The following is a 72,089-nucleotide window of genomic DNA, read 5'->3' on the forward strand; positions in this document are numbered from 1 at the left end:
GATGTCCTCTTTCGATCACAGTTGCAAGAATCAAACCATAATCTTACCTATCAAATACAACGTCAATTATCACTCTGTTAAGTTTCATTGAACCAACTAACAATTGATATATTTTATATATTTATCTTTAAGAATTTTAATTTAAAGATATCCATTTTATATATTTATCTTTAAGAATTTTAATTTAATTCAAAGATAGTACAATTTTACTATTTTTTAATATTATTTCCTTCGGTTTTTTTATAAGTCGCTTTAGAAAAAAACTGTATTTAAATATAATTTGTTTTACAATTCTAATGAATAATTAATGATATTTTTATCTATTATATATTTAAATATTTATTATTCTATCTTCTTTCAATTATGTAAATTTAGCTTCTACATGTCATGAAGATAAATTTAAAAAAACCTTCATAATTTTTCATTTTTATATAATAATTTTTTTTAACATGTGTCTGAGAAGTTCAAAATAACTTATAATAAAAAATCAAGTAGAAGTTAATACACCATTATTTCATGAATCATGACTTAACAAGAGTAAGAGAATAAAATCTGAATCGACTGACACACGAAATTCTCAAAAGCAGTAGATGATATTTAAATTAATTTTTGCATACAAAATAAATAAATATCATCAAGTGCATGTTTGATTTAGCAGTGATAAATAAAAAATCAGGGTGAAGAATCATGTAGCCTATAAGCTCTCTTTTGTAGGTTATTGTTTTCCATAGTAAAAGGGCATGTAGCCGTGCGTTGGTTGAAAAAAAAGCTATTCCAGTCTACATTTTACAATATCAACTTTACATATTAAATATAAAATTAAGAGAGTGTGTTTCACGAGGATTTGGATTATAGTATGAAAAAATAAAAATAATTAATTAATTGTACATAAATATTAACGAAAGTTTTAGGAGTATGAAAATATTTTTTAATAGAAAAATAAAAATAATTAAATAATTGTACAGAAATATTAACCTATGAATATGATATGTCAATTATTTATTTTTAAATCATGATATCTTGGCCACTACTTCATTTAAAAATAATAATTTTTAAATAAAATACACAAATTCAATACATTATATATTTTTTTTTAATCTTTGAAGAATGTTCTTAAACGTTATTATGGCCCATAAAAATTTTTAATAACATTATAAATAATATAGTTTCTAAGTTGAGGAAGAAGTTGAAACCAAATCCAATCAAATTTCAATTGAATCTTTGTATCCATGTTTCATGAAACATGAACTTATTATTCATACTATCGAAGATTTAGAATTATAGAACGAAATTGTTGCATGTATGATGAGCGAAGGTAGCATAATTTAGACTTATTGTAGATAAAAACACCCTAAAATCACTATTATAAGCAAATTTAATTTTTTTAGTTCAATTCATATGTTGATGTATCAGGTCCATATATCTAAACTATACATCAATTACTCAAAAAAGTTCTGTAGTACCAACACTTTTGAGAAAATGCATGTCAATGTTGGTGTCCGAAATCGATATTAAAATTTACGATTAAAAAGTGAAAAGTGGAAAGTGAAAAAAATGAAAAGTGAAAAAATAGAAAGTGAAAAAGTGAGTTGAAAAAAACTACAAAATACATTTTTGCCCCCTACTTATAAATTTAGACTAAAATAACAAAATAGTATTTTTGTGATTTCCAAAACAACAAATTTTCCTAGATTTACATCATTTAACTCATTTAAGACATACTAGTTAAACTATGTCAATTATCATATAAAATTTTATTAATCTATATTTAAACATTTAAAGTATCAAATATTATATATAAATAAAATTTTATTAATCTATATTTAAATATTTAAAGTATCAAATATTATATATAATTAATTAGTTCTAATGATCAGATTTTTATAAATATTTTATTTCATTTAATCAAATCTATAAAATTAGATTGTTATAAATATTTTCAGACTAATCTAACATTAAAATTAGATTCTTTTTTGATTTTTAACGGGAAACAAAAATTAAATTCATAAATATATCTCTCTTGAGTAAAAAAAAGCGTGGACGGTCCCGAGGCTACAACACAACGAACCACAAACGTGAACCATCCCAAAACTCATCCCAAAACCTGGAAACTAAACTCCACATTCTTTAACTAGTACTCTTTAGAGAGAGAGACAAAAGGTTTTTGCAAAGAGCAAGATCAAGACTCCAAAAACCAAATTCCCAAAATTTAGAAAAAAACCAAAAATTCGTCATTGTTAGAGGTGGATCGGAGGAAGGCGGTTCTGGTTAGTTACCATGGAAGGAGTTGGGGCCCGACTGGGGCGGTCCTCGACCCGTTACGGACCGGCAACGGTTTTCATCGGACCGGTGAGAAAGTGGAAGAAGAAATGGGTTCACGTTTCACCTTCTTCCGCTTCTTCTAATTCCAAGAACAACACCAATCACAATCGCGGTTCTTCTAACAATACTAATAATAACGATGCTCATCTTCTTCTTTACTGAAAGCCAGAACGCCAACAATAACGGAAGTAATGGGAACGTTAAGGACGCGCAGATTGAACCGGTGGAAGAGCCTCCCCGGAGGAAATTTAAATATGTTCCGGTAATTTCTTTACGATGCAATTCTTGTGTTTTCTTTATTGGTTTCAGTTTTATTGGATGAGGATTAATTGATAGGGTTTCGTGGATGCTGATTGTTTTTTGCGTTTCTGTTAATTGTTGCACTTCTGAAAAAAGCGTGTCTTTGTCGGATACCGAAGCGACACTGTGATTAAGTTCAATGGCGTCATGTCTGGTGTCCGAGCTAGAAATCTTAATTTTGTTTTGATAACTTTTATATTTGAGTGTTGGTAAGATAGCAAAATCCCTTTTGGCGGCTTTCTGAATCACACAAGTATAGGAACCAATTAATTATCTGCTTAACTTTTCAGTATTGCCTGGGCTATAACTTATAAGTTGGTTTACAGTTTAGCGAAACTTGAATTAGGAACGCGATTTATGACTTTTTGTTTAAGCAATGAAATTCACTTTGCCGTGAATGTCCCGAGATGGAAATGGAGATATGGATGCCTTGTGGGAAACGTGAAATTCACTTTACCGTGTGATTGTCCCGAGACGGAAATGGAGATATGGATGCCTTGTCGGAAACGTGGAATTCACTTTACCGTGAATGTCCCGAGATGGAAATGGAGATATGGATGCCTTGTGGGAAACATGAAATTCACTTTACCGTGTGATTGTCCCGAGATGGAAAATGATATATGGATGCCTTGTGGGAAACGTGAAATTCACTTTACCGTGTGATTGTCCCGAGATGGAAATGGAGATATGGATGCCTTGTGGTAAACGTGAAATTCACTTTACCGTGTGATTGTCCCGAGATGGAAATGGAGATTTGGATACCTTGTGGGAAATATGTTAAGTACTGTGAGGACGAAATAAAGTTAACCGATGACTTTTTGTTTAAGAAATGAAATTCACTTTACCGTGAATGTCCCGAGACGGAAATGGAGATATGGATGCCTTGTGAGAAATGTGTTGAGTGCTGTCGGGACGAAATAGAGTTAACCGATGAGAACTTCTATAAAAGCGGTGGTGGTTTTTTATTTGAGGATAGGATTTGGAAAGTGATTTATGATAAGTGAAAGTTTGCGTCTTGTATGATTATGATGAATAAAAGAACAACTCTTTTGCTAAAAGTGGCATGATTCAGATATTGGAATAAGAATTCTATGAAAAAGTATGTCTGAATGAGAATCAAAGAGTGTTGGAGGGAGACAAGGATTATTTTGGTGGAAATGGAAAGGAAAAATGTCATTACATAGTGGGATTTGTATTTCTTATAAGAGACTTCTTGTTACAGTGCTGATAAAAATTTGTCGTTCCTGTTGGTACCAAGGGCTTGCAATATGTTAAATTTAGTAATCTTTGTTTAAAGCATTTGTATTATGCAGAAAATGCTACTACAGGTGGAAAAATCTAGGTCGTAGAAACAATATGTTATGATGATTGAGGTATTATTTTTCCTTTCAGTAGTAACTATAGTTATATTAACCTTAATATCATTGTTGATAAGATTTATCTTATATATATGGGTACCTATACTGATAATTTAGTTGGTCGTTATTGTTTCGAGTACAAATAGTTCAGTCATAGTGATCACTTAATAATATTTATATCTATAATAATTCTATCTGATCATTTGCACATATGACAATTTATATTCTTGCCAATAGACTTTACAATATCAATTTTAATAGATTATTGGCATTAAGGAGTTCGGACCCGACTGGGGCAGTCTTTGACCCGTTACGGACCGGCAACGGTTTTCACCGGACCGGTGAGAAAGTGGAAGAAGAAATGGGTTCACGTTTCACCTTCTTCCGCTTCTTCTAATTCCAACAACAACACCAATCACAATCACGGTTCTTCTAACAATACTAATAATAACGGTTCTCATCTTCTTCTTTATAAGTGGACCCAAATTACTCAAAAGCCAGAACACCAACAATAATGGAACTAATGGGAAAGTTAAGGATGCGCAGATTGAACCGGTGGAAGAGCCTCCCCGGAGGAAATTTAAATATGTTCCGGTAATTTCTTTACGATGCAATTCTTTTGTTTTCTTGATTGGTTTAAGGTTTTATTGGATGAAGATGAATTGATGCTGATTGTTTTTTGCGTTTCTGTTCATTGTTGCACTTCTGAAAAAAAACTTGTCTTTGTCGGATACGGAAGCAACACTACACTTGTGATCAAGTTCAATGGTATCATGTCTGGTGTCCGAGCTAGCAATCTTAATTTTGTTTTGATAATTTTTATATTTGAGTGTTGGTAAGATAGCAAAATCCCTTTTTGTGGCTTTCTGAATTGCACAAGTATAGGAACCAATTAATTATCTGCTTAACTTTTCAGTATTAATTGGGTATAACTTATAAGTTGGTTTACAGTTTAGCGAAACTTGAATCAGGAACGCGATTTATGACTTTTTGTTTAATAAATGAAATTCACTTTACCGTGAATGTCCCGATATGGAAATGGAGATATGGATGCCTTGTGGGAATTATGAAATTCACTTTACAGTGTGAATGTCCCGATATGGAAATGGAGATATGGATGCCTTGCGGGAAATGTGAAATTCACTTTACAGTGTGATTGTCCCGAGATGGAAATGGAGATATGGATGCCTTGTGGGAAACGTGAAATTCACTTTACCGTGAATGTCCCGAGATGGAAATGGAGATATGGATGCCTTGTGGGAAACCTGAAATTCACTTTACCGTTGATTGTCCTGAGATGGAAATGGAGATATGGATGCCTTGTGGGAAACGTGAAATTCACTTTACCGTGTTTGTCCCGAGAAGGAAATGGAGATATGGATGCCTTGTGGGAAATGTGTTAAATACTGTTAGGACGAAATAAAGTTAACGGATAACGTTTTGTTTAAGAAATGAAAATCACTTTACCGTGAATGTCCCGAGATAGAAATGGAGATATGGATGCCTTGTGGGAAACGTGAAATTCACTTTACCGTGATTGTCCCGAGATGGAAATGGAGACATGGATGCCTTGTGGGAAACGTGAAATTCACTTTACCGTGTGATTGTCCCGAGATGGAAATGGAGATATGGATGCCTTGTGGGAAACGTGAAATTCACTTTACCGTGAATGTACCGAGATGGAAATGGAGATATGGATGCTTTGTGGGAAATGTGTTGAATGCTATGGGGATGAAATATAAATTTAACCGATGCCTTTTTGTTTAAGAAATGAAATTCTCTTTACCGTGAATGTCCCGAGATGGAAATGGAGATATGGATGCCTTGTCGTAAATGTGTTGAGTGATGTGGGGACGAAATTTAGTTAACCGATGACTTTTTGTTTAAGAAATGAAATTCACTTTACCGTGAATGTCCCGAGATGGAAATGGAGATATGGAAGCCTTGTGGGAATTGTGGTTTATGCTGTGGGGACGAAATAAAGTTAACCGATGACTTTTTGTTTAAGAAATGAAATTCACTTTACTGTGAATGTCCCGAGATGGTAATAAAGATATGAATGCCTTTTGTGGGAAAGGTGTTGAGTGTCGTGGGGACGAAAGAAAGGTGACTAATGAGAATTCCTATAAAAGCGGTGGTAGTTTTTTGTTCGAGGATATGATTTGGAAAATAATTTATGGCAAACGAAAGTTGGCAGCTTGTATGATGCATAAAATTACAAATCTATTGCTGAAAGTGGCATGATTCAGATATTGGAATAAGAAAATTTCAAATCTATTGCTGAAAGTGGCATGATTCAGATATTGGAATAAGAATTCTAATAAAAAGTACGTCACAATGAGAATAAGAAAGTGGCAGGATTATTGATTAATTATCTCAGATAAGCTTTTCTTGTCTGTTCTATTATATATTAGCCTATTAGGCAATATTATGTTATTGTGATAGAGAAAATAGTGGTTCATTCATTCAATTGGAAATTCTCAATTTAGTTCTTAAAAGATTAGCAAGATCAAGTTAGTCTTCTAATGACATGAATGACATTGGATTGCTGATAGATTAAAAGTTCAACTGTTAAGACAATGACACTGTCAAATGATTTTGTTTTCTAAACAACACTCGGTCGATGTTCATATACCTAGACCTAACCCTTGGATTTGTTTTGTGTAGTACAGCTGCGGATTTTTACTTTTTTAGATAGGGCTTGCATATACATATACTGAACATAATAGAATATTTTGTTTTGTTCTCTTTGATCCACACTTCACAACAATCCATTTAGTGGAATTAAAACATAGCACTTTTAAACGCGGTTTCTGACTTTTTTTTTAAGAAATAAAATTCACTTTACCGTGATTGTCCCGAGATGGAAATGGAGATACAGAAGCCTTGTGGGAAACGTGAAATTCACTTTACCGTGATTGTCCCAAGATGGAAATGGAGATACAGAAGCCTTGGGGGAAACGTGAAATTCACTTTACCGTGATTGTCCCGAGATGGAAATGGAGATATGGATTCTTGTGGGAAACGTGAAATTCACTTTACCGTGAATGTCCCGAGATAGAAACGAAGATATGGATGCCTTGTGGGAAACGTGAAATTCAGTTTACCGTGAATGTCCCGAGATGGAAATGGAGATATGGATTCTTGTGGGAAACGTGAAATTCACTTTACCGTGAATGTCCCGAGATAGAAACGAAGATATGGATGCCTTGTGGGAAACGTGAAATTCACACCGTGTGATTGTCCCGAGATGGAAATGGAGATATGGATGCCTTGTGGGAATCGTGAAATTCACTTTACCGTGATTGTCCCGAGATGGAAATGGAGATATGGATGCCATGTGGGAAATGTGAAATTCACTTTACCGTGAATGTCCCGAGATGGAAATGGAGATATGGATGCCTTGTGGGATATGTGTTGAGTGTCGTGGGGACGAAATAAAGTTAACCAATGACTTTTTGTTTAGAAAATGAAATTCACTTTACCGTGAATGTCCCGAGATTGAAATGGAGATATGGATGCCTTGTGGGAAATGTGTTGAGTACTATGGGGACAATATAAAGTTAACCGATGACCTTTTGTTTAAGAAATGAAATTCACTTTACCGTGAATGTCCCGAGATGGAAATGGAGATATGAATGCCTTGTGGAAAATGTGTTGAGTGTTGTTGGGATGAAATAGAGTTAACCGATGAGAACTCCTATAAAAGCGGTGGTAGTTATTTTGTTCGAGGATAGGATTTGGAAAGTGATTTATGATAAATGAAAGTTTGCGTCTTGTATGATATGATGAATATAAGAACAACTCTATTGCTGAAAGTGGCCTGATTCGGTCGGATATTGGAATAAGAATTCTATGAAACAGTACGTCCGAATGGAAAATGGATGCCTTGTGGGAAATGTGTTGAGTGCTGTGGGGACGGAATAAAGTTAACCGATGAATTTTTGTTTAAGAAATGAAATTCACTTTACCGTGAATGTCCCGAGATGGAAATGGAGATATGGAAGCCTTGTGGGAAATGTGTGAGTGCTGTGGGGACGAAATAAAGTTAACCGATGACTTATTGTTTAAGAAATGAAATTCACTTTAACGTGAATGTACCGAGATGGAAATGGAGATATGAATGCCCTGTGGGAAATGTGTTGAGTGCCGTGGGTACGAAATAAAGGTGACTAATGAGAATTCCTATAAAAGCGGTGGTAGTTTTTTGTTCGAGGATAGGATTTGGAAAATAATTTATGGTAAACGAAAGTTTGCACCTTGTATGATGCATAAAATTACAAATCTATTGCAGAAAGGGGCATGATTCAGATATTGGAATAAGAAAATTACAAATCTATTACTGAAAGTGGCATGATTCAGATATTGGAATAAGAATTCTATGAAAAAGTACGTCAGAATGAGAATCAAAGAGTGTTGGAGGGAGAAATGAATGATTTCGGGGAAAATGAAATGGAAAGATGTCATTACATGGTGGTCTGTGGCCCTAGACAGAGTCTAATGGTAAAGGAGGAACTCATTACATAGTGGTCTGTAGCATCTCAATGTGAACTCATCTATAAACAAGGGGAACGTTTTTGTGTCGAGTCTCAACCTTGCAGCTTTTGCAAAGCTGCAATGAATCAATGCGCCAACAAGGTGAGTGATCCTAACTCTGATAAGCTGATTTTAGCTTTGACGAGGAGACCCAGTCCCACCCAATGTTATCAAACATCGGCGTGATGTCCGCTACGGCAGATATACATGGCTGTTTTTTGGCTCTCCACAATTGTATATAACATCTGATATTGTGGATTTTTCCGCCATAATCCGCTATAACGGTGCTGCAAAGCGGCTGGTACGGCGGGATTTTGGCTCTCCGTCATCGACAATACCTCCCACCATCATTCACTCTTCTGGAATTTTCTTTCCCATGTTTTAGTCCAGCCTGGAACTTGAAGTCATTTTTGTTACACTTTCACATTTCTGCTATAATAAATCATTTCAGTATTCCTTGTTTTGATGCCAATTATCTCGATGGATGATAAATTTAAATGTGATGTTAAATGTCATGGGGATTGGGAAGGCATTGTGGTAATATTCTAGACTATCTGATGATGCAGGTTGCTGTACTAGAGGAGCAGAAAAATGAGGCTACAGAAATTTACGAGGTTGCTGAAAAGGTAGAAGATGAATCTAATCCAGTAGAGGCTGATTCAAGTTCAGCAGAACCAACTAGCAAGAATGAGATTTTGGATGAAAAGCCAGATATAAATGACGTCCCAATGGAAGAAAGCGAGGTCATCCCTTGCTAATATCTTCACTTCTTGTTTATCGGCATACCATTGTATTTTTCTAGAATTTAATAACTGCAGTTCACATTCTATACAATGCGCACATAGATAGATAGATAGAAGGGAGATGTTTTTGCAGTTGTAGTTAGGACATGTGTTAATGAGTTGGACAGAAAAATGATATGTGATAGAATATCATGGCATTGTCTGATGACTTGAGGATCATTAGATTAAGACCTTAGTTTCTCTTTTACCTCTTTGATCTTGTTTCAACTTGATAAAAATCTAGAAGAAAAACGGAATGGGCAAGTTTTAGAGTTCAAATAAGCATTGCATTACCCAATTTGAAAATTTGTAGTTTGGAATTATTATCATGTAAATAGTAACTACATGTCTCAACTTTGCCGCGTGTTACCGACTCAATTGAAGTCCACAGCAATAACTAGCAAGCTAGTTGTTATAATTTCTTTTTACTGACTTTATCATGTATAATAACGACTATATGTTTCAGCCTCAAGACAAAAATCAGGTAGTACATCAAGATCTCAATGAGAGTTTGGATTTGAGTTTGGGTCTGATATCACATGATGAGGACAATGATTCTAATTCAAAAACTAATCAAACTACAGAAGGCCAGTAATGCAAAGTAAACTCAAGTGGCACTGAGACATGCACAGGGTTTCCTCATCATTCTAGGTGATTCATTTCAGACTATATATTGGCCTGATGGAAGTGAGTTTTCACCCTGGCTAGATGTCCCGAGATGGAAAATGGAGATATGGATGCCTTGTGGGAAATGTGTTAAGTGTTGTGGGGATGAAACATAAATTTAACAGATGACTTTTTGTTTTTGAAATGAAATTCACTTTACCATGAATATCCCGAGATGGAAATGAAGATATGAATGCCTTGTGGGAAATGTGTTGAGTGCCGTGGGGACGAAATAAAGTTAACTGATGATTTTTTGTTTAAGAAATGAAATTTACTTTACCGTGAATATCCCGAGATTGAAATATAAATATGGATGCCTTGTGGGAAATCTGTTGAGTGCTGTGGGGACGAAATAAAAATCGATGACTTTTTGTCTAAGAAATGAAATTCACTTTACCGTGAATGTCCCGAGATAGAAATGGAGATATGGATGCCTTGTGGGAAATGTGTTGTGTGCTGTGGGGACGAAATAAAGTTAACCGATGAGAACTCCTATAAAAGCGGTGGTAGTTTTTTTGTTCGAGGATAGGATTTGGAAAGTGATTTATGATAAATGAATGTTTGTGTCTAGTATGATATGATGAATAAAAGAACAACTCTATTGCTTAAAGTGGCATGATTCAGATATTGGAATAAGAATTCTATGAAAAAGTATGTCAGAATGAGAATCAAAGAGTGTTTGGTGGAAATGGAAAAGAAAGATTTCATTACAGATAAGCTTTTCTTGTTTGTCCAATTATATAATTAGGCACTATTATGTTATTATGACAAGACAAACATAATTGTTCATTCAACTGTAAACCCTCAGTTTAATTTTTATTGGAATTTTGAAAAAATGTTCTTAAAAGATTAGCAAGATCAATTTTTTCTTCTAATGACATGAAGTCATAACTTTTGAATTATATTAATCGAGAAATAATGGATTTTATGTAAATCTTCAGGATCAGAATGGCGTTTTAACTACTTTTTAATTATGTGATGCATCTTCAGTTTGTTAGTTCTAAAAATAGGGGTTTGTCAATGCTGCATTGCTGATTGGACTAAAAATTGAGTTAACACAATGACACTGTCAAATGATTTTGTTTTCTAAACAACAATTAGTTGATGATCATATGATCTAACCCTTGGAATTGTTCTGTGTAGTACTGCTGCGGAATTTTACTTTTTTAGATAGTGCTTGGCATATACGTAGACAGAACATAATAGAATGTTTTGTTTTGTTCTCTTTGATCCATACCTTACACCAATCCATTTGGTGGAATTAAAACGTAGCACTTTTAAACTTCATTTTCCGTTCTATTTTACAGTATAAAACATAAAAAAATAGACGATCCATCCTTGTTTAAGTAATGAAATTCACTTCACTGTGAATGTTCCGAGATGGAAATGGAGATATAGAAGCCTTGTGGGAATTGTGTTGAGTGCTGTGGGGACGAAATAAAGTTAACCGATGACTTTTTGTTTAAGAATTGAAATTCACTTTACATTGAATGTCCCGATATGGAAATCCAGATATGGATACCTTTTATGGGAAATGTTGTTGAGTGTTGTGGGGACAAAATAAAGGTGACTAATAAAATTCTGATAAAAGCGGTGGTAGTTTTTCGTTCGAGGATAGGATTTGAAAAATAATTTATTGTAAGCAAAAGTTTGCACCTTGTATGAAAATTACAAATCTATTGCTGAAAGTGGCATGATTCAGATATTGGAATAAGAAAATTACAAATCTATTGCTGAAAGTGGCATGATTAAGGTATTGGAATAAGAATTGTATGAAAAAGTACGGCAGAATGAGAACCAAAGAGTGTTGGAGGGAGACATGGATTATTTTGGTGAAAATGAAATGGAAAGATGTCTCAACCTTGCAGCTTTTGCAAGTCTGCATTGAATCAATGCGCCAACAAGGTGAGTGATCCTAACTTTGATGAGCTGATTCCAGCTTTGACGAGGAGACCCAGTCCCACGCAGTGTTATCAATGCTGTAGAAACTACCTCTTCTGTTAAACTGCATGTCAATGCTGAAGAAACTATCTTCTGATAAAGTAAAAGCTTCCCAAAAGCTAGGTTGTCAACTTTTGCTCTTTGTTCTCTAGTAAAATTCCTTATTTCAATAATTAAATATATTAAAATCACGTTAAGCTGTCATTTTTCATTCTGTTCCTTAATTTTTTGTTTTCCTTCTCTTTTGGGTCTTTTTCTTGCGTTTAGTTATACTTTAGCCTCTTCTTAATATGACTTACCAGGGATTTTTGATTTTGGTAGATTTCAAGGCATCAGAAGCAGTGAAAATATTTTATTTGGGTAGGGAGCTTGAAGATCCCATATCACTTGTTGCACAAAATGTTCAGCCAAACTCCTTGTTACATCTTGTCTGTACAAAGATACATTTATGGCCTAGGGCACAAAGAGTTCCTGGTGAGAACAAGTCGTTGCGTCCTCCGGGAGCATTCAAGAAAAAATCTGATCTGTCTGTAAAAGATGGACATGTGTTTCTTATGGAGTGAGTGACTTAAAACTTTTAGTCTGCTACTTTGTATGTGTGCTCTTTGTTGGACCACAATTATTTTCTATTTTGCATACTTCAACGTGAAAATTCTATTTTGAAGGTTGGGAACGATTATTTATGTTACTATTGTCAAAGATACAATGCCATAGTTTGTTCTCTTCTGATTAACAAGCACCTTCTCCATAAAGCCTTCACAAGCAGTTAGCAATGCTTTTTTTCCCCTTTCTATGTGTCTGATGCTTAACCTATTCAACGAACCTTGCTCGCACGGCACTTGTTATTTTGCTCTAGTGTTTTGTCCTTTGATTGCTTTATGGAACGACATACTTTCTTATAAAGATTTGCATTGACTTTGGGTGACTAAACTCTGGAAGTATAATTTTTTGCAAATTAGCTTTCCAGCTTGTTATTCTGCTTGCAGTAATATGTAGTAATTCTGAATGCTCATACTCCCCCTTCCATTGAAATATAAATGATTTTGAGATGGTTCTTTATAGTACGTAGTCCTTATGATAAAACATAAATAATTGTGAGCACTGAAATGAATATTAATTTTTTGCCTGGAATTGATAGTGAGCATGTTCCATCTTTTAGTTACTCCACCATTTAGCTCATTTATTATGTTTTCCTTAGGTATTGTGAAGAAGGGCCTTTACTTCTCGGCAATGTTGGAATGGGTGCAAGACTTTGCACATATTATCATAAAAGTTCTCCGGAAGACCAATCTGGGTCCTTATTACGCAACACAGATAGTAGCTTGGGGCATGTTATTTCCCTGGACCCTGCAGACAAATCTCCTTTTCTTGGTGATTTAAAACCTGGTAGCAGTCAGTCATCACTCGAGACCAATATGTATAGAGCACCCATATTTACTCATAAAGTTCCTCCAACTGACTACCTGCTGGTTCGTTCGTCAAAGGGAAAGCTATCATTAAGGCGCATTGATAAAGTTAATGTTGTTGGACAGCAGGTCAGTGTATCCTAGTTAATTGTTGTTTGTAGAATTCATAATTGTCTTTTAATTATTTAATTTAACTTACTGGTAAACTGAATGAGTTTATTTTTAAGTATCATTGTTTGATATAGTGATTAAAGATGGAGTGTTTGAGCTGTCATAATATGTTGCTAATCTCCATTAGCTTTTTCTTGTTTGATACTGCCATTTGCATTCCAAATTTACACCACTGAAAATTTGTTGGTAGATGACATATTCAATTGCTCTTTGCAGGAGCCTCTCATGGAGGTGTTCTCGCTTGGAAGTAAGAATCTGCAGACTTTCATGATGAACAGGCTATTGGTACACATGTGCCGTGAGTTCCAAGCTGCAGAGAAGCAGCACTTGTCTCCATACATTCTCATTGACTACTTTCTTTCACAGTTTTCCTTCCTATCGGAAGCCTCATTTCGTAAAAGGATCAAGGAATATGCTAATTTACAGGTATTGATGGGGTTCACAGAGCTAATTCCATGTTAGAATATGAAGTGGATGCAAATGGAATTCCTTATTTTTTTCAAAATGATTGAGCGGAAGTTCGGCAAGATTTTGCATTGGATTTTATGTGATTTTTTACAATCTTAGTTTTAACCTTCATTATATCTTCGGTATTCCTGAATGTTTCATTCAATGTGTATTACTGCAGAGAGGCCCAAATGGACAATCCATTTTTGTTAAAAAGCGTAATTTCCGCATGTGGTCGGAGGATGAATTGAGAAAAATGGTGACACCAGAACTTGTGAGTTACATCATTTGAGATTCGGTTCCTTTGTTGATGAATAATACATCTCTTTACATTGACATGCACTGTTAACAGCATAATAGTTGCACATAAAATTCTCTTAAAAGCATGATATGATGGTTTGGAACTTGCACTGTAAAAAATATCCCATCAGTTATGCGGTTCAGAGTTGCGTACCTGATACTGTTTTCTTGGGTTGTTGAAAAAGTTTGGTTTGAAAAATTATCATGAGTTTTTATCAGTTACTCTGCCTGGTACTTTTTATATGATTTTATAAGGTTCAGGGTCTTGATGCTTCTGAAGTTGGTGTGTGCTCTGAAGGTCCTTTAATTGCTTATCACTGTGTGTCCTAAATCTTCATGCTTATGCGTTATTGTTTGTCTTTATCAGATACGTCTATTTCTTTAATATGATTCCTTCTTTGCCTATCTGTTTGATATCCATTGTTTTAGGTTTGTGCTTTTGAAAGCATGCAAGTTGGCCTCTACCGCTTAAAACATTTAGGAATAACTGAAACACATCCTAATAATATTTCATCTGCAATGAGTCGACTTCCTGATGAAGCAATAGCACTGGCTGCTGCATCACACATTGAGAGAGAACTGCAAATTACTCCATGGAACTTGAGTAGCAATTTTGTTGCCTGTACAACTCAGGTGATCTATGTTTATTTGATTTTTAGATTTGTTGGCTTCAGCTTCATCATATATCTTGCTTATCAGTTATATGTTCAAAATTTCTAAATATTAGACTTTTAAAGGTAAAGTAAATCTGGGTTTACAATTTAAAGTTAAAGGAAAAGAGAGGAAGATTTCTTTTCAAAAGAATCAGCTGCCTGTAATGAACAGTGTATTATAGATTGATCTTACTGTAAGATATAATTGTAGTATGTATATGTAATTTGTTCACAAATGAGTTGCTGACTTGTGTAGGTCCTTCATGTTTCATAGTGTGTTTACGCATTTTTTTATTTAGTTATTCTAAGATTTTTATACTTGGACTCCCATCTCAAAAAAATTGTTCTTTTTTCTTTTTGACCTTCTCATTTATATTATGCTACTCCGAAAATTGAGTGAGAAAAATAACATTTCACTCAATTTATGAAATTAGATTCCTGTAGCAAAATAATTCATGCATCCATTATTTTTCGTGATAATTTTCTTTTATGGATAGAATTTAAACAAAAGTTATATTTTTAGAAGATAGGGTTTATGATGAATCATATTGTCTCTATCTTTTGTTTGATATAAGGAAATTTCACTACACTGATTATTGTGTTCTCATCCTTATTTTCTCTTGACTAAATTACTTATGAAAAGTTCCTCCCTACCCCTGGGATATTCTCTTTGTCAGGGTAAGGAAAATATTGAACGGATGGAAATTACTGGAGTTGGTGATCCATCAGGCCGCGGCTTGGGTTTTAGCTATGCTAGGGCACCTCCAAAGGCACCAGTGTCTAGTGCAGTGGTGAAGAAAAAAGCAGCGGCTGGCAGGGGAGGTTCCACTGTTACCGGTACGGATGCTGATTTACGTAGATTAAGCATGGAGGCTGCACGAGAGGTGTGTTGCATTTTAGTGGTCTGCTCTGAACTGTATGTGATTAACTATAATTGTATGTGCATAATAGAGCTTCATTTTAAAGATGGTTTTCTTTTCTAGCATTTTGTATCATTTCTGTGAGTAAAGCTGAGATAAGTTGAGAAAAATGGAATAAAAAAATAATGCCGCAAAGTGTTTTAATCTGTAATTTATATTAATAACAACAAAAAAGGGTGTCTAAAACAGAAGTGGAAAATTGATTTTCATTGATGCCTAGTCAACAAGTTCATTTGCTTAAATAGGCAAGCGCCTTTATGGATTTTGTTCATTACCTTGTCCTTTTTCTTTAACTTGGGACTGCACATGATTATGAAATATGATCGTTTTGCTTATCTCCAATTTCACAATTTTCCCTTCCTGCACAGATTTTGGTCCATATATTAATGGCTTTTGTTTTCTCACATATAAATAGGTAGCAAACAAGTTTTCTAGATATAAATGCTCCAAAACAAAGGAATATATCACCATTGCACTGCTTTATGTGTCTAGTTGGCTTCTGATAGCTTGAAACATGGAGGGATAACATAGCATATTTGATCCATATGGATGGATGCATGTTTTTAATTTCTGACATGTTCTTATTCCAGGTACTTCTTAAATTCAATGTTCCCGAGGAAGTCATTGCAAAACAAACCAGATGGCATCACATTGCTATGATACGCAAACTTTCAAGTGAGCAGGCTGCGTCTGGGGTTAAGGTTAATCCAACAACTATAGGAAAATATGCCCGTGGTCAGCGAATGTCCTTTCTTCAGTTACAGCAGCAGACCAGAGAGAAGTGCCAGGAGATTTGGGATAGGCAAGTTCAGAGTTTGTCAGCTTTAAATGGTGATGATAATGAGAGTGATTCAGAAGGAAATAATGATCTAGATTCTTTTGCTGGGGATCTGGAAAATTTGCTTGATGCTGAGGAATTTGAAGAGGGAGAAGAAGGTACTAATGACCTAAAACGTGATAAGGGAGACAGTGTTAAGGGTCTTAAAATGAGAAGACGCACAACCTTGGCTCAGGCAGAGGAGGAAATAGAAGATGAAGCAGCTGAGGCCACTGAATTATGCAGGCTGCTTATGGATGGTATGATTTCTTATTAATTATTGAAATATTATTCCATACCTTTATCAGTACTTAATGTGATCTTTGTGTTGTTCTAATGAAGTGACCAGATTTTGTTAATTGAATCACTTTTTGAAATGAACATGGATGCTGCTTGTATATTTGACTATTTTTGGCAATGTTATATTCAGATGATGGAGCTTACCACAAAAAAAAGAAGAATGCCAGGGTTATGGTGGATGCAAGAAGATTGATACCGAAACTACAACCAAAATTTGTCTTTGACAGCACTGAACAAGTAAAGCTAACAAATACAGCATTGTAATTTGATGGAACTAATCATTTTAAGGAGGATGCAGTTACAGATCATAGGGAGGTAAGGCAAAAATTAGTTTAGTCACATTCTCATGTCAATGTGCATCTTCTCCTTTGGTGCACTTATTTCACAATTTGTAATTTGTATGAAGATTAGATAATAAATTATCATGTAAACAATGAAATTTGCTACTGTTGAAGCCTAATTCTTTTACTATGTATGTTTTTGGCAGGATGATAAATTTTCTGCTAAGAAAAGCAACTCAGTTAAGGTCAATAAAGCAAAGAAGAGTGACATTTCACCTATTAGTGTATCAAATAAAAAAATCAAACTAAATATGGGAGAAGGAATCAAGGTAAGCAGGTGACATTTATGTGTTTCATTATTCTCTTTTCTCTATATAGAAAAACCCTTTTAAAAGGCACACCAAAGCTTTCTATTTAACGATGCTTGCTGATGAAGATGATTTGGCATCTATTCCTGTATCAAAGCATTGATTTTAATTTTCTGCAAATAATTATAAATACATACATGGAATAATTTATTAAAATTGATCATTTACGTCAAGAATTTGACAAACGCTTCGATTCTTCACCAGGTATTGTGTTGGTATTCATCGAGGGGGAGACATATAATTATTAACTTGCTTAGTTTGCATGACTAATTAGTGAAGTTTGATTTTCCAATTGATTAGATTCCTATTGCTAACTCTGTTGCACTTTTTGAAGCTGTGTGTCTGTATAAAGGAACAAGAGTGAGATATTGGCCAATATGATACCCATCAGCAGGTAGAGATGTTAACAACGAGTCAGAATTTGTGGAATCTGTGGATATTGGCCAAAAAGATATCCTTATGTATTTGCATCACCATTAACAAATATGTTCAGTGCAGCTGATTCTCTAGCAAACTAGGCTATTGATGTCGGAGGTTGGACCTCATAAATTTTCACAGTTCTCTATAGGTTTAATTAAAGTTTGATTCTTTGATTTTATGATTATTGAGAATTGTGTCTAATTTTTTATTTTAATTGACATATCTCCATTTAGATATGTAACTCTTTGAAACAATACTGAGAACATTTTCTTTTGTAGATAGTCAAGTTAAAGAAGAAAGTCTTTGTTAATGATCATCTGACAGCATGTCACTATAAAAAACTACTGGCAATTATGCTAAATTTCATGTTGAGGTATTCCCTGCCAATTGAGCATACTGAGATTTTTATATTTAACACTTTGTAGTTTGTATCAAAGGTTGAGATTTTTACATATAACACTTGGTAGTTTGTATCAAAGGTTGAATGTTGTTTACAATATTGTAAACTTTGAACATACCTCCATGTGTAGACGTTCACCATTAGCAGTTTATAGACATAAAAGATAGTGCTGCAAATGCAATGTTTGGATTATGTGCATATTGATGTTTATGTTATGACTCCAAAAAGAAATTTCCTTTTGATACATTATATTCTTCTTAATGATTTGGGCGGCATGGTAAACGATCCGATTGATTGTAACTAATACATGAAAAGGTCTGCAGAATTTTTGAATGGTGAGACTTGCTTCTCTTTTCTAAAATAGTGGCTGGAGCTATTTACCTCAGGTATTTAGATTTTGAATAGGGTCTCTAGCTTTTACTATTTACATACGTGGACAAGCATGTTTAATGTTGTTAGAATATTATATCTTGGTTACGTATAATATTAATCACATGCTTTTGGTATGTTGTGTATTTTGTTTAGGATGATTTGTGTGAGTTCATTTCACTCATAACCCCGTGATGTACCGAAGAGAAAACAGACAACACTATAGCTCGGCATTCAAATCACACAATAAATGCAGAATCAGAGGACCGTCTTGCGAAGCCAAAAATATCGACAGGGCATCTAAGAGAAGTTGTTATGTCTAATGTAGCGCAGAAGGAATGCAATTAGTGAAGCGTTGCTAACACTGACATTGTGTAGAAGCAATGCTGGCATACTTAAAGAGAGTGCTTTGCAGGAACACGATTTCAATCGGTAATTTTGATTGAGAGAAGTCGAATATTGTTTTCAAAGCAGGAAGGCTACTGACTTTGGAGGAATTGGCTATGAGTCAAGAAAAGGGGCTTTGTTGAAATTCGTCGCCGCGAATCTGATCACAATACTGAAACAGTGTCATCACCATCCTCGAAAGATAAGTGTTTTTTCATAAAGTCGCGATAATTGATCATCTTATAATTGATTTTTAATTCAATACTAGGCATAATCATGTTGTGAATAATGTTTTATGTATCTGAGAAAGCAATTTACAGCATACTGCTAAATTGAATGTCAACGCATGTGAAACCAAAAAACGCAGCTGCTCGACTAGATTTGTGCTTAGTTATGATTCGGTTCTGTGTTTTTACATATCGCGGTGTCGTCGGGACCATTGAAAGATAAGTATTTTACATGTTATATGGATCAATCATGATCAAATATTGTTTGTTTATAGACACTTATTGTTATGATAATCACGCTAAAATTAGTCAGAAATTGGTATGTATGGTTTTTGATTTAAAAACCTATGGATTATGTCCAGTATTGCATTGCATAGTTCATATTTCTATTATGAATGCATACTTTGAAACAGTAATGGATTTATTTTTCATTATCTGTTCGACACAGTACCAACATGGTTTCTATTCTTGAAAAGGATATTGTATGATATCTTGTGGTTATTGTCAAGTTTGGCTACTTAGTGTGGTTATACTACGACATTGGGTGCATTAATTGGATTGGTTCAAAGTGGATGATCCTAAACTAAATATGTTTGAACATTATCTTTGGAAGTTGTGGATATTTAGTAGGACATGTATAAAGATTGCACCCACTCTGCAAATTGATAATTTAAAGTTATTCTTTATATAGTATAAAAGGATATGATTTTAAATATAGGAATATCTTGGAAATTGCTCTTCTTAATTTATTATCTTAGTTCATTTTTCTTTTTATTTTGTAACATTTTAAAGAAAAAACTTAAAAAATAGATGTTCCAGCCATGTATAACACTTATCAAATGCTACTTTAGCGTTCCCTTCGATAAATCACACTTATGTTGGAAATGGCTTGTGCAACCTTGAATAGTGTTTATTTCCCCATATTGTTGGCCATCAAGTGGAATCAATGTTGTTGATGGCGGTCCATGGCGGAGCCAAAATCCCGGCATACCGGCCACTTTGCAGCGCCGTTATAGCTGATTATGGCAGAAAAGCCTGCAATATCTGGCCGATGTTTACCATTGCGGTGAGACTACAAAATGCCATGTATATCCACCATAGCGGCCATGGCGCTGCTATTTGCTATTTAATAACGCTGGGTGGAATCTACTGCTTAGAGCTATAGTCATCCATGGTTGTCAATTTCTGTATCATATTACTTTGCAATAGTAGGTATCAAAGTTGAGTTAACTCAAAAAATTGCTTTTGTAATAGACTTGGATAGACGAGCATAGTCTTCAGTATGAGTACAAATTGTACAATACAATGGCAGTGGCAGTGTTTTTTTAAAAAACTCTAAGATAAGAACAACAGTTGAATGATATGTGGCTGAGGTATAGCCTAGTTATAGCACTTGACTCCATAGATGCATTTAGCATCTCAATGTGAACTCATCTATAAAGAAGGGAACATTGTTGTGTCCGAGTCTCAACCTTGCAGCTTTTGGATTTGCAGGGTTTTATGGATGCCGATTGTTTTTTGTGTTTCTATTAATTATTGCACTTTAGAAAAAAGGTGTGCCTGTGTCGGATATCGAAGAGACATTAAGTTCAATGGAGTTGTGTCTGGTGTCCGTGCTAGCCATCTTAGTTTTGTTTTGATAATTTTTATATTTGAGTGGGTTTGGTAAGATACTAAAATCCCTTTTTGGCGGCTTTCTGAATAGCCCAAGTATAGGAACCAATTAGGTATCTGCTTAACTTTGTAGTTTTGCTTGGGCTATAACTTATGAGTTGGTTTACAGTTAAGCGAAACTTAAATCAGAACGAGATTTATCACTTTTTGTTTAAGAAATGAAATTCACTTTACCGTGAATGTCCCGAGATGGAAATGGAAATATGGATGCCTTGTGGGAAACGTGAAATTCACTTTACAGTGAATGTCCCGAGATGGAAATGGAGATATGGATGCCTTGTGGGAATTGTGAAATTCACTTTACCGTGTGATTGTCCCGAGATGGAAATGGAGATATGAATGCCTTGTGGGAAACATGAAATTCACTTTACCGTGAATGTCCTGAGATGGAAATGGAGATATGGATGCCTTGTGGGAATTGTGAAATTCACTTTACCGTGTGATTGTCCCGAGATGGAAATGGAGATATGGATGCCTTGTGGGAAACGTGAAATTCACTTTACCGTGTTTGTCCCGAGATGGAAATGGATATATGGATGCCTTGTGGGAAATGTGAAATTCACTTTACCATGATTGTCCCGAGATGGAAATAGAGATATGGATGCCTTGTGGGAATCGTGAAATTCACTTTACCGTGTGATTGTCCCGAGATGGAAATGGAGATATGGATGCCTTGTGGGAAACGTGAAATTCACAATACCGTGATTGTCCCGAGATGGAAATGGATATATGGATGCCTTGTGGGAAACGTGAAATTCACTTTACCGCGATTGTCCCGAGATGGAAATGGATATATGGATGCCTTGTGGGAAACGTGAAATTCACTTTATCGTGATTGTCCCATGATGGAAATGGAGATATGGATGCCTTGTGGGAAACGTGAAATTCACTTTACCGTGAATGTCCCGAGATGGAAATGGAGATATGGATGCCTTGTGGGAAACGTGAAATTCACTTTACCGTGATTGTCCCGAGATGGAAATGGATATATGGATGCCTTGTGGGAAACGTGAAATTCACTTTAATGTGTGATTGTCCCGAGATGGAAATGGAGATATGGATGCCTTGTAGGAAACGTGAAATTCACTTTAATGTGTGATTGTCCTGTGATGGAAATGGAGATATGGATGCCCTGTCGGAAACGTGAAATTCACTTTACATTGATTTTCCCGAGATGGAAATGGAGATATGGATACCTTGTGGGAAACGTGAAATTCACTTTACCATGAATAACCCGAGATGGAAATGGAGATATGGATGCCTTGTGGGAAATGTATTGAGTGTTGTGGGAACGAAATAAAGTTAACCGATGACTTTTTGTTTAAGAAATGAAATTAACTTTACCGTGAATGTCCCGAGAGGGAAATTGAGATATGGATGCCTTGTGGGAATTGTGTTGAGTGTTGTGGGGACGAAATAAAGTTAACCGATGACTTTTTCTTTAAAATATGTAATTCACTTTACCGTGAATGTCCCGAGATGAAAATGGAGATATGGATGTCTTGTAAGAATTCTATGTTCAGATATTGGAATATGAATTCTATGCAAATGTACGTTCGAATAAGAATTAAAGAGTGTTGGAGGGAGACATGGATTATTTCGGTGGAAATGAAAAGGATAGGAGTCATTACATAGTGGTTTGTGGCCTTAGACAGAGTCTAATGGAAAAGGAGAATCTATTCAGCAAAGATACTGATATTTGCCAAATCATTATTCAATAGTTTTCTAGTCTTTATTTATGTCGAAATACTGATCCCTCCATTGTGTTGGTATGTTCCATAGGGTTATTTCTTAATACATCTCTGGGATTAATTGCTGATCACATTTTCAGAATATTGTATACTATCATTTCATCTCCTAATAAATTCTTTAGGATTATTGATTGATCGTCTCAGATAAGCTCTTCTTGTCTGTTCTATTATTATATTAGGCAGTATTATGTTGTTGTGATAAGACAAACATAATTTTCATTTAACTGTAAACCCTCAATTTAGTTCTTAAAATATTTTTGAGAAAATGTTCTTAAAAGATTAGCAAGATCAGTCTTCTAATGACATGAAGTCATAACTTTTTAGTTATAATAATCGGGAAATAATGGATGTTATGTAAATCTTGAGGATCAGAATGGCATTCTAAATACTTTTAACTATGCTGATGCATCTTCAGTTTGTTAGTTCTAAAAACAATGGTTTGTCAATGCTGCATTGCTGCTGATAGGATTGAAAATTGAGTTTTAACACAATGACACTGTCAAATGGGTTTTCTAAACAACAACCGGTTGATGATCATATACCTAGACCTAATCCTTGGAATTTTTGTGTTTACTACTGCTGCGGTTTTTACCTTTTTAGATAGTGCTTCGCATACAACTAGACTGAACATTTTAGAATATTTTGTTTAGTTCTATTTGGTCTACACTCCACACCAATCCATTTAGTGGAATTAAGACGTACCACTTTTAAACTTTATTTCCCATTCTATTTTACAGTACCTTTGCATTCCCTTGGGTAAATCGCACATATGTTGGAAGCAGGTGGAATGGAATCTACTACTTAGAGCTATAATCATCCATGATTGTCAAATTCTGTATCATATTAGTATATTACTTTACAATATTAAGTATCAAAGTTGAGTTAACTCAAAAAGTTACTTTTCTAGTAGATTTGGAAAGACGCTCATGGAGTCACCAGTATGAGTACAAATTGTACAATACAATGGTAGTGGCAGTGTTTTTTTAAAAACCCTAAGATAAGACCAACAGTTGAATTATATGGGGCTGCTGTAGTAACCTCAGATTTATAGCACTTGACTCCATAGATGCATTTACAATGCAATTCTTTTGTTTTTTTTATTGGTCTAGGGTTTTATTGGATGAAGATGAATTGGTAAGGTTTTATGGATGCTGATTGATTTTTTTTTGCACTTCTGAAAAAAGGTGTGTCTCAGTCGGATATCGAAGGGACATTAAGTTCAATGGTGTCGTGTCTGGTGTCCGTGCAAGCCATCTTAATTTTGTTTTGATAATTTTTATATTTGAGTGTTGGTAAGATATCAAAATCCCTTTTTGGCGGCTTTCTGAATCGCACAAGTATAGAAACCAATTAGTTATCTGCTTAACTTTGTAGTATTGCTCAGGCTATAACTTATAAGTTGGTTTACAGTTTAGCGAAACTTGATTCAGGAACGCGATTTATGACTTTTTGTTTAAGAAATGAAATTCACTGTACTGTTAGTTGTTACATTTATGAAAAAAGACGTGTCTGTGTCGGATATCGAAGCAACACTACACTTGTGATTAAGTTCAATGGTATCATGTCTGGTGTCCGTGCTAACAATTTTAGTTTTGTTTTGATAATTTTTTTTAGTGTTTGGTAAGATGCCAAGATGTCTTTTTTGCGGCTTTCTGAATCGCACAAGTATAGGAACCAATTAATTATCTACTTAACTTTTCAGTATTGCTTGGGCTATAACTTAAGTTGGTTTACAGTTTGGCGAATCTTGAATCAAGAACGAGATTTATGACTTTTTGTTAAAGAAATGAAGTTCACTCTACCTAGAATGTCCCGAGATGGAAATGGAGATATGGATGCCATGTGGGAAATGTGTTGAGTGCTGTGGTGACGAAATAAAGTTAACCGATGACTTTTTGTTTGAGAAATGAAATTCACTTTACCGTGAATGTCCCCAGATGGAAATGGAGTAACGAATGCCTTGTGCGAAATGTATTGAGTTGTTTGGGGGACGAAATAAAGTTAACCGATGACTTTTTGTTTAAGAAATGAAATTCACTTTACCGTGAATGTCCCGAGATGGAAATGGAGATATGGATGCCTTGTGGGAAATGTGTTAAGTGTTGTGGCAACGAAATGAAGTTAACCAATGACTTTTTGTTTAAGAAATGAAATTCACTTTACCGTGAATGTCCAGAGATGGAAATGGAGTAATGGATGCCTTGTGGGAAATATGTTGAGTTGCCGTGGGAATGAAATAAAGTTAACCGATGACTTTTTGTTTAAGAAATGAAATTCACTTTACCGTTTCCTGAGATGGAAATAGAGAGATGGATGCCTTGTGGGAAATGTAATGAGTGCTGTGGCGACGAAATGAAGTTAACCGATGACTTTTTGTTTGAAAAATGAAATTCAGTATACCGTGAATGTCCCGAGATGGAAATGGAGATATGGATGCCTTGTGGGAAATATGTTGAGTGCCGTGGGGACGAAATAAAGTTAACCGATGACTTTTTGTTTGAGAAATGAAATTCACTTTATCGTGAATGTCCCGATTTGTAAATGGATATATGGATGCCTTGTGGGAAATGTGCAGAGTGCTGTGGGGACGAAATAAAGTTAACCGATGACTTTTTGTTTAACAAACGAAATTCACTTTACCGTGAATGTCCCGAGATGGAAATGGAGATATGGATGCCTTATGGGAAATGTGTTAAGTGCTGTGGCGATGAAATAAAGTTAACCGATGACTTTTGGTTTGAGAAATGAAATTCACTTTACCGTGAATGTCCCGAGATGGAAATAGAGATATGGATGCCTTGTGGGAAATGTGTTGAGTGCCGTGGTGACGAAATAAAGTTAACCGATGACTTTTTTTTTGAGAAATGAAATTCACTGTACTGTGAATGTCCCGAGATGTAAATAGATATATGGATGCCTTGTGGAAAATGTGCTGAGTGCTGTGGGGACGAAGTAAAGTTAACCGATGACTTTTTGTTTAAGAAATGAAATTCACTTTACCGTGAATGTCCCGAGATGGAAATGGAGATATGGATGCCTTGTGGAAAATGTGTTAAGTACTGTGGCGATGAAATAAAGTTACCGATGACTTTTTGTTTGAGAAATGAAATTCACTTTACTGTGAATGTCCCGAGATTTAAATGGATATATTGATGCCTTGTGGGAAATGTGCCTAGTGCTACGGGGACGAAGTAAAGTTAACTGTTAAGAGTCCCACATCGGACAATATATGGCCTGAACATGTCCTTATAAGTGAGGACAATCCTCACCCTACAAGCCGGTTTTGTAGTGTTGAGTTAGGCCCAATCACATTTCTTAATATGGTATCAAGAGCCTAATTTAAGATCCGGTGGGCCACCTTCTATGGTTTCCGCTATCGGGCCACCTGCCATTCATTTCCACACTCCAGTTGTCTAGTCCTGGGCGTGAGGGGGTGTGTTAAGAGTCCCACATCGGACAATATATGGCCTGAGATGGAAATGGAGATATGGATGCCTTGTGGGAAATGTGTTGAGTGCTGTGGGGACGTAAGAAATTTAACTGATGACTTTTTGTCTAAAAAATGAAATTCACTTTACCGTGAATGTCCCGAGATGGAAATGGGGATATGGATGCCTTGTGGGATATGTGTTGAGTGCTTTCGGGACGAAATAGAGTTAACCGATGAGAACTCCTATGAAAGCGGTGGTGGTTTTTTTGTTCCAGGATAGGATTTGGAAAGTGATTTATGATAAATGAAGGTTTGCGTCTTGTATGATATGATGAATAAAAGAACAACTCTTTTGCTAAAAGTGGCATGATTCAGATATTGGAATAAGAATTCTATGTAAAAGTACGTCTGAATGGGAATGAGAATCAAAGAGTGTTGGAGGGAGACATGGATTATTTTGGTGGAAATGGAAAGGAAAGATGTCATTACATATTGGTTTGTAGCCCTAAACAGTCTAATGGAAAAGGAGGATTTATTCAGCACACATACTGATATTTGAAATGAATATTATTCAATAATTTTTTAGTCTTTATTCATGTCGAATTACTGATCTCTCCATTGAGGATCAGAATGGCGTTTTAACTACTTTTTAATTATATGATGCATCTTCTATTTGTTAGTTCTAAAAATAGGGGTTTGTCAATGCTGCAATGCTGATAGGACTAAAAATTGAGTTAACACAAAGACTCTGTCAAATGATTTTGTTTTCTAAACAACGATTAGTTGATGATCATATGATCTAACCCTTGGAATTGTTCTGTGTAAACTGCTGCAGATTTTTACTTTTTTAGGTAGTGCTTGTATATAGACAGAACATAATAGAATGTTTTGTTTTGTTCTCTTTGATCCATACCTCACACCAATCCCTTTAGTGGAATTAAAACGTAGCACTTTTAAACTTCATTTCCCATTCTATTTTAAAGTATAAAAGATAAAAAAATAGATGTTCCAGCCTTGTTTAACACTTATCAAATGCTACCTTAATGTTCCATTGGTTAAACCACAGTTATGCTGGAAATGGATTGTGCAACTTCTGAAAATGAATTGGTAGGGTTTTATGGATGCTGATTGCTTTTTGTGTTTCTGTTAATTGTTAAACTTCTGAAAAGAAAAGTGTTTCTTTGTCGGATACCAAAGCGACATTGGAAACATATTATCTATGCATGCAGTTATTCGGGGAGAGAAAACAAGAAAGGCATATGTTGCTTTGCTTCAGAGGCATAAAGCAGCTGTTATTATACAGAAGCAGATAAAAGCAGTGTTTGTAAGAAACAAAGTTCGGACTGTTAAAGATGCTGCAATTTTCATACAATCAGGTTAGAGTTTATATTTTGTAAATGCCATGATTCATAACACCATTGTTTATTTATTTTGGATGTTTGAATTTGAGCTTACAACTATGATGCTAACACAATAAGAGCATCAGATACAATACACATTTGACACCATGATATGCTGTTACTTGAAAAATACAGGATATGGTTGAAGTACATATATAAGTAAATACAATAATTCACAAAATATGATGAAAGTATTATTGCACTGGCCAAGAATAGTGATGAAAGTTGAATATAGGTGAAGAAATGTGATATAAATTGCATCTGTGTAATTAACATATATAAATGAGAAAATGGGGATTACTAGCTTAAAGAATGAAGCAGTGACATACATTGCATTAGTTGCCACTAACGAGCAAGAGTATCAACACTGAACATAAAGTATGCATGTGAGATGTGAGTAGTAATGGAGAGTATGAGTCAGAAGTGTCAATGGCATGTCGGGAGTGTATTGACAGTGTACCCGGATTTTTTTATTTACTTAAAAAATTTGATCTGTCATATTGCATCAAAGTATGCTGAAAAGATACCGGAGCGTATTAGAGAGTATCATCAAGTACGATACGAGAAGAAAAATGAACTATAGTATTAATGCATATTGGGGTCCCAAAAATTAGACACCTTTTTTTTTCCAAAAAATAATAATTGATCTTATTTGTGACTTCTTTTAACTGCGACACTACACTTGTGATTAAGTTCAATGGTGTCCTGTCTGGTGTCCGTGCTAGCAATCTTAATTTTGTTTTGATAATTTTTTTATTTGAGTGTTTGGCAAGACGCCAAAATGCCTTATTGGCGGCATTCTGAATCGCCCAAGTATAGGAACCATTTAGTTATCTGCTTAACTTTGCAGTATTGCTTGGGCTATAACTTATAAGTTGGTTTACAGTTTAACGAAACTTGAATCAGGAACGAGATTTATGACTTTTTTGTTTAAGAAATGAAATTCACTTTACCGTGGATGCACCGAGATGGAAATGGAGATATGGGTGCCTTGTGGGAAATGTGTTGAGTGCTGTGGGGACGAAATAACGTTAACCGATGACTTTTTGTTTAAGAAATGAAATTCACTTTACCGTGAATGTCTCGAGATGGAAATGGAGATATGGGTGCCTTGTGGGAAATGTGTTGAGTGCTGTCGGGACGAAATAACGTTAACCGATGACTTTTTGTTTAAGAAATAAAATTAACTTTGCCGTGAATGTCTCGAGATGGAAATGGAGATATGGATGCCTTGTGGGAAATGTGTTGAGTGTTGTGGGACGAAATAAAGTTAACCGGTGACTTTTTGTTTAAGAAATGAAATTCACTTTACCGTGAATGTCCCGAAATGGAAATGGAGATATGGAAGCCTTGTCGGAAATGTGTTGAGTGCTGTGGGACGAAATAAAGTTAACCGGTGACTTTTTGTTTAAGAAATGAAATTCACTTTATTGTGAATGTCCCGAGATGGTAATGGAGATATGGATGCCTTTTGTGGGAAAGGTTTTGAGTGCCATGGGGACGAAATAAAGGTGACTAATTAAAATTCCTATAAAAGCGGTGGTAGTTTTTTTGTTTGAGGATAGGATTTGGAAAATAATTTATGGTAAACGAAAGTTTGCACCTTGTATGATGCATAAAATTCAAATCTATTGCTGAAAGGTGCATGATTCAGATATTGGAATAAGAAAATTACAAATCTATTACTGAAAGTGGCATGGGGACGAATTAAAGGTGACTAATGAAAATTCCTATAAAAGCGGTGGTAGTTTTTTTGTTTGAGGATAGGATTTGGAAAATAATTTATGGTAAACGAAAGTTTGCACCTTGTATGATGCATAAAATTACAAATCTATCGCTGAAAGGTGCATGATTCAGATATTGAAATAAGAAAATTACAAATCTGTTACTGAAAGTGGCATGATTCGAATATTGGAATAAGAATTCTATGAAAAAGTACGTCAGAATGAGAATCAAAGACTGTTGGATGGAGATATTAATAGAAATAGAGAATAGTTGAACTTTCATTCAGTTGTAACTGATTTTCAATTATCAAAAGTTAGTTACATCAAGGGATCACAACTTGTTTATATACTACAAGTTGTGACCTGTAGTAGCCAGTTACTACTAAGAGTAACAGCCAGCTGTCAGTAACATGCTGACTGGCTTCAGTACTTAAGCTAATACTCTAATACCCCCCCACAAACTCATGGGGAGCTAGCAACCCTGAGTTTGTGTTTGAATTCCAAAAATTTAGTAGAAGGGAGAGGTTTGGTGAGGACATCAGCCACTTGATCAACACTAGGAATGTGAGCAACAGTAATTGTCTTGGCAATGACTTTCTCCCTCACAAAAAAGAGATCTATCTCCATATGCTTGGTACGAGAGTGCAGTATGGGATTATGAGCTAGCAAAACAGCAGACTGATTGTCACAAAGAACAAGAGGTTGCTGAATGGAGATGCCAAGTTCAGTGAATAATGTTTGAAGCCAGAGTAAGTCTGCAGTGGCCTGAGCCAAACTCCTGTACTCTGCTTCTGTGCTGGACCTTGCCACAACCGATTGTTTCTTAGACCACCAAGAAATCAAGTTAGCACCAAAGTAGATAGCAGCACCAGATGTACTCCTGTCATCTGGATCTGATGCCCAGTCAGCATCACAAAACACCTTGACAGGAGGCAGTTGACTGGAGGACAGAGGAGACAGATGAAGCCCATGAGATTGTGTGCCCTTAAGATAACGAAAGATTCTCTTGACTGCAACCCAATGAGTCTCAAGAGGATGAGACATGAACTGACACACTTTGTTCACAAAAAAAGCAATATCAGGCCTAGTAATGGTGGCATATTGCAAAGCCCCAACTACAGACCTGTACATGAAAGGGTCAGAAAGAGCAGGAGAACCAGTCTTGGTGAGTTTGCAAGATGATTGCATAGGAGTGCTGACAGGACTGCAGTCAGACATGTTAGTCCTGTGCAACAGATCCCTAATGTACTTAGACTGTGTGAGCAGCATGGAACCATTGGAGGCAACCTTAACTTCTATGCCCAAGAAATAATCAAGATCACCAAGATGTTTGAGAGAGAAGGCAGTATTGAGTTTGGTGATAACTTGTTGCAACAGCCCTGAGTCACTACCAGTGATGATTATATCATCAACATACACCAAGAGATAGATGACATGTCCATTGGAAGAGTAGATAAAGAGTGAAGGATCACATTTGCTAGGAGTGAAATGAAGGAGAATGAGGGCCTGTTGGAGTCTCTCAAACCATTGCCTAGGGGCCTGCTTCAGGCCATAGAGAGCCTTTTGTAACTTGCAGACTAGTGAGGAATCAGAAGAGACAAACCCAGGGGGCTGCTCCATGTACACCTCCTCAGTGAGCAGTCCATTGAGGAATGCATTGTTGACATCCAACTGTTGAATGGACCAGTGTCTAGAGATGGCTATAGTGAGAATAATTCTGATGGTAATAGGCTTAACCACAGGGGAAAAAGTCTCATTGTAATCAAACCCCTGCTGTTGATGAAACCCCTTGGCAACAAGCCTGGCCTTGTACCTATTCACAGAGCCATCAGGATTTTCCTTGACACGAAAAACCCACTTGCAGCCAATAGATTGTCTATTTGGAGGAAGAGGAACAAGGGACCAGTTTGATTCTTGCACAAGGCATCAAACTCAGCTTGCATAGCAGCTTTCCACTTGTCATCTGCAAGAGCTTGCTTGACAGATTTAGGCTCAGAGTGAGTGAGCAGTAAAGATGGGTTCAGTCTAGGTTGAGTGAAGCCAGCTTTGGCTCTAGTAGTCATAGAGTGATAGTTGGTTGGAATATGAGCAACAGGGACAGCATTAGGAGGTAAACTGGGAGAAGGGACAGCAGTGTCAGTTGAAGTAGAAGAGGTGGAAGAAGGAGAAGCAGTTTGAGAAGAGGGAAGACCCTCACTAACAACAGTAGGAGGAGAGAGAGTAACATGACTTGTAAAGGAAGAAGAAGAGAAAGGTACTGCTGTTAGAGGAGTAGGCATAGGTAAAGAGGTAGACTGTGGAGAAGTTGGAATAGGTAATAAAGAGTGTAAGGAAGATACACTAGAAGACTTTAGGGAGGAAGAGGAAAGAGAAGTGGCTGGCTTTGAAAACAACTCTTGAAAGGGAAACCTAGACTCATTGAATAGGACATCCTTGGAGATGTACATTCTCCCAGAAGGAGAAAGACACTTGTAACCCTTGTGGGAAGTGGAATAACCCAAAAATAAACATTCATGGGACCTAAACTCAAGTTTGTGAGCATTATAAGGCCTCAATAAAGGGAAGCAAGCACAACCAAATGTCCTTAGAAATTTATAGTCAGGAGCAGCTTTAAACAGAAGAGTGTAAGGTACTTGAAATTGAACAGAAGAAGAGGGAAGTCTATTGATAAGAAAGACAGCTGTGGTAAAAGCAAAATCCCAGTAAGTCAAGGGTAAGGCAGCATGACTCAACAGGGTAAGACCCAAGTCAACAATGTGCCTATGTTTCCTCTCAACCACACCATTTTGGTGATGTGTGTGAGGACAAATGAGCCTGTGCTGAATGCCCAGATCTGCCAGAAACTTAGAGAAGGGCCTAAACTCTCCACCCCAATCAGACTGAACAACCTTAATAGGATATCCTAGTTGCAATTCAACCAAGGCTTTAAACTGTTTAAAAACATTGAGAGCCTCAGCCTTAGACTTCAGCAAATAAAGCCAAGTAAACTTGGAGAAAGCATCAACAAAAGAGATATAGTATGTAAACCCTTGAGTAGAGGGTTGAGGGGAAGGACCCCAAAGATCACAGTACACAAGTTCAAGAGGAGAGTGATAAGTAGTGTGTGACATAGGAGAGTGTAATCTATGGGCTTTACCAACACAACAAGCAGAACAGAAAGTATCAAGACTTTTATTAGGATAAGAGAGATTACAACTTTGTAATACAAGTTTCAACACATGAGAATTAGGGTGGCTTAGCCTTAAATGCCATACATTGGATAGGGAAGGGGAAATAGTAGTAGCCTGAACACTAGGTACAACTTTATTAGAACTGACTAAGGAAGAAGGAAGCCTGGAACTGACAGATGACTGAGTAGGCTTGGAGACAGCAAAGGGAGGAAACTCATAGAGGCCATCAGAGCCAACTCTACCAACCAGGAGAACAGCATTAGACACCTGTGATTTAACAAGACATGTGTCAGCAGTAAACAGAAAATAAACCTGATTATCCTTACAAAATTGACTAACACTAATGAGATTTTTGGTGATTGAGGGAACATGAAGAAGATTTTTAAGTGTGAGAGGTGTGTGAGGTTGACAAGTAGAAAGAAACTGACTAGAGCCAGTTGAATTGATATTCAGACCTTGACCATTTCCTATAAAGATTTGGTCATGTCCTTCAAAGGGAGTGTGTTGTTGGAGATTGTTGGCATCATTAGTGACATGAAAAGAGGCACCTGAATCAGGATACCAAGTGGCAGCAGCCTGAGGTTGAGCAGCATTGGCAATGAATGCACTAGGAGTCAATGTGATAGCAGGTCTGGCTTGTGGAGTAGCACTGGTTGTAGGCCTGGTCCAAACATTAGCAGGAATTTGAGCATAAGCAACTTGAGGAGGAGTCCACTGCACTGGTGTAAAGGGAGTGCTAGCATAGGCAACTTGAGGTTGAAACTGTTGATTATACCTATGCCAACAGTTCAAGTCTGTGTGACCAACCTTGGAGCACACCTGACATTGAACACCAGAACCTTTGCCTCCTCTACCTCTACCACCTCTGCCACCTCTATAGGACCTTCCTCCTCTGAAAGAAGAGTAATCAGGCTCAGGAGTAGGTGAGGCAGGAACAGAGGGAGTGGACTCTGTAGCACTAGCCGGAGGAGTTTTAGAAGCTGGAGGTTGAGACGTAGCTTGAGTGAGGTTCAAGGATGCCAGATCAGGAACAGAGGTTTTCTTGAACTTGTTCAACCTCAATTCATGAGCAATGAGAAGAATCTCAACTTCGTCTAGATCCATATCTCCAAACTTACTCTCTACAACAGACACAATGGAAGCATACTCACTCGGTAATCCTTCAAGGATAACATCAATGTGATGCATAGACGGAACAGGATCACCAATGGAGGCTAGAGCATCAACAGTCGTACGAATCTGAAGCAGATAATCAGAAATTGACTGCGAATCCAGAGAAGCTGAGGGAAGTTTGAAGGATAGAAAAACACTTAGAAAGGGGGGGTTTGAATAAGTGTAGCCTTAAAAACTTGACAGATAAAAATAAATTGCACAGTTATTTTTATCCTGGTTCGTTGTTAACTAAACTACTCCAGTCCACCCCCGCAGAGATGATTTACCTCAACTGAGGATTTAATCCACTAATCGCACGGATTACAATGGTTTTCCACTTAGTCAGCAACTAAGTCTTCCAGAGTCTTCTGATCACACACTGATCACTCCAGGAACAACTGCTTAGATACCCTCTAAGACTTTCTAGAGTATACTGATCCACACGATCACTCTAGTTACAACCTGCTTAGATAACCTCTAAGACTTCCTAGAGTATTCTGATCCACACGATCACTCTAGTTCCTTACAACTTAATGTAATCAATTCTAAGAGTATTACAATTGCTTCTTAAAAGCTATAATCACAAACTGTGATATTTCTCTTAACGTTTAAGCTTAATCTCACTAATATATTACAACAGCAATGTAGTGAGCTTTGATGAAGATGAAGATTCTGAGCTTTGAATAGAACAGAGTTTCAGCAAGTTAATATGAGTTGTTTTGGTGCAGAATCGTTAGAATCATTAACCTTGCTTCTCATCAGAACTTCATATTTATAGGCGTTGGAGAAGATGACCGTTGAGTGCATTTAATGCTTTGCGTGTTCCGTACAGCATCGCATTTAATGTTATACGCTTTTGTCAACTACCTCGAGCCTTGTTCACGCTGTGTCTACTGACGTTGCCTATAATAGCTTTCAACGTTCCTTTTGTCAGTCAGCGTAGCTTGCCACTTGTACTTCCTTCTGATCTGATGTTTGTGAATACAACGTTTGAATATCATCAGAGTCAAACAGCTTGGTGCAAAGCATCTTCTGATCTTCTGACCTTGAAGTGCTTCTGAGCGTGATACCATCAGAACTTCAGTGCTTCTGATCTCATGTTCTTCTGATGCTTCCATAGACCCATGTTCTGATTCTGCTTCGACCATCTTCTGATGTCTTGCCAGACCATGTTCTGATGTTGCATGCTGAACCCTTTGAGACAAAGCTTCTGAGCGCTGAATTATGCATACTCTTTATATATTTCCTGAAAAGGAAATTGCATTGGATTAGAGTACCATATTATCTTAAGCAAAATTCATATTATTGTTATCATCAAAACTAAGATAATTGATCAGAACAAATCTTGTTCTAACAATCTCCCCCTTTTTGATGATGACAAAAACATATATAAATGATATGAATTTGCGATCAGAAAGAGCAGACGGCAAAAGACAAATTACACAGCTATAGCATAAGCATATGAATATGTCTCCCCCTGAGATTAACAATCTCCCCCTGAGATAAATAATCTCCCCCTGAAATAAATACTCGAAGAACTTTAATAAAAGACTTCCCTGATTATTTCGGTAGAGACGATCACATAAGCTTCTGTCTTCAGAGAATTCATAGCTTCTGACTTCTGCTTCCATTGGACAGCTTCAGAACTAGAATTTCTTTAGATCCCTAGAACACTCACAGCTTCTGATTCCTGCTTCCATCTAGGACAGCTTCAGAACTTGAATTTCTTTGATCTTCTGAACATTCACAGCTTCTGATTTCTGCTTCCATTTAGGACAGCTTCAGAACTTGAGTTTTCTGGATCTTTAGAACATTCACAGCTTCTGATTTCTGCTTCCCTCGGATAGCTTCAGAGCTTTGAATTTCTACCAACATCACTTCATGCTAGATTTGTATCAGAACATTGTTGAATGTACCAGAGCATCACCAGAGCATCTCTACATCCTGAAATGTTACAGAACAAAAACTAAACGACAAAAGTCAGCATGAACGAGTCAGAACATAAAATGTATATTAGAACACATTATATGTATCAGAGCCATATAGGCTAAAATAATGTATCAGAGCAAATAGAATTTTGTCAAAGCAAATAGACAAATATGGATCAAATTCTATTATCAGTGCTTCTGATTCATTCTTCTTTCTTGCTTCTGATTTCTGAAGCTTGACAGCACTCAGCTTGCTTCAGTTTCCATGAGCTTATTCTTTTTACAGAATAACACTTCTTATGGTTTTGCTTCTGGTGTTTGCTTTGAAGATTCTCTTCACTTCTTTATACCTGCAAAACACTTAAACCATATAGAACTTGCAGTTCTTGTTAGTAAATGTGTGGGAGCTTTACCCAGCAACTGATAGATTAATCAAATCATTTATCATTTATCTTCTCCCCCTTTTTGTCATAACATCAAAAAGAATATTTCAAAAGATTCAGATGAATAAAACGACAAATAAAATCACTGGAATGTAAAAAGAAACAAAGAAACTTTTCATTTATAATCAAAAAAGATTACAAGAGAGGAATGCAGGAAAACAGATGCAACAAGGAAAGAAAACTACAAAGACCAAAAGACTAAGATCCTAGCCTACGCAAAATCCGCGCCAGAACATCATGAATCCCGTCAGTGCTTGTAGCTTGCCTTGCCATGAAGGAGCGAAACTCAGCATTGGCTACTTCTTGCGCGTCCAAACGAGAAGCCAGCATAGCTTGATTCTGATGAAGAGCTTCCAAGGTCTCCATCAGAGCTGAGGTTTCACCAGAAGAAGAGGCACCTAAATTTCTGCCAAAAGGGACAGCAATCTCAGCAGGGTGATCTTCTGGAAGATCTTCAGCTTGTGCATCTTCCATTTCCTCATCTGAGTCTGACTCAGAGGTAGCCTTAGCATATTCTGGTTCAGGCAGCTCAGAAGTTCCATCTTCCAACGCTTGAAGAATAGCTGCTAGGTTTGTTGGAGGAGTAGGACCAGCAACTTCAGCAGGATAAACCACTACTGGAAAAACCATATGAGGTGCTTTTTCAGAAGGGTTCATTCTGAACCAGTTAAACAGCCACTGAAAATCTCCAGTCAGCACAGGAAACCATGGTCTCCACACCACGATGTCTCTGCAGAGATTTTCTTCTTCCAACTCATCTGCAGGTATCTTTTTCTCAAGAACACTTCTGTTCCTGATGAGATGGTGATAGCTGCTTTCACCAGCTTCCAACCGAAGACCACGAATACCAGGAGCTTCAGACATGATCCTTCTCTGAGTGTCTGTAGCCCTAACCAGGAAATCCTGACGAAAGGTATCCCAAAGGTTGCTTGTAGCATACTCATCCAGATGGTTAAGGTGAGCAGCACCCAGAATCTCCAACCAGCCATTTACATCAGAATGTAAAAGCTCCAGATATGATTGAGTGGTAGGGGTTGGAGGGTTGACAGTGAACCTGGAGTCGGGAAGAACAACACTATAGGGATTAGGTGTTCTGGTGGGAAAAGGGTGTGAGAGAGATGAAGAAATATCTGATGGATGGGTTGAAGGAGAGAAGATATCAGATGATGAAGACGGTGGTTCCGAGAGGATGAATGAGGAGGAAGAGGTGGTGGAGGTCTTTGAAGAGGGAGTGATCCTTACTCTTTTTGGTTTGGTTTCTGGTTCAGCAGTTGCCTTTCTCTTTTGTTTCCGATCATTATCTTGATTTCCAGAGCTTGACGATGGATTCATGATGAAGTTGCAGATATTGGAGACTGCTAGGGTTTATGATATGAATGTAAAGAGAGAGAATGAAAAAGAAACTGAATGCAAAGTGAGAGAAATATAAGAGGGAAAAGAAACGTTTGAAGAATATAAAAAGAAAACTAAAAGAGAGTAAATGATGAAAAGCATTTAATGTTACGTGACGTGAGGAGAGATAATAATGACAAAAGACGTGATTTGCACAGTTACCTAAGTAGACGTCCCCTCAACTGCACGCACGCTTGTCCAGGAATAGTGAACACGTGTTTACCATCTGGATAGCCAGTTATAGCTGTTTTGCTTTTAAAGAGATTCTGAATCAACTTAGACAATGAAACGTTAGTAATAACTGAATCACAATTTCTAATTGATTTCAATCAGAACTTCTAAAAAAATTTCATTTCAGAAGATACCCATACATAAGAACTTCTCATCTTCTTATTCTGGGCTTGTTTCTGAAAACCCATTTTGTACCGATTATATTGAATCCATCTGGTCTAGGAACAAGATCCCAAATATCATTACTTGTAAACTGATTCAATTTTTCTTGCATAGCAATTATCCAGTCCGGATCTTCTAGAGCATGATCAACAGAAGTTGGCTCGATCAAAGATACAAGACCTAATTGACAGTCTGCATTGTTCTTAAGGAATGCTCTTGTTCTGATTGGATCATCCTTCTTTCCAAGAATGACATCTTCTGAATGACCAGAGATGAGTCTGGATGATCTTCTGACAGATGGTTCTTCAGAAATGCTTAGATTCTCCAGAGAAGCTGATACTTGATCTTCAGATTCTTTGCTTCTGAGAAGCTCTGCTTCTGATGCGTTGCTTCTTGGCTCAACAACTTCTGATATGTCAATATCACAATCTGCAAAATTATCAAACTGCTTTGGTTTTTCAGAACCAAGCTTATCATCAAACCTGATATTGATTGATTCTTCTACAATCAATGTTTCAGTATTGTATACTCTGTAGCCTTTTGAGCGTTCAGAATATCCAAGAAGGAAACATTTTTGAGCTTTGGAATCAAACTTACCAAGATGATCTTTAGTGTTCAGAATAAAGCATACACATCCAAAAGGATGGAAATATGAAATGTTAGGCTTTTTATTCTTCCACAATTCATAAGGAGTCTTATTTAGAATAGGTCTGATAGATATTCTATTCTGAATATAGCATGCAGTGTTTATTGCTTCTGCCCAGAAATGCTTAGCCATATTGGTTTCATTGATCATGGTTCTGGCCATTTCTTGCAGAGTCCTATTCTTTCGTTCTACAACCCCATTTTGCTGTGGAGTTCTAGGACAAGAGAAATCATGGGCAATACCATTTTCTTTGAAGAATTCTTCAAAGGATCTGTTCTCAAATTCACCACCATGATCACTTCTGACCTTTATGATTTTACACTCTTTTTCAGATTGAATCTGAATGCAGAAATCAAAGAACACTGAATGAGACTCATCCTTGTGTTTCAAGAATTTTACCCACGTCCAGCGGCTATAATCATCTACGATGACTAATCCATATTTCTTCCCTCTGACAGATGCTGTTTTGACTGGCCAAACAGATCAATGTGCAAGAGTTCTAATGGCCTTGAGGTAGAAACAACATTCTTGGACTTGAATGCAGGTTTGGAGAACTTGCCCTTCTGACATGCTTCACAAAGAGCATCTGATTTGAATTTCAGATTAGGGAGTCCTCTGACAAGATCCAGTTTGTTAATCTGAGAAATCTTTCTCAAACTAGCATGACCTAATCTTCTGTGCCAGACCCACTGCTCTTCAGAAACAGACATAAGACAAGTCACCTTCTGACTCATAAGATCTTGCAGATCTGTCTTATAAATGTTGTTCTTCCTCTTGCCTGTAAATAGGATTGAGCCATCCTTCTGATTTACAGCCTTGCAAGACTTTTGATTAAAGATTATATCATAACCATTGTCACTCAATTGACTGATAGATAAGAGGTTATGTGTTAATCCTTCTACAAGAAGTACATTAGAAATGGAAGGAGAGTTACCAGACTTTATAGTTCCAGAGCCAATTATCTTGCCCTTCTGATCTCCTCCAAACTTGACTTCTCCTCCAGACTTAAGCACCAGGTCTTGGAACATAGACCTTCTTCCTGTCATGTGTCGTGAGCATCCAGAGTCCAGGTACCACGACATGTTGTGCTTTGTCCTTTTTGCAGCCAAGGATATCTGTAATAGGAATAATCTTATCCTTAGGTACCCACATCTTCTTGGGTCCTTTCTTGTTAGATTTTCTCAAGTTCTGATTGAACTTGGGTTTAACATTGTAAGCAATAGGAGGAACAGCATGATAATTTTTAATGTGAGTTTCATGATATTTCCTAGGTTGTGTCACATGCTTTTTGGTGTGTGTTATGTGAAAACTTTGAGCATGTGAAGTGTGCCTAATATCATGGGAGTGGCCATACTTGAACTGATCATACAATGGCTTGTATGTGAATTTCATTTCATCAACAGGTTCAAGTTTGTATGGGGTTTCACCCTCAAAACCAATGCCGACTCTTTTGTTTCCAGACACAGCATATATCATAGAAGATAGCTGACTTCTGCCAATACTTCTAGATAGGAACTTCCTGAAACTTAAATCATATTCTTTCAGAATATGGTTTAGACTAGGAGTGGATTTTTCTGAATCAGAAGGAGATCCAACATTATTGGATAATTTTAAAAGTTTTTCTTTTAATTCAGAATTCTCCAACTCAAGCTTCTTTGTTTCAAATTCAAATAGCTTTTTCAGCTTTTTGTATTTGAGACTGATCTGAGACTTGAGTTCCAGAAGTTCAGTTAGACCGGAAACTAACTCATCTCTAGTAAGTTCAGAAAATACCTCTTCAGAATCTGATTCTGATGTAGATTCTGATCCGTCATCTTCTGTCGCCATCAACGCACAGTTAGCCTGCTCATCTTCAGAGTCTGAATCATCTTCTGACTCATCCCAGGTTGCCATAAGACCTTTCTTCTTATGAAACTTCTTCTTGGGATTTTCCTTCTGAAGTTTTGGACATTCATTCTTGAAGTGTCCAGGCTCATTGCATTCATAGCACATGACCTTCTTCTTGCTAAATCTTCTGTCATCAGAAGATTCTCCACGTTCAAATTTCTTTGAACTTCTGACGCCTCTGAACTTCCTTTGCTTGTTCTTCCAGAGTTGATTTAGCCTTCTGGAGATCAAGGACAGTTCATCTTCTTCTTCAGATTCTGATTCTTCAGGATCTTCTTCTCTAGCCTGAAAAGCGTTAGTGCATTTCTTGATATTGGATTTTAATGCAATAGACTTACCTTTCTTTTGAGGCTCATTTGCGTCCAACTCTATTTCATAACTTCTCAAGGCACTGATAAGCTCTTCCAGAGAAACTTCATTCAGATTCTTTGCAATCTTGAATGCAGTCACCATAGGACCCCATCTTCTGGGTAAGCTTCTGATGATCTTCTTTACGTGATCAGCCTTGGTGTATCCCTTGTCAAGAACTCTCAATCCAGCAGTAAGAGTTTGAAATCTTGAAAACATCTTTTCAATGTCTTCATCATCCTCCATCTTGAAGGCTTCATACTTCTGGATTAAAGCGAGAGCTTTAGTCTCCTTGACTTGAGCATTTCCTTCATGAGTCATTTTCAAGGACTCATATATGTCATAGGCCGTTTCCCTGTTAGATATCTTCTCATACTCAGCATGAGAGATAGCATTCAGCAAAACAGTTCTGCATTTATGATGATTCTTGAAAAGCTTCTTCTGATCATCATTCATTTCTTGCCTTGTCAGCTTTACGCCACTGGCATTTACTGGATGTTTGTAACCATCCATCAGAAGATCCCATAGATCACCATCTAGACCAAGAAAGTAACTTTCCAGTTTATCTTTCCAGTATTCAAAGTTTTCACCATCAAATACCGGCGGTCTAGTATAACCATTGTTACCGTTGTGTTGCTCAGCAGAGCCAGATGTAGATGCAGGTGTAGACTTTGCAGTTTCATCAACCATCTTTTACTGAAGCGTTTTTATCTTCCTGAATCTTTTCTAAACACGGTTAAGTGCTTGCACCTTAGAACCGACGCTCTGATGCCAATTGAAGGATAGAAAAACACTTAGAAAGGGGGGGTTTGAATAAGTGTAGCTTTAAAAACTTGACAGATAAAAATAAATTGCACAGTTATTTTTATCCTGGTTCGTTGTTAACTAAACTACTCCAGTCCACCCCCGCAGAGATGATTTACCTCAACTGAGGATTTAATCCACTAATCGCACGGATTACAATGGTTTTCCACTTAGTCAGCAACTAAGTCTTCCAGAGTCTTCTGATCACACACTGATCACTCCAGGAACAACTGCTTAGATACCCTCTAAGACTTTCTAGAGTATACTGATCCACACGATCACTCTAGTTACAACCTGCTTAGATAACCTCTAAGACTTCCTAGAGTATTCTGATCCACACGATCACTCTAGTTCCTTACAACTTAATGTAATCAATTCTAAGAGTATTACAATTGCTTCTTAAAAGCTATAATCACAAACTGTGATATTTCTCTTAACGTTTAAGCTTAATCTCACTAATATATTACAACAGCAATGTAGTGAGCTTTGATGAAGATGAAGATTCTGAGCTTTGAATAGAACAGAGTTTCAGCAAGTTAATATGAGTTGTTTTGGTGCAGAATCGTTAGAATCATTAACCTTGCTTCTCATCAGAACTTCATATTTATAGGCGTTGGAGAAGATGACCGTTGAGTGCATTTAATGCTTTGCGTGTTCCGTACAGCATCGCATTTAATGTTATACGCTTTTGTCAACTACCTCGAGCCTTGTTCACGCTGTGTCTACTGACGTTGCCTATAATAGCTTTCAACGTTCCTTTTGTCAGTCAGCGTAGCTTGCCACTTGTACTTCCTTCTGATCTGATGTTTGTGAATACAACGTTTGAATATCATCAGAGTCAAACAGCTTGGTGCAAAGCATCTTCTGATCTTCTGACCTTGAAGTGCTTCTGAGCGTGATACCATCAGAACTTCAGTGCTTCTGATCTCATGTTCTTCTGATGCTTCCATAGACCCATGTTCTGATTCTGCTTCGACCATCTTCTGATGTCTTGCCAGACCATGTTCTGATGTTGCATGCTGAACCCTTTGAGACAAAGCTTCTGAGCGCTGAATTATGCATACTCTTTATATATTTCCTGAAAAGGAAATTGCATTGGATTAGAGTACCATATTATCTTAAGCAAAATTCATATTATTGTTATCATCAAAACTAAGATAATTGATCAGAACAAATCTTGTTCTAACAAAGTTCAACGTGAAGCTGTCTTGCGCGTGCACGCGTCTGTTTTTGGAAGTAATTAAACAATCGATCCCAAAGTTGATGAGAATGAACACATCCAATGACGCGAGACATGATTTCGATGGACAGCGTCGATTGCAACCACGATAAGAGCAATTGATCTTTCTGAAGCCACGAAGAATAGAGAGGATTAACGATACCTTGACGGCGATCATCATCGGAGAGAAATTTGGGAGGAACACGCACACACACAACGAGATATGTGAGATTGTGTGCGTTGATTTATGGCTCCACTTGTTGACGCCGTAGGTGGAAGTTTTTGTCATCGAGTTTGTACGCGATCTTCAACGCAAATTGAAGGCGGCGCGATTCGTCCATCACCGCAGCGGACGGCGTCGCCGAGGACGTGACGTGAGCGGAAGAGGGAGATCCTGGCTGTGAGTCCATGGATCGGAGAAGCTAAACTGATACCATAATAGAAATAGAGAATAGTTGAACTTTCATTCAGTTGTAACTGATTTTCAATTATCAAAAGTTAGTTACATCAAGGGATCACAACTTGTTTATATACTACAAGTTGTGACCTGTAGTAGCCAGTTACTACTAAGAGTAACAGCCAGCTGTCAGTAACATGCTGACTGGCTTCAGTACTTAAGCTAATACTCTAATAGACATGGATTATTTTGGTGAAAATGAAAAGGAAAGATGTCATTACATAGTGGTCTGTGGCCCTAGACATAGTCAAATGGTAAAGGAGGATCTAGTCAGCAAAGATACTGATATTTGCCAAATTATTATTCAATAATTTTTTAGTCTTTATTCATGTCAAAATACTGATCTCTCCATTCTGTCGGTATATTCCATAGGGTTATTTCTTAATACATCTTTGGGATGGATTGCTGATTACATTTTTAGAATGCTACCTTAGCGTTCCCTTGGGTAAATCTCACTTATGTTGGAAATGGCTTGTGCAACCTTCAATGGTGTTTATTTCCCATATTGTTGGACATCAAGTGTAATCAGTAATGTCGATGGCAGATGGCTGAGCCAAAATCCTGGCATACCGGCCACTTTGCAGGGTTGTTATAGCGGATAATGGCGGAAAAACCTGCAATATGACTGATTTTACCATTGTGGTGAGCCTGCAAACCGCCATGTATATCCACCAAAGAGGCCATGGCCCCTCTATGTGCTATTTGATAACACTGGGTGGAGTCTACTAATTAGAGCTATAACCATCCATGGTTGTCAATTTTTGTATCATATTACTTTATAATAGTAGGTATCAAACTTGAGTTAACTCAAAAAGTTGCTTTTGTAGTAGACTTAGATAGACGCGCATAGAGTCTCCAGTATGAGTACAAATTGTACAATACAATGTTAGTAGCAGCGTTTTTTAAAAACCCTAAGATAAGAGCAACATTTGAATGATATGTGACTGCAGTAGTAACCTAGTTATAGCACGACTCCATAGATGCATTTAGCATCTCAATGTGAACTTATCTATTAACAAGGGGAACGTTGTGTCGAGTCTCAACCTTGCAGCTTTTGCAAGTCTGCAATGAATCAATGCACCAACAAGGTGAGTGATCCTAACTCTGATGAGCTGATTCCAGCTTTGACGAGGAGACCCAGTCCCACGCAGTGTTATCAAACAGCGGCGTGATGGCCGCTATGGCAGACGAAAGGCTACGATGGTGCGGATAGGGGAGAGGAGGACGAAAGGCTATTATGCCGGCGATGTCGGATTCGTAAGGAACGTGTGGTGGTTTATGCAATTTGAAGGTGATGTTTTATACCTTCACTCCAATTTGCTTCTAATATGTTATGTTCTTTCTCTTCATCCTTTATGCGATAATCTGCGACATCGATTTACCAATTATTTTGATATTTGTAACCGATGATATGCTATCAACAATATCCATATCTGGTTTTTCAATGATTTTTCAGATCTGCGACATTGATTTACCAATTGTGAATTTTGATTTGAGAATTTAATTTGCATTTGTGTGATTTGTTAGATTGGTGATTTTTTATTTTTGTACGTGCGATTTTTTATTTTTGTACGTGCGATTTTTGTTCTTTCTCTTATTTGTTTGTTTGTTTTTGTTGTAGATATATATTGTTGATATGGGCATTTGATGTTACAACCGATATTCTGAAGCTTACAATCCAACCGTCGAGGATCGTTATGATGTAAATATTGTTGATTCAGGCATTTTATGTAGTTTACAGGCCAGGGGAATTTATGTTACTGGCCACATTCCTTAGTGTTGTTAATGAAGAGTTTTTTGACACACTTTCTTCTAATATTCTGCAGATGCGATACGATCAACTTAGAAGCATTGCTGGTCGTATACATATTGTGGTTGGAGGGAGGTTCAAGGGGAAAGGCTGCAGTCCGCGTTTAGTATTCTACTAGACATATTGTGAAGGATATTGAGCATGTGCAGTAACTGTTCATTTATTTCGTCGCAGACGGAGTTAAGTCGGTCTATCGAACGAGCTGCCAAGATGAGGTACACATGGAAAATAAATAATCAGGTACACATGGAATATCTATTATGAAAAGCTTATGACCTTGGCAGTAGTTTCTAGTTTCTTGAAATATTATTCCAAACTAGAGAGATGGGAAACTCGATGATATCTTAAGATGTTCTACATTCTTAAGTTCCATGATTTGGTAAGTGATATCACAATTTACATTTGCTCCTTGTTGGAATACTATGATATGTGATTATAAATTTTATCATCTCTATATGCAGTATCGATATTTCAGATTATCAAGTGTAGTAGAAACAAATGATAGTTGTACATGCGATATTGTTTTTGTTTTTTAGAATTAAAATTTACTCTTCGTGAAACTTGATAAGGATGTAGAGATGATTAATACTGATAAATATTCAAAGAATGTTGTAATTAATTGATACCTGCTTGATTGTTCTCTTAAACTATAAGTAGTTTATATGAATAATGTAAATAACTTGGTTTTTAAATTTAGCCGCCTGCTACTCCAGTTACACCTAATGAAAAAGGAGGTTCAAAGACTACAAATGGCTGAGGCATAAATACAAATGGCACAAGAAAATAGCAAATCATAAGCTTCAAATTTCCTTAATAGAAATGTAGAGGTCGAGCTCTATCAGTGGTAATGCGTAGGTACGGTTCATTTTCACTCAGCTTCTTATACCGATTTTGGAATTCGTGAGTTTGCTATGAGCTGATGGAAGTAGTTTGTTGTTCTGCTAAAGGTGTGTTCGATCCGTTGCGTGTTGCTGTTGTTGTTTCGAGTCGCTTGAAATGTGTCGAATATCAAATGACTCTGTGTTCGAACATCGATTGCAAGTGCATAATTGTGGTACAGGTTTGGATTCGCGGAGAAGGTTCGAGATGTTTGTTGATAAACACATTTGGATTATAGTAGCAACTATCTATTTGTAGTGTTCCTTAAATCGTTATTACCCGCAAATCAATTTACTGGGTTGTTCTCTTTATTTGAATTTTAAAATTGTTATTTTCCTGGTTATGATATGCTTTCAGTAACTGTAGTTGATACAAATAGCTGTCACCCAACCGAGTTTGATTCTTATCTCTGCAGTCACACCGACATCCAGGTAAAAGAGAGGCTTTACTTAAAATCTACTTGACTAATATAATATCTTTTCCATAGCCTATCTATTTTAAGAATTTGAGACTGGAAATTGATTTTGGGAGTGATCTCAACATGTTCGATTTAATTCAACATTCAAGGAGTAAGTAATGATTGAAGTTTTATGATGTTTACAGTTACTAATCATTTATAATTAACATAAATTGTATTATGGTTTCATCTGTGTGACGATGATCGTTAGTGGCGGGGGTCACGCCATCATCATCATTGGATACCGAAATGGTAAAGATGGCAATGGCAGTAGGAGAGAGTTCTTGAAATGAACATGGAGTCACCTCACCACAATTTCATTTTCTCCATTGGTAGGTTAATCCGCATGGACATCGAGCTCTCTCTTTGTATCATCGATGGTCTGAAAAGTTCCAATACGATAGCAGGATGAAACCAGTTCCTCGTGTGATCATTTACGTCAAGAATTTACAAACGCTTCGATTCTTCACCAGGTATTGTGTTGGTATTCATTGAGGGGGAGACATAATTATTAACTTGCTAAGTTTGAATGACTAATTAATGAAGTTTGATTTTCCAATTGATTAGGTTCCTATTGCTAACTCTGTTGCACTTTTTGAAGCTGTGTGTCTGTTTAAAGGAACAAGAGTGAGATATTGGCCAATATGATATCCATCAGCAGGTAGAGATGTTAACAACAAGTCAGATGTTAACAAGAAGTCGGAATTTGTGGAATCTGTGGATATTGGCCAGTAAGATATCCTTATGTATTTGCATCACCATTAACAAATATGTTTCTTTTTGTATGTTTAAAGAGCTATAACAGTGCAGCTGATTCTCTAGCAAACTAGGCTATTGATGTCGGAGGTTGGACCTCATAAATTTTCACAGTTCTCTATAGGTCTAATTAAAGTTTGATTCTTTGATTTTATGATTATTGAGAATTGTGTCTAATTTTTTGTTTTAATTGACATATCTCCATTTAGATAACTCTTTGAAACAATATTGAGAACATTTTCTTTTGTAGATAGTCAAGTTAAAGAAGAGAGTCTTTGTTAATGATCATCTGACAGCATGTCACTATAAAAACTACTGGCAATTATGCTAAATTTCATGTTGAAGTATTCCCTAAGAATTTAGCATACTAAGATTTTTACATTTATTTTGTAGTTTGTATCAAAGGTTGAATGTTGTTTACAATATAGTAAACTTTGAACATACCTCCATGTGTAGATGTTCACCATTAGCAGTTTATAGACATAAGATAGTGCTGCAATGTTTGGATTATGTGCATATTGATGTTTAATGACTCCAAAAAGAATTTTCCTTTTGATACATTATATTCTTCTTAATGATTTGGGCGGCATGGTAAACGAATTGATTGATCGTAACTAATACATGAAAAGGTCTGCAGAGTTTTTGAATGGTGAGACTTGCTTCTCTTTTCTAAAACAGTGGCTGGAGCTATTTACCTCAGGTATTTAGATTTTGAATAGGGTCTCTAGCTTTTACTATTTACATACATGGACAAGCATGTTTAATGTTGTTAGAATATTATATCTTGGTTACGTATAATATTAATCACATGCTTTTGGTATGTTGTGTATTTTGTTTACGATGATTTGTGTGAGTTCATTTCACTCATAACCCGTGATGTACCGAAGAGAAAACAGACAACACTATAGCTAGGCATTCAAATCACACAATAAATGCAGAATCAGAGGACCGTCTTGCGAAGCCAAAAATATCGACAGGGCATCTAAGCGAAGTTGTTATGTCTAATGTAGCGCAGAAGGAATGCAATTAGTGAAGCGTTGCTAACACTGACATTGTGTAGAAGCAATGCTTGCATACTTAAAGAGAGTGCTTTGCAGGAACACGATTTCAATTGGTAATTTTGATTGAGAGAAGTCGAATATTGTTTTCAAAGAAGGAAGGCTACTGACTTTGGAGGAATTGACTATGAGTCAAGAAAAGGGGCTTTGTTGAAATTCGTCGCCGCGAATCTGATCACAATACTGAAACAGTAACATCACCATCCTCGAAAGATAAGTGTTTTTTCATAAAGTCGCAATAATTGATCATCTTATAATTACTTTTTAATTCAATACTAGGCATAATCATGTTGTGAATAATGTTTTATGTATCTGAGAAAGCAATTTACAGCATACTGCTATATTGAATGTCAACGCATGTGAAACCAAAAAACGCAGCTGCTCGACTAGATGTGTGTTTAGTTAGTTATGATTCGGTTCTGTGTTTTTACAAATCGCGGTGTCGTCGTGACCATTGAAAGATAAGTATTTTACATGTTATATGGATCAATCATGATCAAATATAAAGATTGCACCCACGCTGCAAATTGATAATTTAAAGTTATTCTTTATATAGTATAAAAGGATATGATTTTAAATATAGGAATATCTTGGAAATTGCTCTTCTTAATTTATTATCTTAGTTCATTTTTCTTTTTATTTTATAACATTTTAAAGAAAAAACTTAAAAAATAGATGTTCCAGCCATGTATAACACTTATCAAATGCTACTTTAGCGTTCCCTTCGATAAATCACACTTATGTTGGAAATAGCTTGTGCAACCTTGAATAGTGTTTATTTCCCCACATTGTTGGCCATCAAGTGGAATCAATGTTGTTGATGGCAGATGGCGGTCCATGGCGGAGCCAAAATCTCGGCATACCGGCATACCGGCCACTTTGCGGCGCCGTTATAGCAGATTATGGCAGAAAAGCCTGCAATATCTGGCCGATGTTTACCATTGCGGTGAGACTACAAAATGCCATGTATATCCACCATAGCGGCCATGGCGCCGCTATTTGCTATTTAATAACACTGGGTGGAATCTACTGCTTAGAGCTATAGTCATCCATGGTTGTCAATTTCTGTATCATATTACTTTGCAATAGTAGGTATCAAAGTTGAGTTAACTCAAAAAATTGCTTTTGTAATAGACTTGGATAGACAAGCATAGTCTTCAGTATGAGTACAAATTGTACAATACAATGGCAGTGGCAGTGTTTTTTTTAAAGACTCTAAGATAAGAACAACAGTTGAATGATATGTGGTTGAGGTATAGCCTAGTTATAGCACTTGACTCCATAGATGCATTTAGCATCACAATGTGAACTCATCTATAAACAAGGGAACTTTGTTGTGTCGAGTCTCAACCTTGCAGCTTTTGCAATTCTGCAATGAATCAATGCGCCAACAAGGTGAGTGATCCTAACTCTGATGAGCTGATTCCAGCTTTGACGAGGAGACCCAGTCCCACCCAGTGTTATCAAACAGCGGCGTGATGGCCGCTATGGCAGATATACATGGCTGTTTTCGGGTTCTCCACAATGGTATATAACATCCGATATTGTGGGTTTTTCCGTCATAATCCGATATAACGGCGCTGCAAAGCGGCCGGTACGACGGGATTTTGCCTCTCTGCCATCGACAATACGTCCCACCATCATTCACCCTTCTAGAATTTTCTTTCCCATGTTTTAGTCCAGCCTGGAACTTTAAGTCATTTTTGTTACACTTTCACATTTCTGCCATAATAAATCATTTCAGTATTCCTTGTTTTGATGCCAATTATCTCGATGGATGATAAATTCAAATGTGATGTTAAATGTCATGGGGATTGGGAAGGCATTGTGGTAATATTCAGGACTGTCTGATGATGCAGGTTGCTGTACTAGAGGAGCAGAAAAATGAGGCTACAGAAATTGACGAGATTGCTGAAAAGGTAGAAGATGAATCTAATCCAGTAGAGGCCGATTCAAGTGCAGCAGAACCAACTAGCAAGAATGAGATTTTCGATGAAAAAGCTGATAGAAATGACGTCCCAATGGAATAAAGAGAGGTAATCCCTTGCTAATATCTTCACTTCATGTTTATCTGCATACCATTGTATTTTTCTAGAATTTAATAACTGCAGTTCACATTCTATACAATGCGCACATAGATAGATAGATAGAAGGGAGATGTTTTTGCAGTTGTAGTTAGGACATGTGTTAATGAGTTGGATAGAAAAATGATATGTGATAGAATATCATGGCATTGTCTGATGACTTGGGGATCATTAGATTAATACCTTAGTTTCTCTTTTACCTCTTTGTTCTTGTTTCAACTTGATAAAAATCTAGAAGAAAAACGGAATGGGCAAGTTTAAGAGTTCAAATAAGCATTGCATTACCCAATTTGAAATTTTGTAGTTTGGAATTATTATCATGTAAATAGTAACTACATGTCTCAACTTTGTCGTGTGTTACCAACTCAATTGAAGTCCACAGCAATAACTAGCAAGCTATTTGTTATAATTTCTTTTTACTGACTTTATCATGTATAATGACGACTTTATGTTTCAGCCTCAAGACAAAAATCAGGTAGTACGTCAAGATCTCAATGAGAGTTTGGATTTGAGTTTGGGTCTGACATCACATGATGAGGACAATGATTCTGATTCAAAAACTAATCAAGCTACAGAAGGCCAATAATGCAAAGTGAACTCAAGTGGCACTGAGACATGCACAGAGTTGCCTCCTCATTCTAAGTGATTCAGACTATATATTGGCATGATGGAAGTGACTTTTCACCCTGGCTAGATGGTTCACTCCCTGGCTGGTTTAGGTTGGATTATTGTGGTGGCATATGCCAGTTGTATGTTATTATTATGCAGTGTCCTTGCTGGTGTAATCAGAATATGTAATGCAAGAACATATATACATTTTTCCAATCATTGGACATAATTTTTTTCCTAGGCAGAATATTCTGGACTGCAAAATCATTTGTAGGTGAAAATCAATAACGTCACTGAGATTCTACTATTGGTGTCTTATAGTTGTGCTCTTTGAATTATGCTTAATACTAAGAGATGCAAAAGTATGATAGGGATAAATTGAGAAAAAATGTCTTGTCTTTAGAGCAGAAGCAGCTCCAGGTGAGAAGGGAATTATTTCCATTTGGAAGCATAAAAGGTAGTTACTATATATTTCTGTAGCTCAGATATAATAGTCATGAGCCCTCTTTCTGTATGAGTCATTGTATGGACGATGCCCAATAGGATTTGGGGACCTTTTGCCTGCATCTTTATTTGCTGGCTTGATTGCAACCTTATCCTCAACATTTTGAGGATCTGATTGTAAGGACATGTTATTACTAAAATTACGGACAATTGAAAAATGTGAAGCCAAAACTTAAGGAAGTCAAATACAAAGCAACAAAGGAAACTCTCAAGGATCCAGTTGGTTACCTCTATTTCATCGCTTATCTCTAGGTTATAAGAGCTACTCAATGAAAGATAGTTCCATTAAGACGAAATAACTCTGACATAGTTGCTAGCAAAACACTTTTTCTCTACCACTTATAATGGTCATAGGCTTATCATGGAGACGATATATCTTATTAAGGAAAATGTGAGCTAGAGACAAAGGAAAATGTGAGCTAGAGACAAAGTTGTAAACTATATAATGAGAGCAACAAAATATGCAAACTTAGCGATCTCATGAAGAGAAAAGTTGCTCATGTGGGTGAGAGTAAGATCTCAGTTGTATTTTGGAGTATGTCGGAGTATGTCGGCATCCTCCAAGTATGGTTCGGCATCAAAAGGGATATCTATGAATACTCTAACGCTTAAGTTAGATAATGAGAGGTATTTTTAGGGTAAAAGTGTTTGTCCCAGATTTAACGTCTTATTTTCCTTTTTTATAGTAGGTTATATGATTTTGAAAACCACAACCTTCTATGTAGGATGTTTGTCTAAATATCATTTATTATGTGATTTGATGGTCCTCCTTTTATCAATTTTCTTTACTACATGTTCTCTATGCTTGTTTTTGAGGCGTTAAAACCTTTCTTGGGACCTAGATATAACGGACGTCCTTGATCTGATGTGAGATCAACCAACATCAAAATTCTCTTTACTTTGATATGATGGTCAATTGTTTTCCCCAAAACTTGTAGCCATTAAGGAATTTTGTATTTGGGCTAGACCATGGTTGTTTCTAGGCCTTGTGTCCAGGCCGAAATAATAACCCCCCAAACTTGATTCAATGAGACTGGGTTGAGGTTTGTCTTGGTATCTTTCGAGGAATGACCTATAGACGTGGGTCTGATTATCCTTGACCTATCCAGTCTTAATTTTATTGATCCTTTACACTTGTTGTGAGTTGCCTTCCTTGTATCTATATGATTTAAGCTCATTAGCTCATGTTGGTTTGTGATGTGGGAATTTCCACATTGGTCAAAGTTATTTTGGATTATTTTGTTTTTGACTTTTGTTTTTTTCTTCACCGTGACATGTCTTCATGGGCGGGTCTTAAGAAATTCCAGGCATGAAGCTTAATTAACGATCCTTACACCTATACCTAGACGTGATAATAACGGTATGGGAAAACATAGGTGTAAAGATTCCAATCCAAATAAGAATGATTTTACTTCTAGAATTTTTCTATAAATAAGAATTATCTCATTCATTTGCGTCTTTTCATCTCAATTTCCTTCTTTAGTGTGTGAACTCATGTCTCTTCAATACTTTATTTTTCATGTCATATTTTTTTGGTTGGATTACATCATGTTTTTGCTGATGTGGACATTTTTAGTAAGCCCATTTTTTCATATGTTTTTGAATTGCGTGTTTGTATGTGTGAGGTTTTCATTGTGGATATCGATTGTAGTGTGAGCCTTCATTTATGGCGTGTTAGTTTCTTCTCATGGTGGCATTGAATTCTTACCTCTTAGACAAAAAAAAGTTAGAAGTTAGTATTACACCAAGAATTCGCTAAGAAGATGATGAGTTTTCTATGTTGTCTTGTCTTTTGGTGCACTCATTTCTAACTTCTTTGTAACGACCAGCAAATCACTAGAGAAAGGCATATCCATATTCTCGATTTTTGATGTATGATGTTTTTTGTCGGGATTATGGCTTCTGATTGCCTTTCACTAATTTTAAGCTCCATTTGCTGTCAAATTTAATGTTGACTCTCATATATTTATCTTTTGTCTTAGACCCATATTTGAGACTTTTAACATATATTTGAAAACTAAAAGGATGAGTAGGCAGATCTCACCATGCCTCATATATTTTATTTCCCTCTCATGAAGGATGATTCTACTATCATTTTAGGTGTGTACTATTTTTTTGGGGTAATACAATGCACTGCTTCTTGTTGTTTCTTATGATTTTTCTTCTATCATGTTGCAGCTAACATGGCATCGATGCTAAGATATATCTCGCCTATCCCCAAACCCAAATAAAGATTTCCATAATAGACCACAACGAAGATAGAAGGTTGTCTTCGCCTTCCAAGTGAGTCAAATCTAGTGCAATTTTTTTCTTTGAGGTCTTTCTTGAGATTATGATTTTTGATCATTAAAGTGACTCAATGTTTCATTCTTTGGTCATGGCTCCTCTTCCTCTAGATCCATCAAAAAATTGAGCCTTGGTCCGAAAGCAGATACCAATTGGTGGCTAATTTGTGATCCTTGGGTCATGAGTCTGCACTTGCAACATGTATGTCCCACATGGCTCTCTTAATGCCTTTAACTTGTTACTCTCTTATGTTGGATACTGATTTGTCAACAAGGAAGAATAAACTCTCTAGAAAATCTTGATGATGCTCCATATGCACAAGGTAGACTAGAAGAGGCGTGTAGGAGATTGAGACAATGAGACATGTTGGAGTTACGATTTTCCCAAAAGAGCTTAGACCAGACCACAAAAGTTTTTCAAACGCTGGAAAGATATTTCAAAGACCAAATCTTATTCCTGATGAAGAAAAAAGTAGGTTCAAGGCCATGGTGTCAATCAATATTGTAGTTTCTCTAAGATTGGCATGCATTTTAGTAAAACTAGCCTAGCTGAAACATGTTGAATAAATGTCATATCATATAGTTTTCAACATGTTTTACAAGATGTCACAACATGACAGGTATGACATCGTGTTTATGGGGGTGTGGTTGCTGGAGCTGATCTGTCAAGTATATCAGATGTTTTATTAGCTACAAAATATTGGGGAATATTCAGTTAGCTTTTGTGTATCCAAGATCGATTCAATTAGAGATATTTGATTGGTTTCAACAATCTCTATAACTGGAAACAATTTAGGAAAGATTGGATTGAAAACCTATTTTCTTGGAGATCAAGCAACAAACTTTTTGCAGCCTCCTTGCTGCGGTTTTAGGCCTAATTCAGTCAATAGTAATTCTATAAATAGACTGGCCTAAACCTAGTTTTGTGTGGAACTGATATTTTGTGTTTTGGGGTTCTAGGAATCCTTATTGTGGTTGTGCTGTAAGTTCTATGTTGTGTGCATTCACAAATCTGTAGGTGCTGAATGCTATTTAATCTCCGAAATTGTTAAGCAAGGAAAGTAATGTCAGTTCTCATAAGCTTTTAAGCATTGAGAATTGCGTGTCTTGGAAGAGTGTCTTCTACTTTTGATTGTTTGTGTTTTCGTCACGAGTTGTGACTGTGGGAATTTGAGGAGAGCCTCATACCTAGGTGAGTCTTAGATAGAAGTCATAGGAAGGGTATTGATTAAGTGAGGGAGTTTAACTTCGAATTGATACTATCATAAATTGATTTCATCCCTGGCTCGGTAGCCCCCAGAGTAGGAAGGTTGTTTCGAACAAGGTAAATAATTCTTTGTGTTTTTATCTTCCTGCACTATTTTTTGTTACTGCAACCATCCTATTCCGTAGGATTTAATTAACAGATATTTGTGTCGTGACATCTCATTCGACATCACATATCTGATACCAGAATTTGAATTGGTATCAGAGCAGGCATCCTACTCTGCATCTGGGTGAGATCTAGGGAAGTTACTTTCTTGTACGATGGACAAGGAATGAGGATTTTTGAATTGACCTTATGTTCTGGATGGAAGTAATTATGACTACTGGAAACCTCGTATGGTGGCTGTTTACTGTGGAAACTGGTAAACAACCACTGGTCCTCCCAAAGCCTTGAAACTAAGGGTTACTTGCAAGATCGACCAGTTGCTCTTAAGACCACGTGCTAAATTTCTTTGGGATTATATTTGTCTCGTCGAAGTGTTTGCCTAAGAAACAGTTTTCTAAGGCTGGTAACAAATACAATGTTTTTCCACACTAACTGGTAGATTTGACCGACAAGTGACTCGTGACCGACGGGGCAAACTTAGACTTAGGTAGTGTTTGGCCCAACTTTTTGTCTACTTTTCTTCTCCTTATTAGGAGATGGAGGGCCAAACACATATTTTATAAAGCTCTTATGAAAAAAAGTAGCTTTTTTTTCAAGATGAAAAATTAAATAAAAGGAGCTTGTAAAAAAGGCGTTGAAACCAACTTTTTCGGAGCTTAAAATATGTGGTCGCGGTTCGAATCCCAACGAAAGCATTTTCTTTAAAAAAATCGCGCTAGTGCAGTAAACGACAGTTTTTCAATTTTTTCTACCGCTCATAACATCTAGATTTATGTTTTATTTTATTTTTTTCTCCTTCTGTTTACATCATCATTTTTGTAGATACTAGTTTTGTCCAACTTTTTATTCGTTTTGTATATTATATCTTATTTTATTGTATAATGATTTTCAATAATAATATTATTAATTTCTTATACTATACACTATATCCTATATTATAAATGTTAATACAACAATTAATCTATACACATTATATATATATATATAACTTTAATGAAAAAAATTAAATTAAACATAACTTTAAAGTTTAAAAAATAATCATAACCAAACAACTTTAACTTAATTTTAAAAGCTCTTATTTTTAACTTTAACTTTAAAGTAACTTTTAAGACTTAAAAAATTCAGGCCAAACGAGCTCTTAGACTTTGTGATATTGCGACTACTCCAACCCTGACCTTCTGGGAGTGACTCGTGACCACCAGACAACGTCGACTCAAGGGTATTTTTCTAATGACAACCACCAGTTTCAGTTTACTTGGATGAAGCAATAATTAAAAGACAAAGCAAATATTGGTTAAAAAGCACAATACAAATGAAAGTTTCGAAGCATATGATTGAACAATAAAAGGATTGCATTGAAATTAAAGATGGTGATTCACGTACATCAGGACTCTTAGCAACTCTTGTTTCCTGAAGGGCGGAAAATGGGTAGAGTGTAAGCAAGTAGTTTGATTGTAATTGTGAACACACCTTTTCTACATTATTCTGGCCTATTTATAGGCTTTACATGAAGTAACCACCTAGTACAAATCTACGGCTAAGATTTAAATTAGCAGCAACCGCCTCACAGGATCTTCTTTTGTGTTTGGCGCCTTTGGCCCACGATTCTGGTCTGGTAACCGCTTCCTTGATATTTCAAACTTTGAATTTTGAACTCTCGCGCTTCACTTGCTTCTGATAACCGTCTTCTGTCGACTCAGTCTCTACCGCGAAAATTAACAGAGTCGCCTCTAACATATTTATCCTGAAAAGGAAGGGAATGCCAGCAAACAACGAAACAAAACAACGGTATCACGACCAGAGATAAAGGGTAAGGGAATCGGTTACGCGAGGGGAAGGTGTTAGCACCCCACGCGCCCATCGTACTCGATGGTATCCACGCTTGTGTCTAAAATTATGGGTGTGTAAGAAAACTGCGCTAATTTGGACTAAAATGCATGCAAAATGTAGGGAAAAGAAAGAGTTGTACTCGCACGGGCCCTCCCCGCTGCCTACGTATCCTTTTTGAGGAATCAGAGGTAACATAGCTCGGCTAACTAGTTTCTGTTTGTTTTGTGTTTTTTAGGTGAACAAGTAACATTCACACTCCGCTGCTCGACCTTTGGAGACTTATGCTGGGAATGGAGCGGAAATAACAAGCTCTTAAGAAAAGAAAATCAAAGAGTGTGGTTTGTGTTTTAAAGAATGCATGATGAAGACCTAAGCTAAGGGGGGAGGCTTGCTACCTAATGTTATCATACAAAGGGTACAAGTCTAAACTAAACTATCAACCTACGGGGAAAAGCGAATGCAAACAAATAGCACACAAACGAGCATCCGCTCGTAAAGCAAACAAACTAACGGCACTGGCCGAATGGTAGAAAGGCGGTCCCGCCATAGCCAGGGGGAGCAGCTCAACCCGAGTCAACCAAGCACCAGACCTCGCGAAAATGATCGGGCCATAGACAAGAGGAGCGAGTCCCTCTCAGCAACCAAGCCGTCACGGATCGTCAAGGAAAACGGTGCGTGCGTACACCGAGCATCAACATCGAGCGATGCGAGCTATAGGAAAGGCGGGGGTCCGGCTACATGAACCCTTTTCCTGACATACTCGATAACAAGATCATGTGCAGGTTTGGAAGCGAGCAACGCGTAGCGTGCGCATATCGAACGGACTCGATGAGACTAGGCGGGGGTTGGTTGCTAACCCTTTCCGCATGCCTTCCAAGAGGACTTAACGGAGCGTCATATAGGACTTATTACACCGTGACTCCCTGCTGCAAAGCACAAATGTAAACACACCAACAAAAACAGAGCCTCTTTCGAGGGCTTGGCCAGATGCATGTCTAAGTGCGAGAAAAAATAAAATGAAACGAGATCAATACCAAACGGATGATGATCCGTAAACTACAGCGAAGAAAAGCAAGGAAACCAAGGATCCTGCGAGCGAGCTAGCAAAGCAAAAGCAAATAGTCAGCACACCGATTAGCCATGAAAGCACACAAAGGTCGACATGCGCGTCGAGCATAATCACAATACACCTTCAAGAGGAACAAGCAAACCAAACAAGCAGATATAAAGCAATAGGATCGTGTCTCCAAGTCGAGAACACGATACGAGTGAGTGAGATTGTGTCCCGCAAATAGAGCGGAACACTCAGGTAATGAGCGCCGATCGGTGACTATCCATAAGCCTTGCACACTAGCACACAAGTTAGAGATAACAAACATCGCAATCGGAATTGCGTTATTGCATTATAAGCTAAGAAAAAATGAACAATTAACGCACACATGAGAGGGAAAACAAATGGCAAAGGGAAAACAAACATGTATAAAATAAAATTAATTAATAACAATCATCTCATGAGATAGCACATCTCACAAGCTTTCCAACGATATAAAGAACGCTTAAATCGGAGTTACGAGTCAAAAGATATGAAAGATTGAAGTTAACAAGCAAAAAACACAGCTATGCGTCGACCTGCAGACAGCATGCGTCGATCTGAACAGGGAATGCGTCGACCTACTGGGTCTACGTGCGCATACCCGAGACAGGAAAGAAGGCTATGCGTCGACCTGCAGAAAGCATGCGTCGACCTACAAGAAACTATGCGTCGACCTGCAGAAAGCATGCGTCGACCTGAACAGGGCTTGCGTCGACCTACAGGGTCGGCGTGCGCATACCCGAGGGTCACACGAAGGCAATAGGTCGACCTACTAGGGTCATAGGTCGACCTACACAAGCAAAAATAACAAAAAATCCAAATTCTCACCCGAGCAATCGAAATACAAACCACCACAAACGACCGTCATGCGAGCAATGATAAAACGTGCAATTAAGGGCCAAAATCCTCCACTTTATGCAACAAATGAGATTCACCTCAAACATGGAATTAAACACCAAGAGATATGCCAACAATCTACGCGTCGGCGTCGCACCAAGAGTATGAATTAGCATGTATGCGCATCGAAAGCAAGATCAAGCATTCACGATTAACCATGATTTCACATATCAATGAGTGCACAATTTAAACACCTTGTTAACAAACATTTCATGCTTTAGCAAAAGTAAGCAATAGCAACGAGTCGACACGCGACATTCTAACAAAACATGAACAAGTATGGTGCAAATGACAAAGAGACTTCAACCAATTACGGACTTGATCATTATCAACAAGTAGCAACAATTACGGTTCAAAACCCACAAGGCTCCATGAATTCTCACTCAAAGATCTCAATTAAGCATTTCAACAAACACTTATCATGCAAAAACTCAAAATTAAGCACAAATGCTTCAAACACTCAAATAATCAAACACTTAGCATGCGATTTCTTGCATCATAAGCAACATGTATGTATCATCAACAACAATTCACCGGTAAATCTCGAATTCAATCAAATAAACAAGATCAACACAAATCAATCAATTCACAAGCAATTATCATCATCAATTATCATAGATCTATCATCCACAATCAAAAATCATCATGATCAATGTCGAATTAAGCAACAAAATCGATGATCTAGCAAGGTTTGTAATGGATTTACCGGATCTAACGAAGAGAATGAGATCGGATGAACACGAACGCGAACACGACGCGAACACGGATGAAATCCGAGAGATGAGAAGGAGAGAATGGGGCACAAGCCTTGGAGAGGGAGAGAGACTCGAAAATGATGATCAACAAGGAAAGAGACTCTTGATTCTTGCTTTAATCTTCATTTGTTCTTGAGATTTGATCTTGAATTGATGAAGATTGATGAAGGTTTTGTGAGTTTTTGTGGTTTTGATCCAAGAAAATTGAGAGAATTGAGAGAAATTGTTTTTGATCTTTTGGGTGAAATTGAAGTTATGAGAGAATGTGAAGAAAAATGACTTATATAGTGAAGGTAGTGAAATGTCCAAATTGCCCTCGGTGCGTCTTATTTTGGCTCGTTTTTAAGGAAACTCGGTTCTACAATTCCGGAACGTAACCAATGCCATTGTGAAGATGACCAAATTCGTGACTCGTCGCCGCGAGAATCATCTCAATCCGATAAGCGATGAATAAAATACGCCAGTTTGAATGACGAGAAACGCCGATTCATCTGGTGTGATTGTGCAGAATTTTGCGCGTACCGCTCAAAGAACTCGATAAAACTCCATCTTCGGCTCAAAATCTGAACAAGCATGTGTGACGAAGAATCGAAGCTATCGAAATTTCCAAGAGAATGCCGCCAGAATGGGCTTCATACAATAAAAATCGAAGAAGTTATGAATATTCAAACTCGGTGCGACATACTCGAAAACACATTTTTACCGAAAGAACGCGACGATCCTTAAAATGCTGGGAGTTTTCGGTGCATAATCAGCCGACGGTCCAAACATATGAAATCTTGGTAATGATGGCATGGAGCTCCAGTTAAATTTTCAAGAGAATCCGACTAGCAGATTAGGAGATATGAATTTTCTGAGATCCGAAACTCTACATTCAGCACTCTTTTCTTCATAAAAATCCAAGTAATTTTCCAATTTCGACCACTCTCCTCCAGGGGCGGACCTACATTGGGGCAGGGTGTGGCTATAGCCACACCAGTTTTCAATTTTTACTCTCTCTATTATATATACACACTTACACTTAGTTAATTAAATTAAACAAACCAGCATACAACTTAATGAAACAACTATTATTGAATATATGTTGTATAATTTATATTATTTTATTTAGAATAAAAAAACCTACAATCTAAAAGACTAGAACCCTTGACCTCCTTTTTAAAACCTAACCAATATATTCAGTAACTATATTATGTAATTGATAATTGGGTTAAATATGTTTTTATCCTATAAATATCTTAATTTTGGCTTTTAATACCTATAAAAAAATATTGACTTTTAGTCCTTATAAAATTAGTTTTGCACTCACTTTTTGGTCCCTCTACGGGGACTAAAACTGAGTACAAAAACAATTTTATATGAACTAAAAGTTATTTTAGGTAATTTTATAGAGACTAAAAACATATTTCCCTTGGTAATTTATTATAATATATATTAGGTGAAATCTAAGGTGAGGGTTTAATTGAGTCCCTCACCTATGAAGCATCAAAATAATACCTTAGATTTAATCAATGGTTAGATTTGTTTAAAAATAAAATTAAAATACTTATACATTTTCATATTGAATCTTGTCTCTCTCACCTCTGAGTCTTCTTCCCTTCATGAAAATATGCAAAAATATTATTGAATGATAGATAAAAAAATTGTGCACAAATTCTTTTGGTCCACAATTTATACATATAACACACACCTACACTTTTTTAGATCAAAGTATTAAACATCCGTACGAATCAAAATTTCCGAGGCAACTTAGAATAATTGACATAAATGTAATTATAATATTTGCTGCTCCCTCTAATATTTTTGACAAGATCCGTCATTAGTAAATATAATTCATTAAACTATATTATTTTTTATTTTGAATATAATATAATTTATATTTTTTTTTATGTTTAGCCACACTAATATATATTGTCTGGATCCGCCCCTGCTCTCCTCAAAGAGTTGGCTTCCGAGCCGAACACGAAAGTTGTAGATATCGTCAAAACAATCAGGGACACGCGAAAATTCATCTCATATCACCTTCCAAATGGTATTTATGAATTTTCTCGTATTTCCACCGCTTGAACCATTTTTCACATCACACTTCCTCAGAACCACAAGAACTCTATATTACTTTCTTTATTTTTCGAGCGATGAAATAAACGTCGTTAATAACTTATAGCTCAAATTAAGAGGGCAAATTTTGGGGTGCAACAGACTCCACATCCCATTATTAAACGCTTCCTCTAAAAATCTGCTAAGTATGGAACCTCCAGGTTCGACTTCTGCTCTTGCCTCGACTCTTAGCCATTTCGACATCATCTACTGTCGATATCTGCTTTGTTTCTCTTTTGCGCGGGTTTCTTGTTTGGATGAGGGAGTCCTCTGATGATGACACGTGTCTTACTTTACCTCTAGGAATTTTTCTTAGGTAACAAAATGCCCTCTCATAGATGTCACTTCGCCCTGCAGATGATGCGTGAAAGTGGCATATATGAAAATCCTGAATTTGACCTAGCATTTCGACTCCCATCATTTCGACTTGAACGTTTGTGTTCACCTAGTGGAATAAGTTCATTGTAACGTCTTGTCCGCTGACGTCATGTCATCATTGCTTCCCCCACATTTACTTCCTTGAGATGTGGTTTCATTTAATGCGATGTAATGGCACTATTTTCGTGGCAACAGTGGGCTCCATGTGTGCAAAAACTCAGTTCCACGTACCCTTTTTTTCCGCCACGTCTCTTTCTCCCAATGACGCTTTGTTGCTGGCTATAAGTAGTCTTTTCTCATAATCTTTTTTTCTTCTTTCACGTCTTCATCGTTTCTCTTTAAGTTCTCTGCGTCTTCTATTTTCTTTCAAAAACATTTCTTCTTCCAAAAGCGTCTTTGTATAACAATGGCGGCTTCAGCTTCACACACATCTCCACCTAAGTCTTATTAGCTTCGCTTCGTCGATGGCAAACCTTATGTCCCTGAACCTCCATTCGCCGACGAAAAAGCTAAAATCTGGCAATCTCAGGTACTTATTCCTTTTCATCTTGAAGGTGCTCCTTTATCCTTCCTAGGTCCATTACCCGTTGACGCTCCTTTTGAAATTTATACCACTGATGAATGCGCTTTCTTTCCTACTAGCAAATACTCTAGACCTTTAATAACTTCTCCGATACCCCTCTCTCTGCACTTTTATGACAAGAACTTTCGAACGGCTCCTCCACTGAAATGCCCTAAGTTTGCTGCCTGGATGGCACGCTTGAAACCCAACAAGGGCAAACTGTGGGAAGATTTGGGTATCGACATCCTCCTTAATATGTCGCAAGAAGGCATTCCTTACTTTCACACCATGTTGACAGCCACACTCTTCTTCTGGGAAGGCTCAACAAACACCTTCCATACAGGCTGTGGTATGATTACCCCCACTCTTTTGGATGTTGCTGCCATTACAGGTTTGAAACCTGCTGGTCCCACGTTTAACCATGTGGACGTAGAAGTGATCCCTGTAAAGTTCGATGTTGGCGAAACAAAAAACCCAACCTTCAACAATTTTCTCACTCATCATCAGAAAGACACTCCCGACATTAGTGATGAGGAGCATGACGCCTCTTGACATATTGGCTGTCGAGATGCGTTTTCTGTTCCAGGTCCATGCAGGTGGCAAATCAATTTTTCTATCTCGCCAGTCATCTACACAATGGTGAGGGCGTCGCTTTAGGGTAATTGATATTGGCCAACCTGTATGTATCTCTGACAGAAGTGGCCCGATAAATCAGATGCTACAATCCCAATGCCACAAAAAAGAAGAACGTTCTGGTGCATGGACCCTTCTGGTTACTGCAACTGTGGCCAAATGCCACTTTTACTGAAGAATTAAAACCCTTTAGGAATATGAAAATAACTTGTCCTCTGGACAAAATCTGTAGTGTTTGGGAGCGCTTGTCAATGTTGACTCCTGTCGATAAGGGTGCTCCCAACTTTTCCCTTTTCAAATTGATGTTTGACTTGATGCTAAAAAGGGTCGATTTTCAACCATCTATGGCTCCTTTCGCTGACGGCAAGTCTGGTCCTAGGTGGCTAGCCAACATCTTTCCTCCAGTGAGAGAAGAACACAAAAAACTTTCTGTCAACACCTGGCATCGATTTCTGGTCCCCACTTTTCTATCATACTCTATTGCAAGCACAAAGCCAAGTTTGACAGCCTATCAACCCAATTTGGTAGGTCGACAATTTGGTCTTTGTCATTTGGTCCCAAAATCTCCATACACCTCTCATGAGTTATTGCTGGATGTACTTAACGACGAAGCATGGGAACATGTTAAGGAAGATTACGACAACATATGGAAGAAACGACCCTCTCTTGTCTTCACAAATTTTAAACCATCATTCTACTGTACTTATGAGTTCGAAACCTGGTGGCGAACTTATTTTGTAACTTTTATTGGCGACCCTGAAAAGAAGGTTTCAGAACTGACTCCTGCTATTGCTCATTTGCAGGGTAAACCCACTCAATGTAAGGCCACCAATATTAGACAAATTGAGGCTTTCTAGAAGTACTTTGGGGTGGTATATTTGCCCACTGATCTTCATCGAACCATCTCTCAAGCGGCTGAGGCATTAAGGGAGAAGGTAACCAGCAAGATCCCTTCTTTAAAAATACATGGTTACGCGAAAGACAAATATCTCTTCGCACTTCATTTTGCAAAACTTAAATTTCCTCCTTTCTCACTAGCCCTTTGGCTTTGGCATTTCGACCGCCAATCCTGGATTGGTAATATTGTCCTTTGTCGGATGTCCATAATGCTTATAAGAAAAAGGCCGCTAGAGTTGAATCGACGAAGTACAGCTTGGACAATTATCCAGGTGCCTTGCATATTTCCCCTCAATATGTGAGGACGCTCACTGCCATTCCCAATGGTAACAGCTTCTTGAAAAGCTTCTTTCACTTTCTTTGACTTTTCGTGTTACTAATTTAGCCATTTCTTTAGCCATTCCTCTTGCAGTTGGCAAAGACAACCCTCCCTCCAAGTATGATAAAGTAGCTACTTCTAAGGCAAAGGTATGTCTTCGACCTTGCAGATTTTTGTCTTCACGTTTTTGCCTTGTTTTGACACTTCTTTTGCAGCCAAAAACTAACACCCCTAGCTCTGATGATGATGAACCTATCTCGACTGCTATAAAGGTTCGATTTGCGGCTTGTTTCATGTCTGGCTATGTATTTGGTTTTTATTCTCTGCCTCTAATTCTGAGTGCCTGTCTTTGTGCCAGAGTCGAAAACATTTTGTGGCTTCGACCGCTCCGTCTCCCCAATCCAAATCGTCCAAGAAGGACAAAATGCACGCTTCTGAAGGGCCGAAACTAATTTTCTCTGACCTGACTTTCTGTGTCAAATTATAATTTTGTCTTTGCATAACCTAATCTTTTTCCAGCCATTTCAGGATGCTAAGACCCTTCACCGATACCTCCGCTCCACACATAAAAGAAAGCAAGAGTCTTCTGCTGAAGGTGGGGCGGTCAAAAAACAAAAACCAAAACCTAAGTCCCCCTAGTCTCAAGGAGCTACGCTGCTTGTCGAATCGGGTGAGGAATCAGAAGAAACTTATTCGTCATTGGTTCTGAAATGGAAGAGTAAGATTTTTGTTCGAAATAACTCCATTTCAGCTTTGTTTGGTACTAACTTTCAATTTCATACGTAGCTTCGACAACTCTCTCTCCCAAAGCTCCAACAAAACAACTAGATTCTTCCATGGCTATAGCAGCCTCGAAAGGGGATGGGGCGCAATGGACCTTCGACCCAGCGTTTCAGGTGCGAACTAAACCACGATGGGTCTGTGACTTTAGTTAAGATTAAAATTGCTTATGAAATCTTTACTGTTCAATACAGGCTGACCCCTCCAATCCACAAGGTGATGCTGTCGGTGTGGCTGAATACACTCCTCCTCTAGTGACGCTTCTTCTCAAGAGGAACCTGCTTCAGCCGCTGGTGAGTTAATCGACTTAACTATCACGACTATTCAAAGTGATTCTGACTATGTCACTAGTCCTGCTACAGGCTATGCTTTTTATTCGACTAGCTCTAACTCTAGTCTTTCAGATCGCTCACCGACTCTGGGGGCTGCTGAAGGCAATATTGACCTTGTCGAAACTGCTCCTCCCCAACCTGGTGGCGTGCAAGGTGATCTTCTGGCTACCGAATCTACTCCTTTGACCATTGCTGACATTCCTCATGACGACGAATCTACACTCATCTTTCTAGCTACCACTAAGAAGGTTTCTTCGCCTCCGTCGACAGTTGATAACCATGCTGATCAATCAACAGAGAAAAACTTGGCCTCGACAACTTTCATTGAAGATAACGTTCAGCCTTCTCCGATGGATATTGATATTGACTCTGCAACTTGGCATCGACAGCTTTCATTGAAGATAACCATGTCGAGACCATCTTACCACATCATAGGTTCTGGAACTTCTTCACATGGGTTTAATGGGCCCTATGCAAGTTGAAAGTCTTGGTAGAAAGAAATATGCTTATATAGTTGTAAATGACTACTCCAGATACACTTGGGTAACCTTCATCAGAGAAAAATCAGAAGTCTTTGATGTTTTCAAAGACCTATGCCAAAGACTTCAAAGAGAAAAGGAGAGCAATGTCATTAGAATCATAAGTGATCATGGGAAGGAATTTGAGAACAAATTTTCTAAATTCTGCTCATATGAAGGAATCAACCATGAGTTCTCTTCTCCCACTACCCCTCAAAAAAATGGGATTGTTGAACGTAAGAACAAAACTCTTCAGAAATCTACTAAAGCTATGATTCATGCAAAGAAATTACCCTATCATTTTTAGGCTGAAGCTATGAATATTGCTTGCTATATTCATAACAGGGTCACACTGAGAAAAGGGACTTCAACTACTTTGTATGAAGTTTGGAAGTAAGTGCTACATTCTGGCTGATCGTAATCAAAGAAGGAAATTGGATCCTAAGAGTGATGAGGGAATATTTATGGGCTACTCCATAAACAACAAAGCCTATAGAGTCTTTAACTCCAGGACTAGAGTAATGATGGAATCCATAAATGTTGTCATTGATGATAAAGGGTGGAATGCTGAAGATGATGTCCTAGAGGATGTTGAAACATCGATCAATGAAACATTAACAGAATTTACTGACCGAAGTATTAACCCTATCCAGTCTGATAGAGCTGTTGATCCTATCCAATCTGACAGAAATTCTGACCCTATTCATGTTCAAGAGGAACCAAAGACAGATCAAGCCAACAAGGGGCCTTCCATCAGAATTCAAAATGATCATCCTAAAGAACTTATTATAGGAAATCCTAATCAAAGAGTCACCATTTGATCAAGGGGAATCATATCAAATTCTTGTCTTGTCTCTAAAATTGAACCCAAGAATGTCAAAGAAGCCTTGACTGATGAGTTTTGGATCAATGCCATGCAAGAAGAGCTAAAACAATTCAAAAGGAACGAAGTCTAGGATCTGGTCCCACGACCTGAAGGTACAAATATTATTAGAACTAAATGGGTGTACAAGAATAAGTCTGATGAAAAAAGTGTCATTATCATAAATAAAGCAAGATTGGTTCCTCAAGGGTACACTCAAATTGAAGGAATTGACTTTGATAAAACTTTTTCTCCCGTTGCTAGACTTGAATCAATCAAATTACTCTCAGGAGTAGCTTGCATTCTTAAGTTTAATTTGTTTCAAATGGACGTAAAGAGTGCTTTCCTTTACGGTTATCTGAATGAGGAAGTTTATGTGGAGCAGCCTAAAGGAATCGTTGATCCTAGTTTTCCTAACCATGTGTATAAGTTGAAGAAAGCTCTGTACGAGTTGGAACATGCTCCTAAAGCATGGTATGAAAGATTAACAGAGTTCCTTTGTGGAAATGGATACAGGAAATGTGGTATTGATAAAACTCTCTTTGTTAAAGAAGTAAAAGGAAACATCATGATTGCTCAAATTTATGTTGATGACATTATATTTACTGGTTGATTGTGTTTATGCAGGTTGCATATATGTGTGGAGCTAATACAGGTTTTGTAAGGAATGTCATGATCGATGTCATGACATCCATGTGTGACAGCAGGAGCTGTTATTGTTTATGTAGTGTGTTTCCTGATTTATCCTTTTTATCAGTTTAGGAAACTTTTTATTGAGTGTTGCATATTTCGTCTAGAAGATCCTATTGACAGCACATTGTGTAACAGACAGTTGGCGTGTGAATTAGGTTAACTCTGTTAACCCTAATGTGTTTCTAAAAAGCCCAAGGCCCAAGACTGCTTATAAAAAGACCTGCAATCCTAATTTGGAATGCAGACAGAAGATTATAATTGTGAAGAACGGCTATTCTGTAACTGTCTATTGTGATCCACGCTATTATCTTTGATGATTGCGTTGGAATTAGTATGTGTTTTAGTTGTGTCACTCTAAGCTTTTAAGCACGAGTGTGTGTCTCTTGATTGAAGCTTTTAAGCAGATCAAGGTGTGTTTTTGAAGAGTGTCTTCTATCTGTAATTGTTTATTGTGTTTGTGTATCACTGCTGTGATTGAGGGGGAGTGGAATGGAGATATTCCATATCTAGGTAGAACCTAGGTAGAAGGGTCATTGGGTAGTGATTAAGTGAGGAGTTGTAAACTGGGAGTTTAGCTCTGAATTGATACTGCTAATAGTGGACTTCATCCCTGGCTTGGTAACCCCCAAAGTAGGTTGTTTGAACTGGACTGGGTAAACAATTTTGTGTGTTTTTTACTGTTTTATGCTGTTTACTATTATTGTCTGTGCTGTGTAATTGTGGATGTCATAACATCCAGTTTGACATCGAGCGTGTGTTACTAGAATTTTCACCAATGAACCTAAAGTGTTGTTAAAGTTAATTTTTGTTTTTATTCAATAAGGCAACTTATAACCAATATGAATTGTTTTATTATTTGAATAATCCAAAAGTATTAGTAAAGTGATAAGGCGACAATCTTTTTCCTTACAAGAGCATGGCTATTAATAAGACACCATATTTACTGAATTTATTATGCCATATGAGGTATTATTGCACCCTCTTGGGCATCATTGTTCCCTCCAGCTATCTTAGCACCCTAAGAAATATCATTGCACCCTTTGGGATAACATTGCACCTTTATGGATATCATTGAACCCTTCAGGGTATCATTTTAACCTTCTGGTTATCATATCACCTTATAGAGTGTCGTTGTGTTCCTTTGGGGTATCATTGCACCTTAAGGTTTATCATTGCGCTCTTATGGGTATCATTGTGCCAATCAGATACATTGTGATCTTCTAGGTATCATAGTTCCATTTGAGGTATTATTTTTCCTAAAGGTTTTGTTAATATCCATTTCAAACTCTTGAACGAATAATGAAGAGACTAAACCTACTAACACTTGGCGAAATACAATGACATAAAAACAAAGGATATAAAAGATTAAAGGCGACATTCGAACAAGAAAAGATCTTCATTAATTCCTAGACAGTTGAGGCTCCTCCTAAAGTCCTCTAGTTTTTTCCTCTTCTTCCACCGCTTCCAACATTTTCCCTTCTATCACCACCTTATAAAGGCCTAGCTTGCCCAAATTAATATTTGGATACAAGAATTGCACATGCTCTTTAGCTTTTTAAAACCCTTGATCCCTATCAAGGGTGATATCCATTTGAGATTCCTATAAATCAACTTCTAAGTTACTCTTAAAAATGGCGTCACATGCATCCACGTCTTTCAACTTCCTCCCCATCCCCTTAAACTTATCGCTTCCTCCTTTCGATAATTGAGATCATCATGTTTCTCCTTTTCTAACTTCTCCATAGCATATTATGCATAAGATTACTTCTTCTTGATATACGACATACTATTTCTTGTTGACATAAATAGAGCTTCCAGTTGTCTAGAACTCGCTTGTAGCTTTTGAAGTTTATATTTTAAACCTTCTTCACTTTCCTACAGCGAGAAGAACTAAAAAACCATAGTTTATTCAAATAGTGCACTCCTTATCGAGTAGGTTATCATCATCCAAATCATATGTCGTGAAACCATATTATGCATCCTTTAAGTGTTTTCCGGTAGTGTCATACCCCAAAATTTTCCCATCTCATTTCAACTTTCAAACTCATACCAAAGTTCAAGACTCAAGGACATACTCTCCTAAACAATGACCTCCTGAGCTAGGGCTTTGATTTCTCTAAAGAAAATGAATGAATCAATATCTCCAATGGATTTCATATGGCTCATGATGTTTCAAACTATCTCTATGGCAAAGTACAAGCTTCAATTCCAAGAATTGCTCAGTCAATTGTTCAGAAAGTTAACAGTCGACTAGTTTGACCTAAAAGTCAACTGTGGTCAAAGTACAGTCAAAATCCCAGATTTTTTGTCAACACCCTTATTTTGAAGCATCATTCATCATTTGATCAAGGGTTGATCATGATTCATCAAGGAAAGTTCAGAAATTAACAAAACCTAAAGTTTCTAAATTAGGGTTTTTTGACCCAAAGTCAACTGAACTTTGACCAGCCATAACTTTCACATGGAACATCAGAAATTTCCCATCCAAACCTCAATTTGAAGGAAATTGAATTCTCTACAAATTTTTCTCTCACATGCCAAGTATAAAAATGCTTCATTTGATAGATATGGATCAAAACATTACAGGTTCTTTTTGAAAGTCAACCAAAAGCAGTTTTTTTATCAAAGCCCATATCATCAAGATAAAATCCTCAAATGGAAAAAAGCTTCCGAAGTGGCTTGTAGAGGACATCTTGAGATTTCGAAAAAGTCCTAGAACTCCTCCATATATTAAAAATTGAGGGAGATATGCCTTGTCAAAGTTTGACCATTTTAAAGAAAAAAATGTGAAATAAAAGGCTCCAAAGTGAATCTTTTTGCAAAGTAACCCAACCTTTTTTGGCCCAAGCTTGATCCTCAAGTTATCCAAGATCCAAAATTCAATGGCCACGAAATTATATGATTTATTTAATTTTATATGAATTTTTATTCATTTAAAAAGTAATGAAAATGATTGAAATCAAGGAGAAAAATCAAAGATATGATTGGGGATTCATTCATAACCAATTCCAATCATCAATTATACCCCATATCCAATATAATTTTGTGCAAGGAAAGATTGGTTGAAAAAAAGATTGAAATTGACTAATTTTAGAAACATTAAAAATCATATTGAAATCAAATTTCAAATGATTGATTTAAAGAGATTTTGTTCAATCTTCTTAACCTAATTTGATCTCCCATATATAAGCAAGCATTGCAGACCCAAGAGCTCACGTTTTTGCAGCTGAAGGACCCCTAATCCGAGCATACAAGAATCAAAAAATTTCAAAGATTAATTTGAAGTTTGAGGTGGATTCAAAGCGTTGCGAGTCCTCCAAACGATTCCCAGGAGTTTATTGAAGCTTTCTCAATCATCATTCTCAAGCCAAGCGTTCAGAATCGACTCCAAATCACTCACGGTTTGCACCCTTTAATTTTTCTTCGATCTCTCCAATTCATGATGCATAAACATTATTTGAATTCATATTCTTGCTTGTGACGGTGTGTGGAGTGTTTCTGGATGTTTAATTTGTGGTTTGCAATCGTATACTGCGTTATGCCATTGTTAGGGTTTCGAAACCTTGTTTAGGGCTTTACGTTTAAGGTAAAATTAGAAGAAAACAAAGGTATTTTTGGACTCAGGGTGTCATACCCCAAAATTTGCCCATCTCATTTCACCTTTCAAACTCATACCAAAGTTTAAGACTCAAAGGCATACTCTCCTAAACAATGACCTCCTGAACTAGGGTTTTGATTTCTCTGAAGAAAAGGAATGAATCAAGATCTCCAATGGATTTCATATGGCTTATGATGTTTTAAACTATCTCTATGACAAAGTACAAGCTTCAATTCCAAGGATTGCCCAGTCAATTGCTCAAAAAGTCAACAGTCGACTAGTTTGACCTAAAAGTCAACAGTGGTCAAAGTACAGTCAAAATTCCTGATTTTTTGTCAACATCCTTATTTTGAAGTATCATTCATCATTTGATCAAGGATTGATCATGATTCATCAAGGAAAGTTCAGAAATTAACAAAAACCTAAAGTTTCTAAATTAGGGTTTTTTTACTTAAGGTCAACTGAACTTTGACCAGCCATAACCTCCACATGGAATATCAGAAATTTCCCATCCAAAGCTCATTTTGAAGTAAATTGAATTCTCTACAACTTTGTCTCTCACATGCCAAGGCTAGAAATGCTTCATTTGAGAGATATGGACCAAAACATTATAGGTCCTTTTTGAAAGTCAACCAAAAGCAGATTTTTGTCAAAGCCCATATCATCAAGATAAAATCCTCAAATGGAAAAAAGCTTCCAAAGTAGATTATAGAGGACATCTTGAGGTTTCCAAAAAGTCCTAGAACTCTTCCATATCTTAAAAATTGAGGGAGATATGCCTTGTCAAAGTTGGACAATTTTAAAAGGAAAAATGTGAAATAAAAGGCTCCAAAATGAATCTT

At 37.0% G+C, this 72,089-nt stretch overlaps 1 protein-coding gene, 1 long non-coding RNA gene and 1 pseudogene across 24 annotated transcripts; all 3 read left to right on the forward strand.

The window, feature by feature from the left end:
- Positions 1-2,015: 2,015 nt before the first annotated feature.
- LOC131595098 (uncharacterized) lies at positions 2,016-9,902 on the forward strand (annotated as a pseudogene).
- A 1,988-nt stretch (positions 9,903-11,890) lies between these two features.
- LOC131595096 (transcription initiation factor TFIID subunit 1-like) lies at positions 11,891-51,149 on the forward strand. 23 transcript variants are annotated; one of them, XM_058867358.1, is made up of 21 exons: positions 11,891-12,028; positions 12,227-12,464; positions 13,104-13,440; positions 13,699-13,908; positions 14,111-14,203; positions 14,659-14,862; positions 15,560-15,766; positions 16,393-16,879; positions 17,050-17,234; positions 17,407-18,361; positions 18,712-18,774; positions 18,914-27,602; positions 44,312-44,480; positions 44,811-44,891; positions 45,016-45,854; positions 45,947-46,078; positions 46,236-46,309; positions 46,672-46,808; positions 46,903-47,066; positions 47,721-50,185; positions 50,691-51,149. In XM_058867358.1, exons 1-9 carry the CDS (start codon positions 11,974-11,976, stop codon positions 17,181-17,183), a joined length of 1,965 nt encoding a protein of 654 aa, XP_058723341.1. In that variant the 5' UTR covers positions 11,891-11,973; the 3' UTR covers positions 17,184-17,234; positions 17,407-18,361; positions 18,712-18,774; positions 18,914-27,602; positions 44,312-44,480; positions 44,811-44,891; positions 45,016-45,854; positions 45,947-46,078; positions 46,236-46,309; positions 46,672-46,808; positions 46,903-47,066; positions 47,721-50,185; positions 50,691-51,149. The 23 variants fall into 23 exon arrangements, with proteins under 23 accessions (XP_058723341.1, XP_058723342.1, XP_058723330.1 ...); XM_058867359.1 differs by having other exon boundaries at positions 47,729-50,185; XM_058867347.1 differs by having other exon boundaries at positions 45,016-45,239; positions 45,697-45,854; positions 46,903-50,185.
- A 13,830-nt stretch (positions 51,150-64,979) lies between these two features.
- LOC131599528 (uncharacterized) lies at positions 64,980-67,206 on the forward strand. The gene is made up of 3 exons (XR_009282820.1): positions 64,980-65,360; positions 65,439-65,537; positions 65,649-67,206. It is a non-coding gene; the product is annotated as an uncharacterized LOC131599528 (long non-coding RNA).
- Positions 67,207-72,089: the final 4,883 nt, after the last annotated feature.

The sequence above is a fragment of the Vicia villosa genome, linkage group LG4, assembly GCF_029867415.1.
Source record: "Vicia villosa cultivar HV-30 ecotype Madison, WI linkage group LG4, Vvil1.0, whole genome shotgun sequence".
Classification (NCBI taxonomy): domain Eukaryota; kingdom Viridiplantae; phylum Streptophyta; class Magnoliopsida; order Fabales; family Fabaceae; genus Vicia; species Vicia villosa.

Excerpts from the sequence above, each read along its gene's own strand:
- LOC131595096 (XM_058867346.1), top strand. The coding sequence starts at position 11,974 with ATGTCAATGCTGAAGAAACTATCTTCTGATAAAGTAAAAGCTTCCCAA. Across the intron at positions 12,029-12,226 it reads AAAAGCTTCCCAAAAGCTAG|ATTTCAAGGCATCAGAAGCA; the intron begins GTTGTCAACTTT and ends TGATTTTGGTAG. Across the intron at positions 14,863-15,559 it reads TTGTTGCCTGTACAACTCAG|GGTAAGGAAAATATTGAACG; the intron begins GTGATCTATGTT and ends TCTCTTTGTCAG.